This window comes from Nelumbo nucifera, chromosome 2 (genome assembly GCF_055504915.1).
Source record: "Nelumbo nucifera cultivar China Antique chromosome 2, China Antique-T2T, whole genome shotgun sequence".
NCBI classification, from domain to species: domain Eukaryota; kingdom Viridiplantae; phylum Streptophyta; class Magnoliopsida; order Proteales; family Nelumbonaceae; genus Nelumbo; species Nelumbo nucifera.
In genome coordinates this window covers 79,960,711-80,032,799 of record NC_142650.1, presented here as the reverse complement: position 1 = coordinate 80,032,799, position 72,089 = coordinate 79,960,711, and the positions used below count along the sequence as shown (strand labels likewise).

General features: G+C 37.5%; 2 protein-coding genes, 1 long non-coding RNA gene and 1 pseudogene across 7 annotated transcripts in view; 3 read left to right on the top strand and 1 right to left on the bottom strand.

Moving 5' to 3' along the window:
• The first annotated feature begins 22,081 nt into the window (after positions 1 to 22,081).
• Positions 22,082 to 22,531, top strand: LOC104590477 (copper transporter 6 pseudogene; annotated as a pseudogene).
• A 5,263-nt stretch (positions 22,532 to 27,794) lies between these two features.
• Positions 27,795 to 62,634, bottom strand: LOC104590478 (uncharacterized). 3 transcript variants are annotated; one of them, XM_010249161.3, is made up of 8 exons: positions 62,292 to 62,634; positions 62,013 to 62,199; positions 37,254 to 37,312; positions 36,938 to 37,143; positions 30,614 to 30,966; positions 30,042 to 30,542; positions 28,547 to 29,047; positions 27,795 to 28,460 (listed from the first exon to the last, which is right to left on the bottom strand). In XM_010249161.3, exons 3-8 carry the CDS (start codon positions 37,271 to 37,273, stop codon positions 27,912 to 27,914), a joined length of 2,130 nt encoding a protein of 709 aa, XP_010247463.1. In that variant the 5' UTR covers positions 37,274 to 37,312; positions 62,013 to 62,199; positions 62,292 to 62,634; the 3' UTR covers positions 27,795 to 27,911. The 3 variants fall into 3 exon arrangements, with proteins under 3 accessions (XP_010247463.1, XP_010247462.1, XP_088754401.1); XM_010249160.3 differs by having other exon boundaries at positions 62,017 to 62,199; positions 62,292 to 62,443; XM_088898275.1 differs by lacking the exons at positions 62,013 to 62,199; positions 62,292 to 62,634 and adding an exon at positions 57,773 to 57,879.
• LOC148802364 (uncharacterized) lies at positions 50,703 to 52,569 on the top strand. Its single transcript, XM_088897884.1, has 5 exons — positions 50,703 to 50,847; positions 50,936 to 51,451; positions 51,850 to 51,968; positions 52,076 to 52,274; positions 52,445 to 52,569. The coding sequence occupies exons 1-5, from the start codon at positions 50,703 to 50,705 to the stop codon at positions 52,567 to 52,569; spliced, it is 1,104 nt and encodes a 367-aa protein (XP_088754010.1).
• Positions 62,635 to 66,492: 3,858 nt separating the features above from the next.
• Positions 66,493 to 72,089, top strand: part of LOC148802362 (uncharacterized) — a 17,565-nt gene continuing 11,968 nt past the window's right edge. The window contains exons 1-2 of one of the 3 annotated variants that reach the window (XR_016081877.1): positions 66,493 to 71,607; positions 71,692 to 72,089. The exon at positions 71,692 to 72,089 is cut by the window's right edge and continues 10,907 nt beyond it. This is a non-coding gene — a long non-coding RNA (uncharacterized LOC148802362). The other 2 variants (XR_016081878.1, XR_016081879.1) reach the window with 2 other exon arrangements.

The window sequence follows — 72,089 nt, the reverse complement described above, 5'->3', positions numbered from 1 at the left end:
CTGGATTTAAACTCTGCCGCTGGCTGGTCCGAAAGAAATTCTTTGAACTCAACCTCGATGGCATAACAATGAAGGGTCTGGATCTAGAGACAGTGGATCTAGCGGAGGAGGAGGAGCCTAACTCCCCTGAGGATGACGAGGATGTGGAAGTGATGGATCCCTGAGGCTGGTTGTTGCTCTTCTGTTGTCTTTTTCTGAATGGATTCTAGTGGTTCCCGGTAACCTGATTTAAATATCTCTCTCTTTTTTTTTTTTGATGAACTCTTTTGGGCGGTTGGGCCCTACTTTTTATTTGTTTTCTGTTGAACTTTTCCTGGGCTGTTAAGCCCGGTTTTTTGTTTATAGTAATGAAATGTTTTATCTTTTTCTGCTAAGTATTGTGTGCCCTTTACTTTCTACCGAAGCGATTTTATCACATGAGCTATTAGAGCTACATGTACGGTGTAGGATCTTTCAGTAGTTGCTACCCCGAGCTGTTCCTCCATACTTGAGGTCGTTTTTATGGTATACCCCAAGGTGGTTATCATAGTGAGCTCGAGCTGTCCCTTATCGAGTTCAACTGGTATACCGAGGCGATCTACACTCCATAGGCTCACGTCCGAGCTGCCTATGCCTTTGGTATTAATACTTAGCCATTGCCGATGAAACAGTTAGGTCTTTCACAGTGCCGAGGTCTTAGTTAGCTCGGTGTTTTAGCCCTTAGGCGGAGGGAGTGACTCAGTCCACTCTTGGAGTTTGCCCATGCCATGGGTTTTAGAGAAAAAAAAGAAAGCTCTCTGCGAATTGAGATTAGATCTCATTCACACTCCAGAGAGAAGAGAAGCAGTTCAGCCATCTTCGTCCCAGGAGTTCTCCTCTAGCCGCCGCCGTTCCCTCTTGCAAGATTTGATCTTTGCAGAAAAAGGAAGTCAAGAAATCAGTTCTTGACATCAGTCCTGCAGAAAAGACTGAAAAAGATTCGTGTTCAGAGTTTCCAGAGGGTTCTTGCGAAGGATCCAGTGTGTAGGACGCACCCTGCTGGTTCCGTTCCACCCACAACTGTGTCATCTTCAGCAGGAGCGGATTTTAGTGTCTTCTTTGGGCGTGAACACCAACTTTGGGAGATTCTGTTTCTTTGGATCAGGTATAATCCTCCCTTTTTTTCCTTTTGGTTCAGATCTGGTTCAATTATGGTTCAAGTAGAATCCTTGAATATTGTATTCTAAATTTAGGGAATGCGATTCCTAGTTGGGAGAAGGTAAAAAAATTTTTGAAATTCGCCCACCCATTCCGCAACCTTTATGGCGTCCATTTGATGGATCCTACCATTCTTTCACCATGACCCTCAGTGGGGGGCTGCAAGGACTGCAACTCACGCACCAACCGCCTGACAATGGGCCCAACTGGCACAGCTGAGGGATCCACACCAAAAACCTCCTACGATGAGATGAATTACAAATGATTAGCACAAGGAAATAACCATAATAAGAAAACCAAAAAACTACCCACATTACCTTTACCATTTCACTCACAGCCCCTTCAGATGGGACTTGTGGGGTTTCCGCATTAGGTTGAGCGTCATCATCCTCCACTCGCTTCAAAACAAACCGTAAAAAGATTAGCAAAGCCATGGCACAATAATCACAATAGTAGTAAAGCAAATACATCAAATATGCTATAAAATATTAACAAATCAATCTTCATGGGCTCCCTCCTATGTGGACGGGGAGACATTTTCTTCACACGCCCACCGGAAAAATGGATAGAAACAACTTAATCAGGGGGGGACTAGCACCAAAAACTATCCTAATTCTTTGTCGGTTGCATCTCTTACTTCGGGCATCGGGGCTGGGGGCTCCTACTTGACCTCTTCAAGATCTGCTTGTGGAGAACCCCTACCTTGATCCTCCCCATACCAGGATGATGCAACATTTGATTCAGGGGCACACTGTGCCCCTGGCATAGGCAGAACAAAAGCGCAAGGCACCTTCGCTGATCTGGCCCTCTTAGCAGCAGGGGGCAACTGACCTCACCTCTCACCAGAGCTGAGTGCTTACCCTTTCAAATAGCACAAAGGAATTCCTTCTCTTCTGAAATTAGAGGGCTCGGTTGAGGATCAGCCGATGCTTGCTCTTAGTCAGCTACGTGACCCAAAAGGGGAGCCATAACATGGTGAGGACGGGGAGTTGTAGATATAAATAACCGGAGTCCTCCGAATGATGAGCACATGTAGAAAAATGGAGGGACCTACAAGTCTGAACCCTCTTATACCCTACAATAGGGAACCGTAAGCTCCCTGAGAACACCAACTCGTGTCGTCGGGTCCAAAGCACATCTTCCCCTGCAAACCATAGAAATTACATGCCCAGGTCTTCGTACCCAAACTGACGGAGGGTCCAGTCAGGGCGATAGGCCATAACTTGTGCTTCGCCAGAGTAGTACAGGTATGTGATGACACTGGGTCATAGAATAAGACGCGCCATGCCTATGATAGGATGAGTGGCCTCTACCACACATTGTTGGTCTCCGTCCTCAAGAACAACGGTTTAAACACAGAAAGGCATGGAATGCCGAACAAACCGAGTATAGGGTCTCTACACAAGTCCCTCAAGGGACGCTAGCTTCAACTCGATCTCACTTACCCAGAGCTGCTTGAATCTTGTAGCATGAAGCTAGCACTTTCCACGGTAGACCCCCAATGATTGATCTTCAGTCTGGTCTCCCTCTAAAGTTGCGATAGTAGCATTCATAGGATAGAGACATCGGGTGTGACACTGAGGTCAAAACACTTGCACATGTACATAAATAGGAAGGGGCGAAGATGCAGTTGATGCATCTTTGACAACTTGGGTCCATCATCTAATGGACTGTGTCGCCCATCTGCTCGAACAAATACCCCAAAAACATTGATGCCAATGGAAGCTGATGACCGCTGACAATGAGCACGGTGAGCGGGACAAACACCATTCGAAGGCCATAATCAGGCAGCCTAAGAAAAAGGAAACGTGATGCGACATATAAAATAAATGTTGCAAGATGGCATTGGCTCTCTCCCCTGCGCACCATTACATCTCCCCTATCATTGGCCTCAAACTAATAAGCCACCCATGCTTCAAGTAGCATTTTACCCGGGATGTTGACTAGTCTACCTGAGACTTGAACTCAGCAATCTCCCTCATCAATTCCTCATAGAGCCCCAACAAATTGGTAGGGAGGGACTCAGGAATCTATAGGTGATGGGCAGATACCAAGCCACCGACTAGTAACGCCAATAAGGCAACAACATCCTCCACAATGATACCAAATTCACTGAACGCACCCACAAACGTGTGAGTACAGCAACACTAGTGATCCAACAGAGATTTTACATAACTCACTCTCTCCTTACTAGTGAGATCAAGAAAACAATCTACAAAACATATATGATTGGCATTCCATAAAACCAGCAGAACATTGGATTCCCCAAGATATGACGTGCCCAACTAGAATAGCTAATTGGTGATTTCGAGCTATCAATCCTGGGCTCCTGACACCTACCGACCCAAACACCCATACAGACACATTAGCTCACTCCCATCAACAGCATCAAAACCCGCATCCTTCCCCCTTGATGCTGGCATAGGGGTCCATAAGCCCTTACCACCATCGACCACCCTGGCCACTTTACATTTAGACAACATTTCTATTGTATCCACAACTTTAACCAACTTAAAATATCGGCACTCGGATTTCTTTTGGCAATGATCCATTGTCAATGGACAAGGAACAAAGAAGGAAATGGACAGAGAATGGTTTCTAGAGAGGTAAGGACTGAAACAAAGAGGGCAAACTGATCGAGAACAATAGAGCAAGCAAAAAGGAATGCTAGCATGCCTACCACTCTTTTATAGAAGCCTCGCATGCGTTAGGAATCCTAAATGGCGCTGAGGAAGACAAAACAATATGATTGCCATTGCCCCGTCGTCGCTTAACAAAACTTATACCCCCAATAGGGTAGGACGACCGACGCATTAATTCAAAAATGGTGCCACGTTGGCAACCGCCACTTTAAATATCACATCCACCCTTCGAGCCACACGCATGAGCGTAGCGCATTAATGCACAAACAATAGTTATGAGAAAGCCCTAATGATGGTTGACATGTCATATGTGCATAACGGCTTCGCCATCAATACAACAGTGATCTTATGCGAAAAGCTACCCAAACAAAACACTCCTACTTCACACCATGTATTCACGTGGGGCAATACTTCACCAAAGATAGGGGGCAGAAAATCAAAACCACCACTTCATCTGTCTTTGGCAAAGCATTAAACTATCATGGAACAAGGGGTTAACCCTCAAAAGGGATAACTTCCCCTAGCCAAAGGGGGGCTGGAAGCCTGGTCTCTGATGTCTAACACTTGTCTTTTGACAATTCACTTCTTGCCAATAGACAAGGGGCTGAGAACTTCTCAAACAACTTGAGTACAGAGCTGCCTACCAACAGAAAGAAAATTATCAAAAGACAGGGAAGCTGAATCACAAAATGAATGAAAAACTAGCCCAAAACAAACACTCCAACTCCCATCTGAAAATATCACTAGCCAAATGCATGATTGCTCATTGACTAGTTCATAACTTGCCAATAAACAGGGGGCCTGATAACAGATCCAAATAAACTTTCTCCTACACACAGAGGATTTGATCAAGACAGGAATGATCACTAGACCGAATGCAAATGATCACTATACTTAACGCACAAAGATCAATAGGCTACAATGTCTTCAATCCCTTTCTACATTGCTCCATCACAAAACCTCAAAACAAATTAGAGAACAAAGATGTTTATCAGTAAGTTTCCACTTATAGATAAGCAAGGGGGCTAATGTAGGTACATAGTGGTCGCTTAGACCATTAGAGTATAGAAGGTGTTGAATTAATACCACATGGATGTTTGCGATGAGTTCACAACTCATTGGGTGTCTGCGATGAGTTCTTAACTCATCGCATGATTGTGACAAACTCGTACCTGAAACAAGTTGCGATGAACTTTGGCCACGGACTTGCGATGAGTTTTAGACATGTTCGACCCCATGATGAGCTTTGCACATGTGTGGATTTGTAATGGGCTTCAAAGTTATTGTAGAACCATGACAAGCGTAGGATCATTACAGACCAAGAACAAATTTTAGAAATACATGTCTCTAATTTATGCATGTGACAGAATGGTCTGTGGGCCTAATGAAGACACGCTAGGTAAATAATGATGTCATTTGTGCCTTGTCAGTTAAATGAGTCATGAAAGAAATAGCACATGTGGATTATGAGAATCCTCAGACGAAAGGAAAGTTAGTCCCGAAGATATCTCATAAGACACATAGCGAAACCCTGGTAGTGTTCCCTGACAACTGACAGCGAAACCAATATTCCCTTTCCTAGTGGGAATCAAATTATTTTAGCTCCTTCCTTGTAGGACCTAGGTATCCCTACCGTTTAGCCTACCTCCTACATCCGGTCTTCCTTCGTCTTTCAAGGAGACCCTCGTATGTAGCCTCACCACCAAACATACACTCTCTACCAACTGTCAATTTTCTTAGCATCATTCTTGGTGATTCACGGAGGTCTAGTAAACTAATGCATGCCTACCAGTGGCCTGTGGGTTGTTTTATCATGGCGAATGATTTGCAATCACCCAACTACACTATAGGGGCAAATGCAGTTTTAAGGAAAGTGACCAAGTGGCATGACTTAGCCCTCCTTCTCTCTACAAGTTCTCAGTTTCATAGTTCTGCAATGCTACAATTTTGCAAGTTCTGAGTTCAGAAAGAAATTACTGATAAGTTCCATTCTGCCTTCTTTAGTATTTTTCAACAATCTTAAAACTGCATTTATGGAACCTATCTCTGCTAACACCTTCATGAGGAATCGGATACTGTCAACAGTTCCTGATTTCTCTAAGATTAAACCTTTCAATGGAACCAACTACAAGCATTGGAGACAATGCCTTCTATTTTCCTTAGAGTAGTTAGGGTTAGCCTTTGCTTTGACTGAACCGGACCCACTAAACATAGAGGAACCAACCCGTTCTATTATTGTAGAACAGTGGACTATGGCCGACTAGACCTGTTCATGGGTGGGGCCGGGCTGAGCTTTTACTCTTCAAAATAGAAATTTCTTAGGCCCAAGCCTGGCCCGACCAATGGGCCTACAGCTTGGGCCCGAGCTCGAATCGGAAGCCCGACCTAATAGAAAGATTGGAATTTTTCCCTATTCAAATGGGCATTATCTATTTTAATTCAGATAGTTTTTTCCCTATTCAAATGAGCAACAAACCTACAAGATGGTTTTTTTTTCCCTTTCTTTTACGTTTTAAAGCACAGTTTTACATTCTCAAGTCAAAAAATCTATTCAAATGGACATAATCCATTTTAATTTCATTTTTTTTTCTTATAATCAAGTGAATCAACCTTCTTTAAGGTTGTTTAACATATTCCTTGTTGTTTGGTTGTTTCTATACAACCAAGGCAAACCTGAAATAAAACATATGATAATCCATTTTAACTCCTACAAAGAATCCATTTTAACTCAATGTTTTTCTTACAATCAAGTGAATCAACAACCTTCTTTAAGGTTGTTTAATATATTCTCTGTTGTTTGGTTGTTTCTATACAACCAAGGCAAACCTAAAATAAAACATATGAGAAAAGGAAAACCTAAAAATAAAACACATTAGACCAAATCATATAGCTTCATATTCCTACAAATAGCATGACATACTAAAACTAAATTCATATAACTTCAAGTTCATGTTCCTCCAAAATCATAAAAAAAATCTGAATAAGACAAACAAAATCCACAAAACATGTTCTCCATCCATTCTTGAATTCACCAACAAGATGGAATATTCCAACTCTCAAGTCCCAAGCCATTCTAAAAAATAAAATAAAAGACCACTTCATTGCCCATATCAAACAAAACATGTTTTATCCATCTCCATTCATTCTTGAATTCACTAACAAGATTGAACATTCCAACTTCCAAGTTCCAAGCCATCCTACAAGAAAATAAGAGAAATTCAGTACCCATATCACATATGTAATTTGTTATCATGTCAAATGAAAAATAAATAACGAAAATATATGCTATTATAATACCTAAAACATATCATCAAGTCCAGCATTATCATTATCATCATCACTTCTATTTGATCCTTCATCCTCTTCTAACAAGCTTGATCCTAAAGAAGCCCCTAACAAGCTTGATCCCCCTGCATACAATTGAAAAATCTATTAGAAAAAATTCAATGAATCATATATTTTAATAAACAATAAAAAAAATTACCTAATACAAAGCCTTGTGCACAGAGCCAATCTTCAAGACAAACCAAAGCTTGAACTGTCTTGGATTTAAGTGAACATCTCTAAGGATTGATCACCTTCTTTCCAATGCTAAATGCGATTCAGATGCAACTATGGAAATAGGAATAGCCAAAATATCTCGAGCCATTGATGTCAATTCAGGATACCTAAGTGAACTCTTACCCCAAGACTCCAAAACATCAACATCTGCCTTGATATCAAGGTTTTGTTCCTCCAAGTAAAGGTTCAACTGAGTTTTTTTACTTTGAATCTTTTGTTTTTTGAATTCAAAAATTGCTCATAATCCTCAAACCCATCACCATCATCATTTCTCTCACCCATGTCAAACTAACTAAAATATCCAATAAAGGAGGTGGAGGAAAAATTTTCTTTGTATTCATCAAACAAATTATGGAGAGTTTTAATTAAAGCATTAACATGCTCCTCGGCATCATTCCCATAAAGTTTATCAAAACAATACTCCACTAACCTAATATTGCAACGAGGATCCAACACAGCAGTACAAGACAAAATCATACTATATTCAGCCCAATATTTATCAAATTTCTCCTTCATATTTTTAACCATGTCAATCATAAAATTCTGAGATTCCTTACTCACTAACATTAAAATGTCTATGAATCATCCACACTCCCTTGAAGTAAATGTTTGAAGTAGGGTACTTAGTGGCAGAAAACATGCAAGTAACATCATAAAAAACCTTTAAGAATTTGTGAAGCTTATCCACCTTTCATCATTCTTCTTCCGAAAGCATAAACATTTTGAAAATATTATCCCTTTGCCCCCAATGTTGTAAGATTTGCTTATAATAAATGGCATGTTCAAGCATCAAATAAGTTGAATTTCATCTCACACACATATCTAACCTCAATCTTCTAGTTGTGTTTAAGTGAAAACTTTTTTAGCAAGTTCATAAAATCTATGCTTCCAGACAGCTGATTTCTTTATATTTTTCACACCATCACGAATCTTAGAAACTACATCATCAACAATGTCCAAACCAGCTTGCACAATAAGATTCAAAATATGGCTACAACAACGAACTTCGAAAAAATCACCACCACACACCAAAGATTGTATGTATTGAAGATCTCAATTTCAAAGAGTTAGCCATCACATCATTGTAACTAGCATTATCTAATGTGATGCTAAAAATTTTTTGATCAATATTCCATTCGCTTAAGCACATGGCCACCTCATCTGCTAAAGATAGTCCATCAAAAGGAGGTGCCAAAGCTTTAAAGCAAATAATTCTTTTTTGTAACCTCCAATTATTGTCAATCCAATGAGCTATTATACACATGAATTCATCATCAGTGTGCTCAGATCTCCAATTATCAGAAATTAAACATATCCGACTAAGTGTATTAGACAAATCACTTTTCACACCCTCTCTCTCTTTCACATAACTAGACATGATATCTCTTTTAGTAGCATGCCTACTCACATTTTTAAATTTAGGATTTATAGATTGAATAAAGAATCTAAAACCAAGTTCTTCAACAGTAGTAAAAGGGTGTTTTCCACATACAAGAAAAACTGATAATGCCCTATGAGACTCTTGTTGATCAAACTTGTAGTTTTTCAAAGAAGAACTCCCATCAGTGTTTAATTGAGTAGTTACTTTGTACTATCTAATATCCTGAATTGTACATCTAGGGCAAGGCTCTAAATGACGCTCCAAGTGAGTAGTTCCCTTAGTTCATTTACCTTGTAAGATTTTCTTGCAATGCTTACATCGTACCTTCTCTGAATTAATCTTTTTCATTTCTTTCCACACCTTAGATGTCAATCTTTTCTTAGTGGAAGTCTAGTCAAACTCTTGATAGTCATCATCAACTATATCTACTCCTGCAGCCGCACTTTCACTTGCCATTGACATGATAGTAATTATTAAATATAAAATAACCCGCATAATGAATTCTAATTTTATCAATAAGACAATCATATATTAAATAAAAAACTAAAAGAAAAATAATTTATCAAAAAAAACTAAAACAAAAATAGAGTCAATTTTATCTACTAAGAAATAGATGGGACCAAGTCAACAACATATCTGAATTCAATATAAATCAGAATTTATTTACATTAAAAAAAGAATATAAATTCAATATAAATTCTGAATTTGCAAAAAAAAGGAAACCCAGTTGCAGATTATTCAATATAAATTCTGAACTCAATATAAATCAGAACTTATTTACATTAAAAAAAGAATATAAACTCAATATAAATTTTGAATTTGCAAAAAAGAAAAAGAAAAATCAATTGCAAATTTGCAACATTACTAAAGCCAAATACAATGTTTTTGCTTTAGGAATTAGGATAATCAAATCTAACAAGCACTTTTGAAAGACAAACTAAGCCAATAAATATGTGTAGTGAATCCCTAATGCATCAGGTTATTTTTATCATTCTCTAACAAATCTCTAATAGCATTCAGACAAACAATAGCATTCAGATTTTGGACAAACAATAACATTCAGATTTAGGATAAACAATAGCATTCGACTATGTAAACAGAAAACACTAAATAATAATTTTGTAATACAATAAAAAGGCAAAGAGGAATCACCGCCAGTGATTGTGTTCGCCAGAGTTGAGTTCACGGTGAGCTACGATTTTAAGAGTGAAAAGTGTGTCAGTTCGTGTCTGAGAGAGAGAGAGAGAGAGAGGACTTACCGCCGCTGCTGGTGCTTGTATTTGCCACCTCGCTGGTGTTTGAGATTTGAAAGAGAAGAAGTGAGAAGATGAACGAGAGAGAGAGAGAGAAGGAGAAGACTCACCGCCAGAGTTGTTGCGTCGGTGAATGTTCGCCGCCTCACCGATTGTGTGGCTGCCTGAGAGTGTGAGGACTGAGGAGGATGTGAAGAGAAGAGAGGTTCGGCTAAGTGGAAAGAGGTCAAAGAGAAGGGTTCTTACTTTTTAGGCTATTAGGGTTTTTTAGGTTTAAGTCTATAGGTCTGACTAGGTCGGGCTCGGGCCGAGCTATTTTGGCAAATCCCGAGCACGGCTCAAACTTATTGTGGGTCGGGCTTTTTGGCCTGAGGTTAAGCCTACGGGCTCATTTACGTGTTCAAGCCCGTCTAGGGGCCGGGCTGGCCCGTCGGGCCACCCGACCCATGAATAGGTCTATGGCCAACCACCTCTACACAAACCATATCCTCAATTGCTTGTCCAATGAACTATACGATGTCTACTCTTCTTATAACTTTGCCTATGAAATTTAGAATAAATTGGACAACAAGTATGCTCTAGAAAATGTTGTGAATAAAAAATATGTGATTGCCAATTTCCTGTATTTTACCATGAAAGAAGACATGGACGTGTCTGCCCAAGTAGATAAGTTTCAAGTTCTTGTGGGAGAATTAGCAAAGGAAGGCATGATACTACTAGATGAGTTTATTGTCGGTTCTCTCATATATAAATTGCTACATACATGGAATGATTCCAAAAAGGTATGAATAATAAGAGGAAGGACACTACTTTGTATCAAGTAATGGTCCGATTTAAAATATAAGAAAAGAATAGAAAGAAAGATGAGGATGAGAAAAATCAGATTTCCAAAACCAATCTGGTTGAGGAAATGACTACAAAATTCAAAAAGAATCTAAATGTAAAAAATGATTAGAAATTCAAAAAGCAATAAAAGAAAGGAAATGCTATGTATGTGGCAAACCTGAGCATTACAAGAAAGACTATCAGTACCGAAAGAAGAAAGCCTCTAGGAAATCAAAGGTCAATTTGGCTAAGGATGTTATTGCAATCATGGTAACTGAAGCAAACTTGGTTGATAAATCGAAGGAGTGGGTATTGGACACTAATACTACTAAGCACATATGTGGGGACCGTAGCTCCTTCTATGAGTACACAACTCAGTCTAAGGTAGAGCAAGTCTTCATAGGAAACTCACAAACTTCGAAGGTCATCGACAAAGGAAAGGTGCTCCTGTAATTGACTTCGGGAAAAATCCTAATGCTGAATGATGTGCTGCATGTTCTAGAGATCAAACAAAATTTAGTGCTAGGAGCACTCCTCAACAAACTAGGACTGAAGCTCACATTTGAAGCAGATAAGGCTGTGTTGAATAAAAATAATGTATTTATTGGAAAATGATACAATGCTGGTGGACTATTTGTACTGAACATTTCTAATATTATTATGAATAAGAATGCTTCTTCTTCTGCTTATATGGTTGAATTGTTTGATATTTGCCATACTAGATTAGGACATTGTAGCGCTACTTTTTTAAAACAATTATGTAAATTAGGAGTTTTAAATGTTCCTATTAATTTTACAAATGAAAAATGACAAGTATGTGTAGAGAAGCAAAATTCACTAAGAAACCTTATAAAAATGTACAAAGAGAAACTGAATTATTGTAACTTATACACAGTAATCTAGGAGACCTTAAGTATCATGAAGCTAGAGGAGGGAGGAAAAATATATTATATAACTTTCATAGATGACTTTTTTAGATATGCAAAAGTAGTCTTACTTAGATCAAAAGATGAGGTTGAACAAACCTTTATAAATTATAAGACTGAAGTAGAAAATCGGTTAGGAAAGAAAATAAAAAGACTTAGAACAGATAGAGGAACTGAATATAATGGAGAAACTATCAGGAAATTCTTTGAAGAAAATAGAATCATACATGAAACAGCAGCCCCTTATCAACATGAATTTAATGGAGTTGTAGAAAGACTTAACAGAATGTTAAAAGAAATGATGAATGCTATGCTAATTAGTTCAGGTGTACCGCTAAACTTATGGGGGGAAGCAATCCTAACGGCTTGTCACTTATATAAGAAAATACCACCCAAGAAGAAAGGACAAATACATTTTGAATTGTGGCATAATAGAAAACCTAGTTTAAACTACCTAAAAGTTTGGGGCTGCTTAGCAAATGTTGGAATACCTTAACCTAAAAGAAAGAAATTGGGGCCGAAAACTTGTGACTGTGTTCATTGGATATGCACAAGATAGTGTGGCTTATCAATTCCTTATAATTAAAACAATTGATAATGTTGTAAAGAACAACACAATAATTGATTTCCAAGATGCAAAATTCTTTGAGCACATTTTACACAGGAGGAAAGAAACAATAAATAGGGAACCCTCCCAAATCCATAAGAGAAACCAAGAATAATTGAATGTTCAAGGAATCAGTACTTTACTTAGTCAAGACAACATTGATTCTAGGAATCAAGAACCAAAATTAAGGAAAAGTAAAAGACAAAGGAGAGAAGTCGTACTTCACTTAGTCAATACTTCACGGAATGTTCACATTTCTTGTGGACAAGGACCCAATAACCTATCAGGAAGTCGTAACCTCACCTAGTGCAATATTTTGGAAAAAATGCATAAAAAGTGAAATAGACTCTTTAGTCACTAATCACACTTGGGAACCCTCCTAGAACTAAGGCACTAGATTGTAAGTGGATTTTTAAGAAAAAATTAAAACCAGATGGTACAATAGATAAATTCAAAGCCAGATTAGTTGCTAAAGGGTTCAGACAAAAGAAATATGTAAATTTCTTTAAAACTTACTCCCCGGTTGCAAGGTTAACTGCAATTAGAGTCTTGTTTGTTGTAGCATCCATTTACAAACTAGTAGTTCATCAAATGGAAGTAAAAACAACTTTCTTAAATGGGGAATTAGAGGAACAAGTATATATTAAGCAACTTAAAGGCTTCATAATGCTAGGATAAAAAAATAAAGTATGCAAGCTAATTAAGTTTATGTATGGTTTAAAATAAGCTCCTAGATAATGGCATGAAAAATTTGATAATGTATTAGTAACAAATGGATATAACAAAAATGATTCTGATAGATGCGTCTATAATAAGTTTGAAAATGATAAGGAGTCACGATCTATTTATATGTTGATCATATGCTAATAATGGGAACAAATTTAAAGGTAGTAAAAGAAACAAAACAATTTCTAATGTCTAAATTTGATACCAATGACTTGAATGAGGTTGATGTAATCTTAGGGATTAAAATCCATAAACACAACAAGGAAATTTTTTTCTCTCCCAATCACACTATGTAGAGAGTATTCTAAGAAAATTTGGACACTATGACTGTAAACCTATTAAAACACCTCTTGATAGTAATATTCACTTAAGAAAACATGTAGGAAAACTTATTTCATAGCTGTTGGAAAATTAAGTCAGCATACTCATAATCCTGTAAATGGATATTGGGAAGCTCTAGTAAGGTTATTAAAATATTTAAAAGGAGCTATAAATTTTGGTTTACACTACTTATGCGAATTAGATTTTAGATTCAAATGATAGTACTTCTATTGGTGGATATGTTTTTACCCTAGGTGGAGGAGCAGTATCGTGGAAATCGATAAAGCAGTCATGTAATACCAGCTCAATAATGGAAGCCGAATTCATTGCATTAGAATTGGCAGGGTCCGAGGAAGAGTGACTAAGGAACTTATTGACAAAAATACCACTTTGGCCATGGCCAGTTCTGTCTATATCTCTCCATTGTGATAGCCAAGCAGAAATAGCCAAAGACAAGAACAAAACTTACAACGATAAAAGAAGGTATATCCGCTTAAGGCATAACCTGGTAAGACAACACCTCAGCGAAGGTACAATCACTCTGGATTTTGTGAGGCTTGAAAAGAACCTTTCATATACGTTAACCAAACCACAGACTTCTAAAGTGGTTTATGCGGCATCGGTAAGAATGGTGTTGAAGCCCATTACATAAGTCATTAGTGATGGACACCCAACCTATGTGAAAGGAGATCGTTGAAATTAGGTTGAATGGGTAAAAATGAGTCGCTAGATGACTTGGGAAAGCACTATCATTTCGTGTCTCATTTCAGATCCCGAAGTAAGATAGTGCTCACTTCAGTTTGAGGAAGTTGAGCATAAGGCTCCTAATCAGTTAAGAATAGTGTGTGTAGTGCATGCTAAATAATTGACCTAAGTGAGTGTGAAGTGTAGCCCCTTCTAAGAGAGATTTAGGGCTAACTCTCTACAATACTCATGATTCCAAAAGGGGAACAAGGCCGAAATGTTCCAAAACAAAAGAACCACTAAAGAATTGGTGAGTTGAGTTGGTTGGCAGGTTAGCTAGTTATGACAAAGAGGAAAGGTTGAAGGAGTTTGACTCCACTCGTACTTTGTAACATAGCCTATCATACCTAAGTGTTGATTGAAGTCCAAAAGACATCACCATGAATACTTTTTCTCACCATGATGCTCAAATTGTTTGATCTTCTTGTAATTTTGAATCTTGTAAGGATTGTTAGAGGGAGATTCAAAATTTCAAGAATCTCTCCTCCCTCCCTTTTACCCTTTGAGTTTTGTCTTTTCATCTTTGCTTCTTTAAGTGCATGGGAAGACTCCCTTGTCCCACATTGCTTGGGAAGGGAGTTGAGTTGGAGTTTATATATAGATTTGCTCTCTCTATGGGTAGGGACCCATAGGAGGAAAGCATTATAGATATTTACATGTATGTGAGGGGGGTTGGGGTGCTTTTTACACTCGTGCACCAGTACGGGGCGTGGGTGAGAGTGCGTGTGCATGTGCATGTACATGTATACACGCACTACACCAAATCATTTTAATTTTGACCGGTTTAAACAATTTGACTTTTGAATTTCAAAATTTATTTTTAAAATGTTTCTTCTTCCTTTCCATGTCTCTTCTTCTTTGGTTCTCTTCGAATAGGTGCACTGTTCTGAAGAGGCAACTCTCCGAAAGGACACTCCTGTGTCCATTCGGGTGAGTGAGAACACTCTATAAAAGGAGTATTGGTCGACACAAAAACACAAATCATTGCACACAACACAGCTTTCTCTCTCTGTCAAGTGTCGATTTTCTGAGCATCATTCTTGGTGGTTTGCGGAGGTTTGGTAAGAGAGTGCACGCCTTCCAGTGGCTTGTGGATTGTTTTATCTTGATGACCAATTTGCAATCACCCGATTACACCATAGGGGAAAATGTGGTTGAGAGGAGATTATTTCTTATGATAGTTGTGGTGATAGAAGTGTTTCTCTCAATGATATTATGAGCCCTATTAAGCAGGATTTTATCATAAGCTGTGATTGTGGTGTAGATGAGTCTAGCTTCGGTCAGGGCAAAGTCCATTCCAATAGCCTTTACAGCCTTACGTTGAGAATATCTCCGTACTTATGTGATTTATTTCATGGAGGACATTCCCAAGGCAAAGTTGCAAGGGGTTGCTCAAGCACCAACTTGCCCTGACAGAAGTCGAACTCGGTGTAGATAGTAATGGTGGAGTGACTTATTGGTTATATATGTTTTTCACTATAACAATAATTTTATTATGGTTGCACGAGGTAGTATATGATGTAGCGCGATCTGGCTGCTCCTTGCTGGAGGTGACCTGGCTTCCAGTCAGATGACAGATTAGGTTGATCTGCAAGAGGACGACGGATTAGTATACTTGTTGCGAGCTGAAATAGCTTAGGAATGTAGAGAGCTAGAGAGCAGAGAAATCACGCGTACCTTGTGCCCTCGGGGTTGGAGCCTTTATATAGTTGAGTCCTCGTGGAAATCGTGGAGCGGTTCCGGGATCCTCATCACGATGAGATCCGTTTCTGCGTTAATTGAGGGGTAACATCGTCAACTGATAAGGCTTATCAATTCCGCCCGAATCGGGCGGGGAGGAGATAATGCTTACCGTTACGGAGCGTGATCCCGCGAGGCTCGGAATCTGATAGAGAGATTTCCGGGGTCGCCATGTAGTGGTCTAAGTCAGTATCCCCGAATTGATGCTCTTTAGTTCCGAACTGAAGAGAACGCCGAAGGGCCTTGGGACCAAGGTGGTCCTAATGCGACCTTGTACTAAGGTGACCTCGTCTCGAGGTGACCCATGCCGAGGTGGTTTGATTATTGAGCTCGATATGTTGCGGACTTGGTATGTTGAGCTGAGTTGTCATCTATTAGTCAGGTCATGTCCACGTGTCCCCCTATTACTAGGTCGGGCCAAATCACCCTTCATCAATTGCCCCCCACTCCTTGAGCCAGGGGTCTTAACCCGGTGTGGGGAGTTCATGACGAGTCCAGGTGGATTTGGCATGAGGTCTTGGCGGTCTGTCGAGAAAATCAATTGGTCGGACCTGTTTGAACCTTCAATCTAACCAGCAATAGCCCAGGTCACCTCAGGTGTACGTGAGGACGTCATGCTGTTTATGGACTCCGCGAACGTCAAAAATGCGCTCAACCGATTTCGTCCTCGGGCGTCGTGCAACCGGTTTTCATGAGGACCGTTGGATCAAGTAGATCACAACCGTTGATCGCCTTGCGGTGAACTATAAATAGGGGGCCGAGGGACCCCTCTTCTTCACCAAAAATTCTGTTTGAGCTCTCCCGAGGTCACGTCAGAATCTTTCAGCTCGCTACTTCTTTCTTTGTATTCCGAGGTCGTTCTTCTTTTGGCAAGTTTGTTTTTTTTTAGTTTGTTCTCCTTTGTTGTTCTTGTTTTAATCATGTCTAGTGCTAGCATAGATAGGCTCTTAGGTGATTCAAATGAGCTCGAGGGTGCCAAAGTGCAGTCCTAGGCTCCCGCTGGCGAGGTCAGCTCCTCGCTAGGTAGGTCCCCCCTTAGCCCCTTAGAGGAAACTTCCTTACCTGAAGCTGGGCCATCTCGGCCTGAGGAGCCAGAAGCTTGGGAGGAGGGACTGACCTCCAAATAGGAGGTCCCATCTTCTTCTCGGGGTCGGGATCCAGATGACTTCGGTCCTTCCACCATGACCTCGGATAGGCTACTGTCTTTGGTACCTCGTTACCGTCTCCCTAATAGTTTAGTTTTTAGTGTTCCCTTAGGTCAGTATCCTTGGGCTCACGATCACCATGAGCTCACAGTTTTCAAAGAGCAGCTCGTAGTCGGGCTGCGCTTCCTGCTTCATCCCTTCATTATAGAAATAGTCAAGTTTTTTAACATCACTATTGACCAACTTCGCTCGAACTCAATCCGGACTATAGTAGGTACTATCTCCCTGTTCCACGCATACAACCGACCTCTGTCTTTGGACGTCTTTAGCTCGATCTATTCAATTAAAAGGAATTCCGCTTGTCTGCGTGGGGACGTTCAACAAAGTAACAACATCTCTCCTCGGCCCGGGTTTAAAATCCTGTTCGGTAGCCCGAACAAAGTGCCAGCCTGGAAGAGAAGGTACTATTTTGTTCAAAATCCTGAGGGATGGCCTTTCCCGACTCATTGGAGGGTGGCTATCAAAGATCCCGGGGTGAGCTTAGACGTAGAGACTAGGGCAGTTGTTAACTCTTGGAGGGACCTCGGCCTGGAGATGAATAACTTCTTGGCCGAGGAGAAGCTTGTGCGGGCTGGACTGAGCCCTCCGGGTAGGTCTTCACCTCGGTACTTACTTTAAGTTTTCCTTAGTTCACTACTAACCTTTTCTTTTCTTCTTGCAGTAGCCATATGTCGGAGGTCGATGCTGAGAACCTTCTCAAGAGCTTCCAGAGAGGGAAGAAGAGGAAGGCTTCGAAGAAGTCTCGCCGGGAGGCCGGTCCCAATCTTTGCGCCGAGGTCATTGAGCTAGAGCCGATCTCTGCCGAGCTCCCGAAGGAGAAGGTCCGCCCTCAGCCTCCCGTTGTGGACCTGAACGAAGACCAGGAGGAAGGTATTTTTCCTCACGAACCGAAAAGCACTTCCATGCCCGAGCCCCAGTTCCCAAAGGAAAGTATAATGACCCCTCGGCTCGGGCTGCTCAAGAGCAAGGATGTCATTTTTCCTGCCGAGGTCGCGGAGTGGGATGACATGCCTACGAGTCAGCTCAGAGGCCGGGCTGCCAACTACTGCATGGTGGTAAGTACCTTACTTTACATTTCATTTCCTTGTTTGCTTTTTTAAATGCACTTACCTCTATTTCCTTTACTAGGTGAACTCCGCCATTCATTCATTGGTCTACCAGTCCGAGGTCCGCCTAAAAAAAGCTCAGGAAGCTAAGGAGAAGGCACGGAAACTTTATCGCGAGGTTCTTTGGGCCAAGAAGGGAGCTCGGAGCCAACAGGAGTTGATCCTGGCGCTGACCGAGGAGAAGGGAAAGCTTCAATGTGAGAATGAGAATCTTGAAGCTATGATCTGAGAATGCGCCGAAATCTTCGAGACCGCCATTCAAGAGGCACGAGCTGGAGAGGGAGTGCGCCATCGGAAACTTCAAGGAGTCTCTGGAGTTCCACAACCTCTAGGTCGAGTATGGATCGAGCTCCTACCGTTCCGGCTTCAAGTTGTGTAAGTATCTGATGTGGCAGAAGTTCCCCGAGCCGGACCTCGGAGTCGTTTCTATGTCCGATCTTACCCAGAAGTGGCGAATCTCAGTTCGACAACCTGGTACACTGTGTGCGGGCCATTCAGGTCCAAATGCAACAGGTCCAGCAGTTCCAGCACTATTAACAGCAAGTCCTTCACCAATTCTACCAGCAACAATATCAGCAGCAATTTCCTCCATTGCAGCATAATCAACAACCGGTTCCACCCCGGCACCTAGCAATACAGTCGAATCAGTCTCATCGGCAGAACACTCGCTCTCCCCGCCAAGGCGAGACTTCCCAAGTTCCACTTCCTCTTGGGAGCCAGGTCTCACCTCGCGGTAGGAGGGACGGACAAGTCACTCCGCCCGCTTCACAGGGCAATATTGGAAGCAGATCCGGAGATACTCAGCCCGCCAGGGCTATTTTACCTCGGCCCTCACATCAAGAAGGTTCGCTTGCAGGAAACTGGTTTAGGGTTCTGGCCACGAACTCAAGGCAAGGCCCTTCCTTCCATGGCAGCCAGCCTCAGCATCCAGAGCCACTCCATGCCAGAACAGTACCCAACCACATAGAGGTCAGCAACACCAATGCGGAACCGATCAAGAGGCAACAGCGAAGGCGTCGCAAGGCACGCCGAACCACAACTTAGAATAGCCAGCTCGTCAGGCCCAGCCAGCCAGAGCAAGTAAGGGTAAAAAGGAAGCAATCTCAGCAGCCACAAAGACCGCTCCTCTCCTCTCCGGGTCATCCCCTTTGTCCTCCGAGCTACTGGTGACCCCGATGCCGAAGGACTTTAAAATGCCGCCTCTCGATAAGTATGATGGGTCCTTCAACCCAAATGACCATGTGGACTCCTTCCAGTCCTAGATGCACTTAGCTAGGGCTGACGAGTCCTGCATGTGCATGGCCTTCTCCACAACATCCAAAGGAGTAGCTCGCACATGGTACCGAAACCTCGTGCCAGGAACGATCAGAAGTTGGGCGCAATTCATAGAGATGTTAACCTCGCACTTCATTACCAGCAAGAAGTGCCCGAGGTCCCAAGAAAGCCTCTTCAATGTAGTCCAAAGAGAAGGGGAGTCTATCAGAAGCTATATTAAATGCTTCAATGACACCTACTTGCAGATCCCCGATCTAGATCCAATAGTGAGGCTCACGGTGGCAAAGAAAGGTATAACCCATAGGGAATTCAAGTGGCATGTCGTGGCCAACAAGCCAAAAGAGAAGGTGACAACACAAGTAACGGTGGCAACAAACAAAGAAAGAGCAAGTCCCCGACTAGGAGAGGAAACAAGTCCGGGAGCCGATCTCCTTCACGATCTCATAAGTCAGGTCGGCGTTCCCGAACTCCACCGGTTGAAAGGACGAACTACACACCCCTCAACGCAAAGCGAGGAGAAATCTTTATGGCAATCAAGGACTCCTCTTATATCAAGTGGCCACCTCGGTTGAGGGGGGACTCCGCCACCAAAAACAGGAATGTATATTGTCATTTTCACAAAGACCACGGTCATAGCACCGAAAATTGTAGAAATCTCCACGACGAGATCGAAGAGCTTATCCGTCGCGGATATCTAAAAAATTTTATCCAAAAAGAAGACAGGAACCAAGCAGATCGCCAAACAAATCGGTAGGGGGATCAAAGAAGAAATGCTCCTGAATCCAACAGCAGACAGAGTGAGCAGCTGCCAAGGCAGTTACCAGAAGAAAGGCCGATCCGCGGAGTAATCAATGAAATTCAGTCATAATTTTTTCTGATGCCAAATCTGTAATAAAATCTTTAGGCTTTGTTTGGTTGCAGTGCAATTATATTTGCACTAATACAAATGCTTGGGAGTGCAAATCAAAATAATGTAAATCCTGGTTTAATTTTGTTTTGGGTTTTATTTTATTTTGTTTGAGGTCTTATATTAGTTCATTTATATTACAATCAAACAAAATAAGATAAATATCCAAATAAAAATAAATCATAATTTGCATTGGAATCATTTGCACTACCATGACTTTGCATCAGTACAAATAAATTTGCATTACAACTAAACACAATGTTAAGTTCTCAGTCCTGTTTTTTTGCCTTGGAACCCTAATTCCTGGATATACTAAATCCTCTCTATTAACTTTTTTTTCTTGAAGTTGTTTCTTTTAAGAATATTCCAAGACATTATAATATGGCTGCCCATGCCTTTATCTCAAAAGGCTAAAGTTTTTGTAAAGTATTTGGTGGGGCAGGCCACTGGTTATACGTATTGAACTCTTTGTATCTTCTTTCTTTAAGTCCTTTATTTCATTCATCAAAAATGACTTAATATTCAAGTTTATTTATTAAATATAGCATTCTTATTATTTTTATTAGTCTAATCCTACCCGTTTGCAGCCTACGGTAGGTAGCCTATGTCCGATTGATTCTCTCATAAAATTACATTCCCATGCACTGTCCAATAAAATTAACTAGTAAATGCCAGGCAATGTAGGTGAGATTTGGCCCCCATATCTGACACTTCTCCACCAAAACTAAAAATAAAAAGCAAAAGTAACTGTTGGGTTTCTTTATCTCCATTACTTTTTATAATGGAAACTAGCGGAACCTTTGGACTTTTTTAAAGAAAGTGAAATAATAGAAATACATGAACATACTTAATGTTCATGTAACCTTTGGACTTTTTTTTTTGCTATTTATATTGATTTCTGATAATTAATGTGATTTTTTGTATCTGACATCTCCCCACCAAAACTATAAAAATAAGCAACAAAACTGTTGGGTTTCTTTTTCATCACTTGATCGGTTCGGTTCATCTTCTCCATTGGGCCTACAAGATAATGAAACCTCAGTGTTCATCGGTGTCTCCATGCACCCCTGCACCTAGGAATCTCCTGCAATGTGTGGTATATAATATAAAAGGATAAAAGCAAAAGCAAAATACCCAATTAAATGGTAGATCACGAATTGGGATATGCTCCCTGTGCGCCTCACGGTCACATGATCCCACCCTGTATTTGAGAACATCTCTCCATAAATAATAAATAGAAGTATGGGAGATGTTCGAAAACATCTTCTACCCTGTGCAGCCAAGACATGTTGTAAGATCACAATGTTGAAAAAGAGACCAGATCTGCTCCTCACAATTGGCGCCTCATATGTGCGCATGCATTGGAAACATTTCCTGTACTTATTAATAAATATTCATAGGAGATATTCTCAATACACGGTGGATATACTTATGAGGTGCTCATTTGTGAGGAGCAGATCCTGAAAAAGTGGGCTGATTCCATTTTAACTTTTTGTTTGATTCCCTTTTCCTTTCTTTTATATGTATGACTGTATTATAAATAAAGTGGTAAAGTACTGGGACTACGTAAAACAAGGTCTGTGTTGAAGGAAAGTGGTTCCAAAATTTTGTCGTTTAATGTGAGGGTTCTGAGGGTTTTCTCCCTTTATAGTTTTTTCCTCTTCTGATATACAAACACAGAGACACATGGATCATGGGATGAGTGATGGTGGTACAGACAAGGCGGTGTCGCCTCAGTTGATGCCGAAAGATGGGTTGAGTATGGCCGTGGCTACCCAGAAGTCTATGCGGCAAATGAGTTTCTTCTGGGGCAGAAATGTGGAGATTCTCTTCCCTGGTTGGCCTGAAAGCCGGCTTGGCATGTACATCTTGGCTCTCTGTTTCGTTTTTCTCCTTGCGGTAGCTGTGGAGTTGTTAAGCGTCACTTGGAGCTTCAGACCAGGGATGAACCCAAGAGTAGCTAGGCTGGCTCGTACCAGCGTGTACGTTCTTCGCATGGGTCTGGCTTACTTAGTCATGCTCTCTGTCATGTCCTTCAATGGAGGAGTATTTCTTGTTGCAGTCGCTGGTCATGCTGTTGGGTTCTTCCTTTTCAGGAGCCATATTTTTACCGGACCAAGCTCAGCCCGGTCTTAATGAAAACCCAATCAGGCAATCACCATCAACCTTACTGATGCTTGTCGATGCTTAATTTATTAGTTGATTTTACTAATGATGACTCTTCATTGTGCTTAGATTTCCTTTTACTTCTGTTTTCTTCCTATAAATAAATATGGCTTCCCAACATTTGGTTACTTAAAGGAAGAAGTTATGTAATTAATTGTTTTTGGTTTTAACTTTTAAGAGAAAATGAAGTGAAATTCTTTCTTTGTCACACAAAGATAAAAACCGGTTGCAATGGAACCCATTTGAACTATGTTTGATTAGTGCCCACATGACCTCCTCTATATCTTATTGCTTACGTATGAAAAATGGCATGTCTATAATCAACCTTTATTGCTTACTAACACTGGCCTACTTTCTTCTTCCATTAATCCTTGCTCTGTTCTGTATTCCCCACCAAAGTTAGATAAGAAGAAAGAAGATAAGACAGAGAAAGTGAGTGAGTGAGTTGCACCTCTATGAGACGCTTCTGGTTGGGTAATGGATCATCTTAGGCCAGCGGGTTGAGTAATTAATTTAATTAACAAAGGAGTGGTTAATCTTACATTTAACAATATATTTTAATTAATCATAGATGATGAAATGCATAAAATTACAAAAATTCCCACCTCAACGTTCCTTATTTTCTTTTCTTCATACTTCTCTTAAAAATTAATTAACCAAAAATATCCCCATTTTCTCCAAACCAAAGCATCTGAAATAACAAGAATCATTTCATTGGCATAAAAAAAAGTTTTTTTTTTTTAATTCTCGATTCATTTCACTCACAAGAATGTTTTCTTCATCTTAAAATATAAAAATTATCCACTCATTTCTCTAATAAATCAAGAAAACCTAAATGAAACCATAAATTCATATCTATCATTAAAAAAAAAAAACTCTACCATTTCATTATGAATATTGAATGCAACCAGAAATCTCAAGGATCTATTGAAGCAATTGAAAGGGATACAATGTTATACTTAGAAAATGAATCGAATCATAAACTGTTCAAATAAATAAAAACTTGGTAGATTGGGGATTTAATTTAAACAGCTAAAGGAGAATCTTTTTCAAAGTTAACTAACATAACTCAAATGAAGGGGTTTTTGTTGTAAAGTGAAAGTTTATAGGGTCTTTGAAGCAAATGAAAGCTTAGGAGTATTTGTCAATAACACCATAATACAGGGGTCTTTATAATTTACCCAATACAAAAAGTATGATTAACAAGAAATCAAAATTGGGTCAGTTTTATATGTACAAACATATCAATGTTGTTTGGTTGTAAAGGGCATAAAGCCAAAACACATTTTTGCAAGTGTTTGGTTCATAAAAGCATGGAATAGTGGTAGATCATTAATCTAATTTTCTACTGATATCCATAATGAGCTCAACATTTAATCCAGTTTTCCATCAGGCATCTCAAACCATTGTAAGAAAAAAAGGCATCTCAAATGGCCCTGCTAAGAAATGTGAGATTGGAAACACAATTCGTTGCAAGGCATGAAAAAAGTTAACACATTCCATTCAAGGAATTGGTTCCATGAAAATCAATTGCTTATCATCAAATAAAACCAAAATCAGATATATATTTGGCTATAAAATTGAAAAAGTAAAAGAAAAAAAGGAAAAAGCTGAGTAGTGTTTTAGAAATGAAAGAGATACATAATAAAAATTTATTAGAAAAATGATCAAAACCATTGTTTGGACTGCAAAAACTCCTTAAAGACCAAACCTTGGTAGGGTTTCAAGACTAGAATTTAAAATTCTGACAATCCAAGCATGTGAGAATCAAATTCTCATTGGAGAATCCAATTCCCCCATGATCAATCCAGCACTAAAATGACCCAATTTTGATTTTAATACTTAAACTAAGTGTACCTGATACAAAGACCACAAAACACAACTCCTAAAGTGGTTGTTCACACCCAAAATTCAAACCCAAACCAAGCTCCAAACTGAAGATGGTGTAGCTCTATCAAAAGCTCTATCTTGCAACAAAACTAGAACCAAATTGCATACTAACTGGCGTGAATAATGTCCAACTGTGAACCACTTTCAATCTGAGTTTTTGTAAAAAAAAGAAAAACGCAAAAAGGTGCAAAATAGGCTTCTCAAGGCTATGTTAAACTAGGGTTTTGGGTGTTGGAGAGTAGAAAGCAATGTGCAAAATAATGCGCAAAAAGGTATGCATTGATTTCTACTTTCCTCTTATATAGACTTGCTAATTCTAATGTGATTAGAACTATCCAAATCTGATTTGGTTAGACTTCTAATTACTTGAGTAATTAGAGAGATCCATACCCAAAACCCATATCCATATTTGACCCAATGCATATGACAACTTAAGTTTTCATGTGACTAGTCTAACTAACTAATGGGATTAGGCCCATTACCAAGTAGTTTCTTAATTACATGAGTTGCAAGTCAATTGGGCCTAAATAATGTATAGCATGGAACACACAAAGCTTTCATATCAGTCCATAAAGGTTTACCTAGTGAACCCCTGAGCCAATCAAATTGGGCTTAATATAGGCTTAGCACTTAAGTGTAAGTGATCATTGGTTTCAATCACCCTATGAAGGCCAAGGACAATGGATTAATGCTAAGATAAAAGTCCTTCAAATTTCAGCCCTTAAAGGCCTTTTGCACTTAACCTCTTATAGCCCAAAATAATCAATCACCATACATAGAGAATGACCTCTTCTCTAACTACTAAATGTAGTGTCACACCCTCTACTAAGATGGATCCTACGATTGAAAACCTTTTGTAAACTCTTTCATAAATTAACATATTATAAATATAAATGTATTTTGCAAAATTATTTAAAAAATATGTTGAAATCCACTACTAACAATTTTAGATTTCCATAAAAGAGAGCATAAATTCTAATATTCTCTTTATTTAACAAAGGGGTCAATCCTATCACAACAATCACCGACTCAGACAGTATTCTAAATTGCTCTAATATACCAAAGTATTTGACCCTTATCTCACTAATTCACATATCAAAAGCAATTTAGTCCAAAAGTTGCAGTATCATTATTTAGTTTGGGGTAATTGCAACTTTTTAATTTTGTCCATTTGTCTCTAAGGTCCAAGGCATAATTAGAAATTGCCCCATGTTCAATGTTTGTCATAAACACCCATTGACTATACATTTGGTCTAACCCTAGAAAATGAGACAAATTACTCCACCAATTTGGTAGTACATCAATATCAACTTTGTCAAAATAAACTCCTCAAGTTTATCCAATGGTTGAGAACATTCTAAACTAACATAAGTCTCATAAATGTCCAGTTTATAAGATAACATATAAAAAACATATCAATTACAAATATAGAATAATAATACTCTAATTTCATAAAACTTAGAATACATCAATCTGATTGGATCTAAGGGCATAGACTGCCTAACACATGTCTAGGGTAGTGCAATCTTGGAGATGATATTAGATCTTTAGCAACAAAATGATAAATCAGTTTTCTGGCAATATGATTCACAGTTCATTGTCTCTAAGAAAGGAAAAAGATAAATAAACTCCAAATAAAAAGATTTGTCATAGGTATATTATCAGATCTAAAAAAGCTAAAAAAGGAAACATTTAACTTCAAACTACTGCAAACACTAACTAATCGACTCTAGATCTACATTAGGAAACAATAATAGCTAGAAACACCCCCCAGTTGGCTCTAGATCTGTAATGTTTTAGTATTTTTTTTTTTTCAAGATATGAAAGTATCATTCGTCTAATAGGGAAGAAACGATGACTAAAAACTTTCCCAATACCTTTTTTCGATTTATGATTCTCAGATTTGTGATTCATCTAGCAAGGAAAAAATAATAGGTGAAAATATTGTTTCCATTTTCTAGATCTATTATTCTCATATTCTTTCATTGATAAAGTATATTCTCAAATCTTTTTGTTGATTAGGTTGATTAGATTAGATCTATTTATCAGTTCACAGATCTTCCTATTGCAAGCCATACAAAATCAATACATTCTTTAGATTAGATTTGAGTAAAAGGAGGAAGATCCATCCTCCTATAAGAAATAAAAGCCCCATCATCATAATAATCACTGTACAAGAGCCACTCCCTCTATGAAGTGCCAAAATAATGGAATGAAAATGTTCTTCCAAAAGCTGGTAATGTTTTGCAAATGGATATTGATGGCACAAGAAGCTAGTTGCTAGTTGGTCGATGAGAGGAATCTCTTCCATTTACATCGACCATCGATTAAAGCAATAGTTTTGATTCAATTTTTTGGAAGCAAACTTTGTACTCGTTTTCAGGGTAAATTCAATCTTGTGGCCATTTTTGTCTCAGAAACTATAAACAATGAAGCCTCAAGGGAAGGGAAGCATCAAAGACCCTACAATTAACACTTGACATAAATCATTAAAACATGTATTTTTTTATGCATACACACAAATTAATCTATTGCAAATAGAAAGGACTAAAAAGACTAGAGGTAACCAAAAAGGGCATTAGGTAGAAGTAGTAAGAACTAAGAAATGATATAGGCAATAATTTAACAATATCAATGGCATTAAACAACAAAATAAGATTCACATAGCTGAACCCATATACTTGAGATAAGACTTGGATGATGTTAATGATGATGACCTTATGAGCACATATATCAATGTGCATTTTACTTTTTTCGCTTTCAATGCTCTGAAGCTAAAGGCTCAGTTTGGAATGAATGCAAATACAAATTTATAGAGTACAAATACATACAAAATAATACAAAATACAAGATTTTACACTCTACAAATTTCTATTTATAAGAGTACAAATACAAATATCTACAATATAAATACATACAAAACAATACAAAATGCAAGCTTTTACACTCTACAAATTTGTATTAACTGAGATTAATATGCAAATCTTAAGACTCAAACTCCAACCTATCATCTATATATTCACATAAAATGTAAATGGCAAGATTTGAACCCTATACAATTGATGTTAAAAACAACTAATTAACCGAGTGGTGGCTCAATTGGTATGTTAGCTGGATAATCCCAGCAGAGCCGCGGATTCAAATCCTGCTAATACCACTTATGTTGAAAAGTTAGTGTTTATTGTGTTAAGTACCTAAAAATAAAACCATACTGCCAAAGTGCCAATGCATGAGACATTTTACAAAAAGTTTTAAATATATGTGAATTGCGATCAAACCATTTGACCCATGACCCAAGAAGCATTCCGGTTTTCTGTCCCATCCGAATCTTAAAACATTGATGGAGACAAGGAAAAAAAGGTAGCACCTGTTTAGAGGGCCTTCGAGATATCAACTTAATAAAGCCGAACATACATCTCCAACATTATAAACCAACCCATACAGAATTATCAAAACCATTCTAACCACGTAAACGTTTTAACAGCCAAATTTTTCTCAACCTCTCATCAAGTTTGAGGAACAATTTTGCCCTCCTCTCATCAAAAGCCAGAAATTCACAAGCTTCAATAACGAGATCATCGCCAAAACCTGGAATTTTCTTGACCAACTCAAATAACTCATCCAAACCTACAGTCTTGCTGCTTTGCTCTAGAGCATCAGCTATCCGACCAATATTTGTAGCCATAGCATTCATTGTTTCTACCATCATATCAACAGTCCGTTTCCTCTTTACAGGTCTTTTGGATCGTGACAATAAATCTGGTCGAGCTCTAGTCTGCTGAGACGAAACTTCCATTCCCTCATCTATGTTGTCATTACTGACATCATCATCTGCTGACAAACACCGATCAGGAATCTCCAGGTCGTCACTGTCAGGACTCAAGCCCACATCAACTTTGGAAATATCTCTAGAATAATTTCCATTTGCTTGCCCATTGCCAAAGATAATGCACAACTCATCATAGTTTTCTACGGATCTTGCTCGGAGATACCTGGCATCTGGGTGTGCCTGCAATCGACATAGGTTGATTAAGTAAAATCATTATGTCACATTTGTAACTCATACAGTGAAACTTTTGTCAAATATAAATGTACCTTAATATAGTCATTCCAAACAGAGTCATTTGCAACAACCATCTTCTGTGTTTCGTTCCAGTGGAAGCCACTCTGAGAGAGCAGTTCCTTCAGAACAGCATACTGTTTCTTCCATGTTTTAAGCCGATTCCTAACATGATCTTTTGTCAGGTCAAGTGCAAATCTTTCATTTAAAGCTCTAACAGCAGCCATATATGCTGCATGTTTTAAAACTTTATGCCTTTTATTCCCCTGTTTAACTTGGTCTGCAAGTGTCACAGCCAGACAGCGGTCCATTTCATTAGTCCACACTAAGTACCGCCCCTTCTCTTTTGCATCTTCACTGTGAGTCTGAGATGCATCAACTGTCTCAATACCCTCATAATCAGTAGCAAAGTCCATATCAACTTCCTCATTGGGTTTGGAACAACTTTCAACTGCCTGCTCATTGCCCATGATAATGCACAACTCATTATAGTTTCCAATGTGCCTTGCTCGGAAGGCTTTGGCATCAGGGTGTATCTGTGAGTAATACATGTTAATCTAAAATGTATCAAAGGAACTATGACAACGAACGTATATAAACAATCGCATACGTGAAAAAGCACTCTCACGCCCATGTGGGCATGCCTTAAATGGAAGATTGAGTTACAAATTCTGAAAGCATCTTAACTTTCAATCATTTTGAGTAATATATATACGAACCGCAGAGAATTCCTTTGAAAAACAGAATAGATTATATCACATTGTATCAATTAATTGAGCAACATATTCAGGAACACTTTACCAGACCTTTAATGGAAAAAAAATGAAGGTCCTTGCCACTGTATAATCATATGAAACCCCTGATAGGGCTACTTATCTGGCATAGAAATACCTGAAGTAGTGGCAAGGATGCCAAATTTCTATTATAATTAATATATTCCATTTTATTGTATTAAAATTAATGAAATTTAGGAATCTAAGTACATACAATAAAATGAAAAACAACATTTCAAATGATTTAAATAATAATATAATATGAGAGGGCCATTTAGTGGGGAAGACCAAGTGACCCAGGAATCTTCCAACAGCAACCTAGTTAGGAGCCCAAAAGAACCCAACATGGGGCAAATTTCAACCTCTATTCATGGGGTAAATTTCAACCTAAGAGAACTAGCCACATGTAAACAATCCACCCTTATTTCTGGGAAAGTTTTATTTTAAAAGCATTAATTTTGCAACATCTAAAATATTAATTTGGAAAACCACCAATGCAAGATGAGATTGAACATATGGCCATCCAGAGGTTCCCAAATCTGGTCGATAGTTTGGGAACTTGCATATCATCTAGATCCATCCCTCCATGTGGCTGAAATAGGAAGGTTATGTCAGGAAGATCCTACTTCAACTGATTAAAAAAGAAATCTTTTTTTCAAAAATAAAATCAGAAGTTGTTAGCATCTAGCAAACTTTTTTTTTCCTTTGAAGCATTTGATGACAGAAATTAACCAAGTTAGTCGAACGTGTGGCGTACCTTGATGTAATCATTCCAAGCAGAATCACTTGCAAAAACCATCTTTCGTGTCTCATCCCATTTGAACTCACTATGAGAAAGTAGTTCTTTTAGAACTCCATATTGTTTCTTCCAAGTTTTAAGCCGATTCCTAATGTGGTCCTTTGTCAAGTCAAGTGCAAATTTTTCATTTAGAGCCATAAGAGCAACCTCATATGCCATGTGCCTCAAATTTTGGTCTTTTATGTTACCCTGTTTTTTTGCTTCCTCTACAAGAATCTTAGAAAGGCAATGATCCATTTCATCTGTCCACACAATGTATTTACCTTTGTCCTTTGTTTTGCTACTATGAATGTGAGATGTATCAGTGGCCACTATACCCTCGTTGTCAGCACTCAAATCCACAACATCCACATTGGTTCTGTAATAGGTTACAGGAACATAATCATTGCCCAGGATAATACACAACTCGTTATAATATTCAATGAATCTTGCTCGGAAAGCCCTGGCATCTGGGTGCACCTGAAAGAAACATAACTTAGCAAGCAGTATCATAAAAGATTCTACGAATTCAAATTGAGTAGAAAATATACCTTGATGTAGTCATTCCATACAGAATCATTTGCAATCACCATCTTCCTTTTCTCATCCCACTCAAAACCATTTTGAGAAAGCAGATCCTTTAAAATACCATACTGTTTCTTCAAAGTTTTGAGCCGATTCCTAATGTGCTCTTTTGTCAAATCAAGTCCAAAATTTTTGTTTAATGCAGAAACAGCAGCTGTATATGCAGAAGAAGTTAAATTTTTATCTATTTTATTTCCCTTTTTCACTTGCTCTGCAAGTGTTTTTGTCAGACAACGATCCATTTCATTCCTCCACATTACATTTTTTCCTTTTTCATTTGTGTTGCCATTTCGAATTTGAGACACATTGGGATCCATTCCTGGCAATTCAATATTAAGTACGGTAAATATTGTGTTTATTACAAAATAAATTCAGCATAAAATAAGACAATGAGATCATGTAGTTCAATGATCAGACTAGAGATTTATGTTTGTATCTCAGCAAACCTATCGAAAAGGTGAGGCATAAGTTGTACCTCAAAAACAACAAAAGCTTCAAATAGTGTACCTAAAGCGAAGAGAAATGGGAGCTTACATATCATGAACTACAATTTAACTTTTAGTTTACCTTACCAAAGACACAAAGCATGTGCCCACAGAGGAAGCTTATACAATACAAGATTTGTCAAATCCATTTACGAATAAGCAGTTACAATATACTCTCATCAAGGTATCAATTTCACTTTTCTCCCATTCATATATTCCTCGTGAAATAGAAAACTGAACGTTGTCAGTTTGCCTGACCAAGTTGAAGCCAAATGATGACATATTCTTGAAAGAAGAATATTATTGTTTGCCTTTGCCTTTTCATTTTCCATTTTTAGGTTTAAAATAGGAGTCTGAGACTTTAGGACACAAACTTTATGTATTGAATAAATAAAAACATCAATAGCCATAAAATTTAGGGTAAATTGCTGAAACCTCCCCTGAAGTTTCTGACCATTGCTGAAATCTCCCCTGATGTTTGACAATTGCAATCACCTCCCCTGAACTTTCTGATATAGTTGCAAGCGCTTCTTTAGAATCTTCTAAAGAGGCATAAAAATGTCCAAAATACCCAATACAATTATTATTGAGCCTGGTTTCTACAGAAAAAAAAAACAATATAAATTTTATAAACAACAAAGAAATAGAGAATTTAAATTTGCAGCTTTGCCTTTGAATGATTGACATGAAGGGCAAACTTGGAAAACAAATCAATTTCAGAAAAGAGATTTGAAGGATTTGGGCTAGGATTCATATGAAGAGAAAATTTGTAAAAACAAAAATACATTTTGGTTGAAAGTACTGCATGGGTATTTTGGACATTATAATGTCTCTTTTTAGAAGACTCTAACAAAGGGGATCTACATGCAACTATGTCAGAGAAAGTCCAGGAGGTGACTGCAATTACCAAACTTCAGGGGAGAGTTTCAGCAACAACCAAAAACTTCAAGGGAGGTTTTAGTAATTTACCCTAAAATTTATAATGAGCAAAACTTGAACTGACACATCCTAGGGTGCAACATGGGGTGGCCAAGATACCGACGACCAACCTCTGTCTTGATCAGCACACAACCTGTCACACCCTGGTCTGTGTGTCCATATAGGGGATTGAACTTTCAGGGTGGGCCCTTTAGGATGAGCCACATAGTCCACTCCTGAAACCTTTCTAAGACAGTCTGTGGTCCCACTACAGAAGGTAAGGTCGACATCCCAAGTGGTGGGTCATTATGCATTTTTAGGTGGAGGCAAATATATCGAAGACATTTGAAAAAGGGGAGTATAATATTTTGACATTAATTTTTTTTTTTTTGTAAATTCTCCCAAAGGGTAAAATCCATGCTAATATTTATGATAAAGGTGATAAAGGAAGGGGTGCATAGCATGAACCAATGAAATTATGTTGTAATAAGGCACTATCCTTGTAAATTTTGGCACCTAGGCAAGCATCTCATAATCAGTCCAACCACACTTGTTTATCTCTGAGATTGGAAGAGGAAGTTTTTTTTTTATGTAGGGGAAGGGGTGCATAGCATGAACCAATGAAATTATGTTGTAATAAGGCACTATCCTTGTCATTTTTGGCACCTAAGCAAGCATCTAATAATCTAAATGGTCACCTTCTACACAAAGCAAGAGACTTTCTTAGATTGTTCCAGGCATTCAGTTAAGTGAAGCCCCACCCCCCCCCCCCCCCAAACACCTTGTCACCTAGGCAATGCCTTTGACAATAATACATAAATTCCTGCCGTTCTCAGTCCAACCACATTTGTTTATCTCTGAGATTGGAAGAGGAAGCTTTTTTTGATGTGGGGGAAGTATTAAAATAAAGTTCATTAAAATAAAATCACATCTACATAAGGTAGATGCAGTCAAAATTTCAGCAACAAAACAAAGCATTAACCTCCCCCCCACAACTGCAAAACCAAACTTGATGCTGGCACAGTGTCCATAAACCCTCACAAGAATGCCTACCCCTCCCTGAGCCACCTCCTAAGTCCTAACGTAAACCCCATAAAGGAGGATACAGAAAATAAATTTAACCATTCTCTCCACTTCCAATTCCCACCTCTTCTTGGGAGTTCACTGTCACCTCATTTGCAAACCCACACAACATACTTGTCAGTATTTATTATGCTACCAGATGTATCCTCCCCTTTTCAACGACTTCTCACCTCTGGTAATCCCCAAAAGCATTGTCTAACAAAGACAAATCAATTTGAATGCTCTGCATATCTTTGCACATCAACTTGATTATTTTCATAGTTGTGTCCTTCAACCTTCTTTTAATATTAACTTTCTTAGCCATCTTATTGGAACCAATACTGAACAGACACCCTCTTTGTCAAGCAAAGATCTGTGAAATTTGTACAATTCTTAGGTTCTTCTGCCCCTTGAAATGCCTAGCAACAGTAGATTCCTTCTCTATCTCCTATGACTCCTTATCCTTGTGATTATGAATCACTGAGGTATTCTATTGTATATCAAATTTTCTTCTGCCTAGCACCACCTCAACCCTACAAATTTGAATTTCAACACAAACTCCAATCTGCAAATCTAAACCCTTTATCTGTTGTCCTTACCTCTCTATGACCCTGAGATTTCTGCTCTTTCATGAAAGAATCTTCATACTCCCATGTTTCTATATCACAACTAACACCTATTACCTCTCTTTCCTGAACTTCAATGAATCCTCTCACTTGTTCCTCGTTTGTTTCCACTTTTCCATGTGGAAAATCTTCCCAACACCCTGTCCCTCTCTTCATCTTGATTATATAGCTAAACTATCCTCTTTCCTCCCTTTCTTTCTTTTCCAGATTCTTCAAAAGTTTTCCTTGCAAAATCTTCTTGATCAAGAAACACAAAACCCAATACTTTACAAACATTAGTTCTGTCTAATCTGAAATCTTCTTCATAGTTTTAATCCTTTTCTTTTTCTTACATTTTTTGTCATTAACCATGAATTTCATTAATGACTAAAAGAAAACTCCTCAATCTCCAAATAGGATAGAGAGAAGACAACGCAATTCATCTTTGGCTTCCATACAAATGTTTCAAGATTGCACTAAGTTGGATTTACATCAATTCCTGGGCCTGGTGTTCCCCAAAGAAGTTGGTCCCTGGTTACTCCATTAGTTCTAAGGTATTATCTAATTTGGTATCCATTTGAATGAGCAGTTTGGCTGTCAAAGGCAGTGCTTCTATAATCATCTGATGAAGTACCCAGGGGCCCTCATTTTTCTTCTCCAACCAACTAAGCATTACAGTCCTCTTCCACAATCAAGTTCGACTATCCCAAAGAATCAACTATTTTCAGGCCATGTATGAGTGCAAGAATTTGAGTTCTCAAGGAGTTTCCAGCCCCAATGGCCCAGTGAAGCTCATGACAACAATTCCATTATGATTTCTCAATGTTGCATAGACAGGCACAAGAATTAAATTCTGACATGTGCTCAAGAGCCCAACTCGGAAAGATAATAAAACATGGATTTGTAGGCACATCTGTTAGACAGTGCATGCCCTCAGCTCCAATAGGGCTGATGTAAACAGATATTTGTTATTGAATAAATTCAGTGCATTATTGCTTCATGTGTGTTATAGTGTGTTTCTGTGAATTACTCCTTAACTATGCATTTATGAGACTTATGTTATCATGTCAAGGTCAATACTCAAGTGCTATCAAATTGGAGTATGTTGTATCAACTGCTCAGGTTAGACCTGAGATAATAGTGAATGGGTGTTTAGACCCTAGACCTTGGAGAGAGAGGGGTAAATTGGGAAGTTGCATTTAATCCCCTGACTTGATAATGATACTACACTAGGTAATTGAACTAGCCTTCTTTTAATATGCCAACCAAAAAGATTCTTTTGGGGTCAAATACTTGGATATGTTGGAGTAGACCGGGAAAATACTTGAGCAAGTGATCATTGTGATAGGATTAGCCACTTTTTCGGACAAAGAGAATATCTCGGTATAAACTCTCTAATGGAAGCCTAAAACTGTTGGCAGTGGATTTCAACTTGTTTTGAAATCGTCTTGCAAAATATATTTATATTATAAATAGTTTATTTTGATAAAGAGTTTGCAAATTGGTTTTAATCTCGGGATCCATCTGAGTGGAGGATGTGACACTACATCCTGCAGTCAGGGAAGAGATCCCTCCCTATCAAAAATTCTGAAATTGGTACAGGAAAGGAAAAAACTGATTTATTCTCCAATTTATTCTTTCCTAGCTCCAATATCTGCATAAGGATATCATTCATGAGGAGTCTATAATTGTTTCTTCAATATCTTCAAGGACAGGTTTTGTTCTATATAATCCTTCTCACGTATATGTTTACACACTTGAATGCCCCTGAACCTCTGTTTTGTGATTTCTCTTGTCCTTATTCACCCCAAATGACATCTGGTTTCAATATCTTTGCCTCCCACGTGCTTCCCATGAACCCTGTCAGAAACATCCCTTCTTCCAATACCTCTGTTGGATGAACCTTCCTCTGACACAATAGAATGTAACATCCCCTTGCTTCATGTCTCCACTTGAAGATGAACATTCAAGTTTGAATTGATACAGCTCCAGAGCTCCTCTTTCTTCTCCTCCATACCACCTTTATTTGCCTCATCAGAACCTCTTTCAGCTTCCAACACAACAGATACCTCCACCCCCTCCCCCACCATTTTAATCCTTCACCCTTATAATGGGGAGCTCCACCTGATTCTTAGGCAACGAGTACTTGCAGGGGCAAGGGTTTTTGCTGCACAACCCACCAATGTTAACTTCTTCTTTCTTCCATCAACATGATCTCTTTGTTGATGCTGGTCAGAACCTCCTGTCAACCCACTGTTCCTGTTTTTTACTCATCATTTTTAACCCCATTTAGGGGCCAGTACTTGGTGCAATGTTAAAATAGCAGGCTGGAATGTGTGAAAACGGGACATGGAGACCATTGGGTGACCAGGAATAAGACTGGAAGACGTAAGAATAGTATGATCAGTAGATGTAAATGTGACAGAGAGGAAAGATGAGTAGCAGAGCTTAGAGCTGTGGTGTATTTGTGGTCTGCTCCTCTTTTGAAGTACCTTCTGGTGTAATCTGTCTTTTAATTTTCCTTTTAAGAAAGTAACTGCATAAATTAAATAATGAGACTGCAAAATGATATACACGAGAGGATGAAAATGCTGTACAAGATATACTAATGGAGCTCCATTCTAAAGCAAAAAAAAAAATTAGTGAGGGATAGCATAGCAAGATCATCAACCAGTATTCTGTTCCTTGGGAATCTTGGGGTACAAATTGGGTCTCACTGGATTAGGAATTTGTTAAATTTTCAATGGCCCAAAGGCTGAGAGTTGGCCGCCATTTTGCTTTTAAGGGTGTAATTGATGTGGGTCTGTATCTTTTGGCCACTTTTTTTTCTGATGAGTTTATCTGTGGCTACATAGATAATTGAGGACTGATATTAATCTTCAGTTCAGGTTGTATATAGGAATACAAATAAATCGAATTGAATTCAAATAGGAGTATATCTGAATTTGATTCAATTTGATAGCATTATAAGATATCTGATGCAAAACCGATTCAAATTCACTTACAGTGAAATTTGAAAATCTCAATCATGAAATCTTTCTGAAAATCTCAATATGACATGGCGGTATATCTTACAAGGATTCCCAACATGAAACTTGAAAGAATTGAAGAAAAAAAATGTAACAGAAAAAGGATGTGAAAAAGGAGAGGTACAGCAATTATAATAGCCAACATTGAAATCAAATCTGTTTTTAAATTTAGTAAAAAGTTCAAACCAAACCTGTTTTGATCTGAAACCAAATCTGTATTTGACCCTTCTCTACACTGGTTATAATTCTACTGCAATGGTGTTGAAAACCCAGAAATTGCAGACCAGTAACTGCAAGAAGAGTGCTCCTCTGACGGTCGCTATCTTCTCCAACAGCCCCAAAGAAAATTTCTCTGACAATGGCATTGAAAACCAAGAAATTGCAGGTGCTCTCATACCTACAGTTCATGTAGTTGATCTTTTAGTTTGAAATCTACCAAAGATCTCAGAACTGAAAACTAGAGAAAATACAAGATTATGAAAAATGAGAGAGTAGACAAAAGGCTACTTGCAGCAAGTCTCGGGCATACGGCATTCAGCATCAGCATCAGATGTTGAGGGGTTTGCCTTTAAAGATGAGAAAAGAGAAGAGACGAATGGTATTAGTGTTTTTCACCAGAAGAAAAAGAGATGAGAAAAAAAAATATTATAAACTTGATTTACATATCTAGTCTGTCTAAGATGACAAATTACAATACTTCTACATAAAAGTAAAAAAAAAAAAAAAACAGTTGACAAGGGTATAATAAATCTCTAATAAGTAGAAAAGAAATCAAATATTACATATAACTATATATTATATAACTAAGAGATCAAATCGGCTTATATCTGAATTTGATCCATTTAGTTAACAGATCAGGTTTCCCAATTTGGTTAGATTTGTTTAGAACAAATGGGTATCCGAATCCAACTAGTTGTATGTGTGGTTTTCTGAGCGGGGTTTCATCTAACACTTTATGCATAGAGAGTTGGGTTTGCATGGTGAGGCCTCTTTCTTTTATGGGTAAACCCTCATGAATCAATATGACAGAAAGATAGAACATGTCCCACAAATTACAATACCTTTACCTAATCAAGACCATGCACATGGTTATGCATATAAGCTGTACACAAAAAGAAGAATAGAAGAAATAATATCCTTTTGGTGGTTCCAAAAATAATTTGCTCTTGGCCCAAAAGAGTCTTTTAAGAAGGATGACCACCAAACCTTTTCTGTTTTCAAGGAAGTGTGGCCTCTTTCCTCAGCTCCATTTTGCTATATTTCTTCCATTCTTTTTCTTTTATGTACCTTAGCCGGCCCATTTACATGTTGATTACCATTTGATTGTTTCTTATCTGTTTATACCATTTTCCTGTAATTTTGAAAAAGATAAAATAAAAACAGTGCCCCTCCATCTCAACCTACCATATGACAACAGTAGGAAACACAGAGAATGGTGTAATAAAGAGCATAACTGTGTATGATGGACATGGAAGGAACAGGGACAAAGGATCCATGCTAGTGGAGATATTGCTAATTTGAAATTGACAAGGATCCCATTCAAATTGCTGAATGGATGTGTGTGGTGTGGCCCCAGTCCTTCATGCATCTCTTATTCCAGCATATATGACATTGCTGAAAACAAACACGCAACTATCCAAGACTGAGATGACGTTGACAGGGGTCATCACTTGGAAACCATACCTCAAAAGACATCTTTGATTGGGAAGCAGAGAAGCTTTTTTATCAATAAAAAATCACCAGCTATCGCTAATGGAGATTCTAAGCCGACAGGTTCCTAACCAAGAAAGGGAGGACAGAAGGTGGTGGCCAGGTAGTAGGAATGGTACCATCATAGTGAAATCATTCTACAGGTCACTAATGGACTTTGTGGGTTCTGAGGTGGATTGGAAGTGAATGAAGATTCCATCTAAGGTGGTCTTCTTTTCTTGTATTCTATCAACGAGAGATTACTCACCATAAATAACCTACTATCGAAACAGCTTTAGAGAATTCCTGTCAACTGTGCAGGGGTGCCAGTGAAAGTGTAGAGAATCTGCTAATACACAGCTCATCCTCTTTTACTATTTGGGCTCATTTTGTGAAGCTGTTTGGTATCCATTGGGTAACTCCAAGAGACGCGGTGGGTCTGTCTTGTGAATAGCCTTCTTTCTAACCATTGGTTCCCTTTGGCCTTATGCCAGTCCCTATGGTCAGAAAGAAACAAAAGGATCTTCGATAACAAGGTCTCTCCTATTAAACCTGAACTTGGGAAGGTGGAGCGGTGATGCAGTAGGGCTGGAACAAACTATCACAAGGCAGAAAGAGAGAGGAGAAAAGATAGAGAAAGAGAAAAGAGAGAGAAATCCCAAGGAATAACTCCACGGGGTCCTAGAATCACTCTAGGGTTTGTAACTTGCAAAAGTGATCTAAAGAAATCTTCATTAGCTTCAAAAGGAAGAGAAGACATCTATTTATAGAGCGACTTGTGTGGCCCGGAATACTGTTCATAATTACAAAAAAAAAAAAAGCCACTCCTTGTCTTGTGCATCAAGAAACATAATAACTTTCTACCTACTAATGCAAATAAGCTGAAAATTGAAAGAGAAGCACTACTAAGCTAGAGGAACAAGATGCTATAGCCCAAGCCCACATGAGACTAGTCAAAATGATGAAAATACCCCTGAACAGGTCAATCCAAGTCCCAAGAGTCTTCCCCATGCCAAATCAGAACCTGTTTGTTCACCTTCTTACAAGACTAGGTCTTATCACTTATGATGCCTGGACCAATCCCCATCAAGAGGACCATAATCCAATGGCCAAGCATGAAGAAGAATTTGCAGGTTTGGAGTTTCATCATTTCTCCAGCACATGGAATCTGATTCTATCTTCAAACAATGCTGTGGATAGTTCTTTGTAATTTGATTTAAGGCGAGGCGAATTTTAGGGTATGCGCCTCGCCTATGTTAGGGTCTTAAATTCTTAATTCACTCACTTACCAAAGCTCCGAGAACCCCCTATTTGCTAATGTTGTTCATTCATTCATCCTAATAAAATATCTTCTTAAAAGGCAATTAAAACTATAAAATCATTATTTTTTGTGTGAAATTAAGAATTTAAGACCCTAACATAGACTTGTTTGCCCTTGCCTCGAGGGGCATGGCACAAAGGTGGCTTGTAGAATCATGAATGCAATATGTTTTACATCACATTAGCTACTTGAAGTAATGAAATTGAGGAAAAAAAGAGATTGTGAGTTGTTTCAAAAAGGCACACGCCTAGACCCTTCAGCAAAATGGTGTAGCTAAGAGGAAAAATAGACATCTTGCAGTGATAGAAACATGACGTTCAATTGTACAGTGCCACTTGTTTTTGCAGTGTTGCCATTAATACAGTTGTTTATCTCATTAACCACATGCATGCCCTTTTGTATTTTAGGCTTCAAGACACCCTTTATTCTTCTTTATCTCGATGAAGATTTATTTCTTGTTCCTTTGTGTGTATGTGGGAGCATCGTTATATGCAACATTTCCAAAACAAGGGCCCAGCCCTTACGTTTTGTATGTCTTCATTCCTTTCTTTTTTTTCTCATAAATATGTCGATCTAATTATCCATATCAATATGGGAACCTATTGCTAAAACTAAGCCAAGCAAAGAGAGAAACATGGAGAACTTCGTCACGGCGACAAGGTGGAGAAGGAAAAACTGCTACTGGAGGAATCCAAAAGAGGAGAAATAAGTTTGAAACTTAGAGAAGATAAACAAGCAAAATTTTATCAGGACCTGGAGGTGCTGCAATGGTTGAAAGGCTTTGTAGATGGATTAATTTACTTGGTGAAGACACGAGGTTGGAGGAATGACATCAGCGAAAGGGAGAAAGGTTTATAGTAGAGAGAAAAAGAAACAGCAGTGGCTGGTTTATTGCCTTAGTAGAAAACTAGAAATCTTTGCAAAAGGAAGAAAACAACTAATTTGCTTACTAGAAGGTAGACAAAAACAGGGGTGGTTATCGATGGCTAAGGCCTTGGAAGAGTTCCTGGAAAATTTTGAGGAGGCTATGGGAACAGGATACACCAAGGATAATGGGAAGGAAGCTCAAGCGAACACAGAACAGGACAAACCGGTTAAAGAAGAGAAGAGGATGGATGCTAATCAAGATGGAGATGATGTTGATGACTGGCAACCATGTGGCATGAGTTGGGTGGATTGTAAAAAGAGTCAAAGCGACACCAAAAACTTGGAAACTGAAAAGCTGGAGGAATTAAGAACAAGCCAGCTTCCTTTAAAAGGCTAACTTTTCAAACTATTTTGAATTTAATCCAATGGTCTAATCTATCACCAGACCAATCTGAGCCAAGCGACAAATCTGAAGCAAGACCAAAACCAACTATTACTTGCCGGTCAGAGAAAGGTGGTATTTTAAAGAGGCATGTGCCCTCTTAGGTGCCTTCGGTTGGGATGACAATTGTGATCTACCATCGTCCCCATCCACACCTCCAAGCAGCCCTTCGATTCTTGAAGCAAAAGCTGTCCTTCTCGCTCTAGATCTCCAGGGAAGAACATGCAATGTAAGAAGGTAATAGTGAAAAACTCAACAACTCTAGATACACCTAACTACCTAACCCACGCTATATCATAGAACAAAGCTCTGACTCTGAGGAAGAGACTGATTGGGAGGATTTAAGGGGCTTAGAAGAAGAGAAAGTAAACCAGCCGTCAAGCATTGGAAGTGTGGATTCAACAAGGGGTTATAATTTCATGGAGTTAGAAAAGTTTGGTAGAACTCCTCTTTAAAGATTACTCGGGAATGGAAATTCTGAAGCAGAAAGAAACGGGAGTGGAAGAAGTCACCGCTGACTATGGGGGATCCTTAGAGGAACCACAAAGTGAAGAGATGGTGGGAACAATTTAGACACAAGAACAAAATGTCCGCAATTGGGGTATGCAGGTCCGCAATGAACCAAGCTTAGGAACACAAGGAACAGATCCAGTTAGTGTTGGACAGTTTTGTATGCCCTTAGCTCCAATCAGTTTTGATGTACTTTTGATATTTAATGTAAATAAATAAAGTACATGTTTGATTCATGTTGTGTGGTATGCTTCTGTGTAAGACCCTTAAACTGGACACTTAATGAGACTTGTGTTAGTTTAGAACATTCACGGTCGTTGGATAAGTCTAGGGAGATTTATCTTGCCAAGGCTGACACTGGTGTGCTGCCAAGTGTTGGGGTGGCTTGTCTCAGTCGCCAGGGTGAGACCCAAGGCACATGCAATGTAGGATTACTTGAATCCTTGAACCGGACCAGATTTCCAGTATTGCCCTGGACCTTGGAGATTGATGGGAAAAACTGGAAAATTACACCTGACCCCTAGACTCGATTATGATACTACACTAGATGTCGGATTGAGCTGTCTTTGATATGCCAATCAGTGAGATCCTTAGCGGGGGTCAAAACCTGGGTATGTTGGGACAGTCTGAGAATTAATCTGAGTGGGTGATCATAGTGACGGGATCAGCCCCTTTGTCGGACAAAGGTAATGATCGGGGATGCACTCTCTCTGATGGAAACCAAACTGCCGGCAGTGCTTGATCATTATGGGCTGAGAGGTTAAGTGTAAGGCCATTTAGGACAATACCTGATGGGCTAATCTTGCATCTGCCCACAGTCCCTGGGTTTTTATAAGATGGCTTGGCCCAGAGACCACTTAGTGTAAGTGTTGGGCCCATAGGGTCCATGTGATGGGCTCAGGGGGTTCACTGGGCTTTCTAGTGAATTCGGCTAAGCCTTGTAACAAAGGCTTGACCAAATCCATGTGGCTGATGTGGAGATCAATGCTTGGGTCCCACGCCATACAAAGAAGCCCAACTAGGCAGTAGTTTGGAAACTTATTGAGCACTATTTATTTATTGGGCCTAAAAGCCCATTTCGAACTGGGCTGATATGATCACCCACTTAAGGGGGCGAATCTGCAGATAGGATTAAGATTAACCTCTTGATGAGATCAGGAATGGGTTGACCTAATCTGCAGATAGGATTAAGATTATCCCCTATCCAAATACAGATTTGGATTGGGATAACTCCTAATGGGATTAGGAGATTTCTTAATCACTAAGAAAGGAGGAAACCCTAATCAAGAATTACAAGAATTCGACCTAGGGTTTTGCAGTGAACATCTCTGCAACCTGAGATAGGATCTCATCTTCCCTAAGCTGAAAAACTGCAGTCATGCCACTTTCAGACTAAGGGATCTCCTCCAGCCGCCGCCACCTTGCTGCATAGTTCGAACTCCATTGAAGGGAGAATCAAGAAATCTGTTCTTGAGATCAGTCTTTGCTGAAAGGCTAATTTGGTTCGGTGCTCTAATCCTCCAACGAGTTCTTGTGAAGAGTTCGGTACGTGAGACGTACACTGTTGGTTCTGCCCCACCATCGCTGTGTCATCTTCAGCGAGAGCAGATCTTGGATCTTTCTTTGGGCGTGAACATCGACGTTGGGAGATTTTGATTCTCCGTATCAGGTATAACCCTTCCCCTGATCTTTGGTTCAGATCTGGTCTGGTTTGGTTCGAGTAGATCCTTGAATATTTGATTCTAAAATAAGGGAATGTGATTCCCAGTTGGAAGAAAGGTAGGAAATTTTTGAAATTCACCCACCCATTCCGCAACCTTTTTGGCGTCCATACGATGGATCCTACCATTCTTTCAGTTAGCAATACAGGATGTTATAGAAAAGGAGCTTGGCTAATCTAAGCCTGCCTCTAGGAAGGATAGTTTTTCTTCGGTTCAGGGAATCTTGCCCCCCCCCCCTTGTTGACCTGCTTCTGTTCCTCCTGCTTTTATTTCTTCTCCTAACTTTGCTACTGGTTTTGATATTTTTCCTCCTACTGGTCTTGCAAATCAAGCCATTGGAGCCACACCTGTAGTGAACGATGACCCAAGTACCCTGGAAATGATAACCTGGTGATGGAGAAGAAAATCAAGGACCTAGTCTTGAGACATTTGGAAAATTTAGTGGAGTTGGAGGAGAAGAATGGGGAAAATGTGGAAGGGCGAGAAATTCCCTCAAAGCCAATAGGAAGAGAAAGGAGTGCCTGGTCAAATAGAGAGACAAAAGGAATAGACAATAATCAAAATAAAAGGAAGGGGAAGAAACAGAGAAGTTCTAATAAAGACTCCACTAAGCCAAAAGCTTATATGAGGAAGCAAGGGGGAGAAGAGAAAAAGAAAAAGGATGATGACGGAAATAAAAAAAATTAACTAGTGGAGTGGATTATGATAGGGGTGAGAACTAGAAGGGGGAGAAAAAAAAGAGGTCAATAGTTCGGGGGGGAAAGGATGAAAAAGGATAGGACACTATTAACAAGTGGCAATGAAGATCTTATGTTGGAACGTCAAAGGCTTAGAGCAAGGTTTAAAATGTCGATGTCGATGGAAATGTCGCTTACCCAAATATAGGACATAAGTCAGTAATGTCGGAAATGTCGGGAGGAAATAATGTAAAAACTACAGACACTGGGGAAATATTATGAAATATTTGGAAATATGATATTCTATAAAATGATAAAAGAAACATTAATACACCTTTCCAAACTATTATCTTCCATGATGCATATGTTTTTGTTCGAATAAATAATTAGAATTAAATCACGTAAACAATATAAACAATTTAATATTTTATTATTAAGAAAACTATTTTATTTTATTCTAATAAGTAATTAGTTTAAGTAATATTTTTATTATGATATAAAATATCTCACTTTTTTTTTATCAATAACACCAATATCTCTCTATTTTTTGGTTTTTATGAAAATTTTATCTCAAATATTAACTTTCTTATTATTATTTCATTTTTTATTACTTTTATAATGAGGGTCTAAAATATCACCATATAAACTATTTAGTAAATCATATAAACTAGATAAACCATTTAATATTTTATTCATGCATTTTATTTTATTTGAATAAGTAGTTAGTTTAATCATTTGTTTTTTATGTATTTTATATTTTATCTTAAATATTAATTTTCTTATTACTTATTCATTTTTGTTGGCATTTATAATGAGGGTCTACAATATTACTATAGACCTTCATATACTTGTAAAATAAGACTATAAGAATATATTAAAGATTCTTTTTATAATTTTTCTATTAGGAGGTCTATAGTATTACAATAGACCCTATTGCATTGTAACATCCTTGTAGTTATGTTTTAAAGATTCCATTTAAAGGCTTGCTTTTCTGATGGTCTATAGACTTAGATAAACCATCATGTACTGTAGCATGTCTTTTATAACATAAACTAAAACATTTAGGCTTAAGGGTTCATTGGTCATTCGAACCCTCGACCTAAAACTTCGAAGACTCTACAAAGACTCAAAGACACAGTGCGACTGTGCGAGGATTTTAGGAATCCAAAGATGAAGACAAAGAAACAGAAGAGGAAGATGAAGACATGCATTCTCCTCAACCTCTAGTCCTCAACTCCACATCTTTTGTTTTCTTTTTTTCCCCTTATTTTTCATGGTATCTGATGAAGGAAGATTTGGCCCGACCTCGTAACCACTCAACACGTGGCAAAGGCAAACAGCTCGACACAACAGCTCGCCAAGGCGCGAGCTCCGAAAGGAGGAACCAACGGTCCGAACTCCCTGCAAGGAGCCCGAACTCCCAGTACGGAGCCCGAGCTCTCCCTTAGGCCCCGAGCCTTATGAACACAAAGGGCAACAACCCGAACTGGCCTGCCCCATGGCAGTTCGGACCACACCTCTGTCCTAACTCAAGACTTCGCCTCACACACCACTCCAGCACTTCACCCCTAGGACACCGAACTGAACAAACCGTACCTGACACCGAAGGAGTCCGTATCCAGGGGCGACGCACCTGACTGACTTGGGATCTGACGCTTGACAGCCGCATTCCAACGGCCACCTGCCACCGCCATCTCCAGTTACAGAGACGGCTCCGACAAGGAGCAGTGGTGGTTCTGTCCCAGTAGAGGTGATGACACCCGAACTGGCAGAAGCACAGAAGTAATCATACCCAACCTGACAGAAGCCTCGAAGTGAGTGCGCGAAGTGGTTATAAAAGGCTCTCTACCCCCCGAGGACAAGGTATGTGAACTTTGCGCCATCTGGTTTTATCTTGCCTTTGAGAGAATACTAACTTGAGCTTCGGAGTGATCTCGTCGGGTTCCTCCCCGGAGATTCCCCACTTTCTTCTTCGTTTCAGGCCCCTCTATTGCTCCAGTCAGAGGCAAGGTCGTTGACAGCTAGGACCGACCGGATTGCGCACCATCAGTATCCCTTCTTTCTTGTCTCCCCTCCCTTGATAAGTAATCTTCTTCCAACCTATCCAACTCTACCATCTTTTATAGGATTTCTGATTTTTTTGGTTTCAGCATTTTCAAATACAGCTTTGTTCCACCCCTTTAGATCTTCTCTTAATAGTTGCAATTTCCTCATCAAGATACAACCAGTCCTTCCCTGAATCTGATAACTTTTCTGTTTGTTTTCTACAAATTGTAAGCATTGTGGATGCCCAAACCACATGTTTTCAAATCTAAATGGTTTAGGCCCATCCACCTTCAAGAAATTCTTCAAAAGAATTGGTTTATGGTCCAAAATTTAGAAAACAAGGGTTTCTTGCACCACCTCTGGAAAGATTTCCTCCCACCTAGCATTGAATTGAAACCTATCTAGCCTCCTAAAATTGATGGCTCCTGACCATTCAATCACAAAAATTTGATCCTAACACCCTACAATCATTTAACCCATTTCTTCTCATGAACTCCCTGAAGCTTCTCATTCCTCTTGACACTCTACTATCCCCCCCCCCCTTTCATTTCACTAATTTTCAAACATAGGTTCAAATCTACCCCCAACACTTGCATCATGGGCTCCCTCAAGCTCCTCCCACAACTCATCCCTACTCCCATCCCCATGCAGCTCCTACACATTTATAACACCCTCCCCTTTGACTCCAAATGATCCAACACCACCAACACCGAAAATGCCCCTTTAAAGAATAAACCCTTGCCCAAGCCTCCAAATCCCAGATCATTAACAACCCCCCTGCCAACTCATCTGCCTCACACTCTACCCACCCACAATTACTTGTTACTGGGCTGTTAGTGGGCCTTGGACTGATATTCTTTTATTATTGTTTATTTCTGTCCAATTGACTTATTATTGGAAAATTTGTCATTGTATTTACAGTTTTAAGAAAATGTAAAAGTTAGTGGGATCTCACACTGAGACCTACGATTGGAGTGTTCTTTCTCCACATCCTCTTCCTTCTCTTTCTACTTTTCTGCAATAGTTTTTTTTTTATTTCAGCACTTTGTTTTTGAATTTTTCTTTTTATTATTTGCTGTTAAACATCAAGTCAGAGAAATATAATCCCTCTTGTGGCTAACTCCTTTTGTGAATATATCCACTATGGATCCCAAAACCCACTAGACCTAGGATTTCCATGCAAAGCCAGGCCTAAATACTTCAAAGGCCAGTTAGAGACAGAGAATCCAATCACTGCAGTATAGCTTCTCATCTGTCCTCTCAATACATTGATTAATTGTAACATTCTTGGTGCTCAATTTGTGGAGTATAGGGAAGAGATCACAAACTTTTTTTTGAAGAGTAAAAGGAAAAAAAAATATTAATAATAAGAAAAGGAAATACAAACTGAGATGTGACAAGATGGCACCCCACCAATACAAAATGACTAAAGACTAGATAACAAAAACTGTTCAATATTACAAGTCTGCATTTCAAGAACATTCCAAAAATTCTCCCCCAAATCTGATCTACTTATTTGATCAAAGTCAGGAAGCACCAAAACCCAATCTGACACATGTTTCCCAACCAGGGCCACAAGCAATTCAATATTTTTGGACTTGTCCTCAGACAATCTTCTGTTTCTTTCATTCCAGATGACCCAGCATACAGCAAATGGGATACAGCTCCAGACTATCCTTGGCTTCCTGCTACGATTGAGTCTGGGCCAGGAAGAGAACAGGTCAGATGATGACCTTGCCTGGAATACTCTTACTCCAAACAGGAGGGAATAGAACTTCCATATAAAATTTGCAATCTTGCATGAGTAGAACAACTGGAAAACAGACTCTTCATCCGAACAGCAAAGGTAACAGTAACTCACCAAGTTGAAGCCTCTACTTTTTAAGTAATTAGAGGTTAGGATACTGTCCAAAGCAACCAACCATGCGAAAGCTTCCATTCTAGGAGGAACCGGATTCCCCCAAACTCCTTCCAACTGATCCTTAAATAAAGCTAGGTAGAAAGATTTGACAGTAAACTTTCCATTCCTACTCTCTCTCCACCATAATCCATCCCTTGAAGAAGTTGTAACCTTTGTTTGCTGTAGCTTTTTTTTTGTTTTGAAGAATCAAGATAAATTTTCATTAAAAGAAAAAGATTACATACTAACACCCTTGGTTGTCTAGATGACACACCAAATACATTCTCAAAGCTTTAAATTGAAAAGGATTCTGCATTACAAGGCTGTAAAACAAGGAAATTCCAGAATTTTTCAAACAAGGAAATACACCTCCAATACCTAACCTCCCAAGGTTACCCATACTGCAGCCACCAGAGTTCATCTTGATAAGAAATGGGGTAGGCAGCCTCCAAGAGATCCTTGCTCTCAGCTTAGCAATAGAATAATTCGCAATGGTTTGCCAATTTATAGCCACATCGTTAAAGGAGAAACAAGCAAAAATTGGCAAAATCTTGACCCAATTACCACCCTTACCAAGATAGTTTCCATAAAAGCTTCCTTAGATTGACATTTATTGAGGAAAATCCTTTTGTTACATTGACCCAATCTCATTCTACTTCCTTTGCCTACTAAAAATTTTGAATATCTTGCAAATTCTTCTTGCGCTTCGTTATCCCTTTCAACACATACACCAGATGTTGTAACTTCCATAGAACTCCAACCAAAATCTTGCCACCCCATACTTACAAACTATCACCCTTCTCCAAAGTGCATCTCTTTCCATATCAAATCTCCATAACCATTTTCCAAGTAACAATTTGTTGTTTGTTCATTTCTATAACCCTTCCAAGTCCCAATCTACCATGCCTCCTGAGTAGTGATTTAAAAGGTGCACCTCAGGCGCAAGGCGAGGCACATTCCAGACTAGGCGCCTCGCATGGGTCAAGGTGGCTAGACTTTAGAAAGGCGCTTGCCTCTGCACCTAAGGTGTGCGCCTCATGCCAGGTGCCAGGCAGCCCAGGTGAGCGCCTATTTATGCTGTCCATTGTTTTTTATTTATTTTTAAATTTAATTTTATATATCATTATAATTTTACATGAGTTTCCTTTTTCTGTATCGAAATATTATATATGGTATGCCAAAGTTGATAGAAAGAAACGACATGCCATATCGAGAAAACAAAAGATTTGCATGCAAGAAGGAAACCAAATGTCTCAGACTCTCGGACTCCCACAGTGCACAGTCTCAGTCGAACGGCAAGTTCCGATCATCAGGTTCAGACCAGACCTTCTTCAGCAGTTCGGCACAACCACACAAGGTTCTTTCCATTCTTTTTTGTTTTGACAGTAAAACAGGGGCTCCGCCCCTTGTTTCTTTGTTTCTTTTTTTTTTCTTTCTTTGATTCTTTCACTGTTTTTTACAGTAAAACAACAACAGTTGACCTATTCTTTCTCTCCACATCTTTATATGAAAATAGGGGCTGCGCCCAACCTTTTTTTCCAATTTTTTCTTCACTTTTTACATTGAAAACAGTCGACCTATTCCTTCTTCTTCTTCTTCTTCTTCCAATTTTTTCTTCACTTTTTACATTGAAAACAGCACCTTCTTTCCTTTTTTTTTGTTGTGACAGTAAAACAGGGTTCCGCCCCTTCTCTTGCATTGTTTGACATTAAAAACAGGGGCTCCACAATCCACCTCATCACTGTTTTTACACTAAAACAGGCCTCTGAACCACTGTCACAATTTTTCATTTAAAAACAGTAAAACAGGGCTCTACCCCATTCTTTCTTTTTGGATTTTCAGTTTTAGACTTTTAGTTTCATTCTATATTTTTATTTTGATTGATTATTAAATATTAATTTAGTTTTCCTCTTTTTTTTGTACAACTAGATATGGATGAGGGCAATACTTCTCATGAAATTAGTAGGAGAGATCCAGCATGGAAGTATTGCTCTCTACAAGACCCTAATAATACAAACCCAGTCACTTGTAAGTTCTGTGGAAAAGTGACTAATAGAGGAATCTATAGGGCAAAAGAGCACATTGTTGGTGGTAGGAAGAATGTTAAAGGAAGTACCAAGTGCCCTAAAGAAGTTCGGGAAGAAACTTTGGCATATATGCAAAAGAAAAGAGCGGTAAAAGAGAACATGATGATGGAAGAAAGGGATAGGATCCCTGATTTTGATGATCATGAGAATATGATTGAAATTGAATAAGATGATGATGTACAAGTTCGTGGTGTTGGTGGTAGTTCTAATTCATGTCCTAGGCCTTTTACATCCATTGGATCAAGTTTCAAGCCACCCATTAAAAGACAAAAATGGCCTATGGATAAGTTTTTTACAACACCTAGTCTGGAACAAGTTGTAGAGATGAGAAGGGAACAAAAAAGAATGAAACAAACCACCATCAATGAAACATATAATAAAGAAGGGAGGAAACAAGTTTGTATACGTATTGTTAGGTGGTTATATCAAGCGGGCATTCCCTTAAATACCATTCGCTTGAAAAGCTTTGAAGCTATAGTGGAAGCAATTGGGCAATTTGGGCTTGGATTAAAGATCCCAAGCTATTATGAAGCGAGGGTTCCTTTCTTGAAAAAGGAAGTTGATTACACGAAGACGTTATTGTAGCATCATAAGGAGGCATGGGAAAAGTAGGGGTGTTCTCTAATGTCTGATGGATAGACCGATAGAAAGGATAGAACCCTAACCAAATTTTTGGTCCATAGCCGTGCTGGGACAATGCTAATAGAAAGCATTGCTGCATCGGGTGATATAAAAACAGCTGAGAAGTTGTTTAATTTACTTGAGAAGATGATTGAGATGATTGGTGAAAAGAATGTCATTCAAGTGATTACCGATAATGCTTCAAACTATGTTTTAGCAGGTAAATTTTCTAACTTGTTTGTTTTCTTTACAACTTTTACTTAGTTTTTATTGTCTTGTTTCTTAAATTGTTATTTTTGTGCTATTAGGAAAATATTTGATGGCTAAGTATCCTCATTTGACTTGGACACTATGTGTTGCCCATTGTATGGATCTCATTCTAGAAGACATTGGCAAGTTACCAATTGTCAAGAGGACTATTGAGATTGCTATAGCACTAACGGGATACATATACAACCAGCTAGGCCTATTGAACTTAATGAGAAAGTTTACAAGTCAAAGGGAATTGATTAGGCCGGCCAAAACCCGCTTTGCTACTTCCTATCTTACATTACAAAGCATTTTTAAGCAAAAGAGGAACTTGAGGGAGATTTTCAATTCTATTGAGTGGAGTGATAGCAAGTGGGCAAAAGAAGCCAAGGGTAGAAGAGTTGCAGAGACAACAATGATGCCTTCATTTTGGAATAACATTGTATATATTCTTAAGGTGTGCAGCCGTCTTGTTTGTGTCTTACGCTTGGTAGATCATGAAAACAAGCTGGTTATGGGTTACATCTATGAGGTTGTTGATAAGGCAAAGGAAGCAATTCAGAAGGCAATTGATGGTAAAAGGGAAAAGATCTCAGAATTTTTTTAGATTATTGATACGAGATGGGAGTGTCAACTCCACCAACCATTGCATGCGGCTGGTTTCTATTTGATCCCTCAATTTTATTATGATGATGCGGAAAGAATTGATTAAGATGAAGAGATAAATGGCCTTTATAAAGTAATCCAGATGTTTGAAAGTGATAAGAACAAGCTGAATACAATCATTGATGAATTATCAAGATATAAGAATGTAGAAGGGATCTTTGGTAATAACATGGCTATTTAGCAGAGAAAGAAAAAAGCATCGGGTAAATGTTCGTATATAGTCAATTAATATTTGTGTTTAGTTATTTTAATAATTGCTATTTTTATTTAGTCAATTTGCTAATTTAGTTAATATTTATATTTTCAGATGATTGGTGGACAGCATTTGGTGCTTCAGTTCCAAAACTACAAAAAATTGCCAGCAAAATTCTAAGTTTAACATGCAGTGCATCTGTTTGCAAGCAAAACTGGAGTGTGTTTGAGCATGTACGTCTTTAATAACTTTACTTTGTGTAATAATTTATCTTATATTTATATTTTACATTTAAATTTCAAATTTTTTAGTAATTCAATGCTATTTTATGAATTCACAGATTCATACTAAAAAGAGGAACCGCTTGGATCAAAAGCGATTAAATGATTTGGTGTGTATTAAGTTCAACCAGATGCTGAAAGAGAGTTTTGATTCACGCAGTTACACCGATCCCATCTCTCTAAAAGATATTGATGAGAGTAATGAGTGGTTATTGGGAGAGATGAATGGGGCTGAAGATGATTTGGTGTTTGATGATGGTGATTCATTGACATGAGGAGATGCTGCTCATGCTTCTAGAGTTGAGCCACTAAGATATACAAGATCTAGAGTAGAGGCTCAAGCTCAATTTCATAGTTACAAGCCAAGTGACCCAAGGAAACCAATTCCAAAAGACCTAGCACATCAAATTCCCAACTTCATTTGGAAGATGAAGATGAATTTGATATAGAAGATGAAACAGAAGAAGAGAATATCGATGATTACAAATCTGATGAGTATGAAGATGATATGGAATTTCCAAATGAAGAAGAGGAAAATGATGAGGAAGAATGAATGCTGGAATCTTGAGGAAAAAAGAATCGAGAATGGATGAATGGAGTCAATGGACATATGAGAATATATGATTTTGAGATTTTGTATAGGCAGTAAACTTGCTTTTTGTATAGGTTGTGCTTTGTGAATGATGATTGATGAAAGAACCTTTTTTTTTATATTAGAAAATTGATATTGCATATTTAAATGCTTAATATATAGCTTATTTTTTGAAATATTTTTCAAATCTGATTCCTTACTTGCTTATTACAATAAATGATTAATTTTTATATTGATTTTGTTACGTGTGAGTGTGACGGTGTGAGCCATGGAGAGGATACCGATACCAAGAGGTAAGTGTTTGTGTCTTTTAAGTGTTAACTTCGTTAATGTTGATTATTTAATGTTGTATAGGTTGTGCTCATAATCTCATATGTCATATTCTTTAATTCTTTTATATTTATATTTCAGATTTTTATATTGAATCATTGAATTTGAATGTGTTATACTGTTCTGTTATTATTTTTCTTTTTTTTGTAGTCTAGTCTCCTTTAATTATTTAATGCTGATTTCTTAATTCTGTACTTATTGCATATTTTCCTGATTAACCAATTGAATCATTGCTGATTAAATATTCTTTAATTCTTTTATATTTAATGCTGATCTCTTAATTTTTATATCATTGCTGATTTCATACTTTATCAGTTTATCTCTAATTTTTATTTCTGTAGATTCAAGATTGATCATTGATGATTGCATATTTTCCTGATTAACTATTGCTGATAAGCTGATTACATTACCTCTAATCAGTAATGTCTAACAATCTAAGTATCTTCCAATTGAGCTAATAATTAAGTAATTAACTTTGTTTTTTGAAATTTTCCTGATTTCTTAGAATTTCTACATGTTTTTTTTTTCTATTTTTTCTTTTTTTAGTTTCTTTGATTTTCTTTCCAACTGCTCTAAAACCTTTTTCCAAAACCTTCAATAAGTACAAGAAATACAAAGGTATACATGACAGAAGACTTTTAATAAGCATGATCCCACCTCCTAACTATAAATATCTGCACTTCCATGCTTCTAATCTCTTCTCCACCATAGAATCTTCTTCATAGACCACCTGCATATTTTCTTCCAAATTATGACATTATTCTGTGTCTTTTTACCTGGATATTGTCTCCTTTTTCTTGACTTTGGAAGACACACACAGGCTGTGCTTGGTTTGAAGGAAAAAGTAGGGAAAGGAAAGGAAAGGTAGGGAAACCTATACAAGGTTTGTAAAGGTTTTCCTACCTTTCCCTATTTTTTCCTTTAAACCAAACATTGCCATAGATAACATACCATCCCTATATCAACCAATGATTTAACCAGTGCTTTCCAATCCCCAGAAACAGGTACACCTTTTAATACAGACCTCGCTATTGCCTTTTTTTTAGGAAAAGCAATAAAAAAAGATTTATTAAAATAAAAAGGATTACAAAAAGAGGTGACAAGATGGCACCTCAACAGAAACAACAATTACAGCAACAACAAGACAAAACTAAAGACTGTTACAATTCTGGATCTCCAGTACATTCCAAAAAGTTGCCCCCAAATCTGTCCTACTAATCTTTCCAAATTCGGGTAGCAGTAGAGCCCACTCCAAGACATGATGACCTACTGATGCCACCAGCACCTCTATCTTTTATTCTTTTTGGATTTGCCTTCAAACAATCTTCTATTTTTTTTTTTTGATATGTAACAATAAAAATTTATTAAAAATTAAAAATGGATACAATCCTAAAGACAGGTGTTAAGACAACCCATAATCCCAACTACTCTCTAGACCAATGCAAAAATAAGTAAATAAATTGGGACGGTCAGGGAAGCCAAGAAACTAGAGAAATTAATGAGAAATTTTCTATGGGAGCCAGGGGAGGAAAAAAAAAGATCACTTGATAAATTGGGGAATAGTGTGTAGGAGGAAAGAGGAAGGTGGGTTGGGACTGGGGAATTTAGTTTTGAAGAATAAAGCACTCCTAGGAAAATGGTTGTGGAGATGGCCCCTAGAACAGGAGAGACTTTGGCATGAGGTGATAGCTAGCATACATGGCAGTTTGGGCAATGGATGGAATGTTGGTGTATCGCGTCAAGCCACTCTGGAAAATCCTTGGAAAGCAATTCAGAGTATTCTTCCTCCTTTCCTCAACTGTATTAGGTATGATGTCAATTCTGGTACTTCTGTTTTGTTCTGGGAAGGCATCTGGGTGGGCAATTCTGCCCTTAAGGACAGTTTTCCTTCTCTCTATTCCATTTCTTGCTACAAGGGTAAAACAATTTCTCATTTTCTCCCATCACCTAATTCTCCATCTTCTTTGAGTTGGGACTTTGGGTTTCGTAGGGGTTTGAGGGATCATGAACTATCTTATGTTTCAGACCTGTTGTCATTGCTTGAAAGTGTTTTTCTAGACCTTTCCAGTTCTAATGTGAGACTTTGGTCTCCAAACCCAAAAGGTTACTTCACATGTGCTTCCTTTTTCAAGTCCCTTTGCTCTCCCTCGGGACAATTGGGGTTCCCAGCTAAGGAGATTTGGTCTAAACCTGCACCTCCTAAAATTACTATGTTCTGCTGGGAGGTTTTCTATAGGAAAATCAACACTTCAGATCTACTGCAGAAGAAAAGGCCTTCTATGTGTTTGTCTCCTAATTGGTGTGTACTTTGCAGGGCTAATGGTGAGGATTGCTCTCACTTACTTTTAACTTGTCCCTTTTCTGATGCTATTTGGGGTTGGATCTTTGCTTTGTTTGGTTGCAGATGGAATATGACCACAGCCATAGATCAGATCTTTGATCCTTCCTTCTTTGTGTGGCCCACAAAAACTGGTAAAACAATGTGAAGAACCATTAGAGCTGCTGCTCTGTGGATAATTTGGAAAGAAAGAAATGCGAGGATATTCCAAGAGAAGGAGAGAAATGTGCAGAATGTAAAGAGTTGTATTTTGACCAGGGCAATCCACTGGCTGAGATCATTAGATTCCTTCAAATCATACTATTTTGATGACATGTGGAGGAACTGGAGGGCTATGACTAGCAGCAGTAACAGAAAGAACAGGGTACTAGATGTGTGGGTACCCCCTTCAGAAGACTGGACAAAGCTGAATTTTGATGGTAGCAGCCAAGGAAATCCGGGGCCTTCAGGGATTGGTGGGGTGCTGAGAGATAAAGATAGTAACATTCTAAAATTGTTCTCAGGCTCTGTGAGTATAGGAGACTCTATCAGAGCTGAGCTCCTAGCAGCAGTACAAGGCATTCAGGTTGTGGATCAGTTAGGAGTTCGGAATTTGATTATTGAAGGAGACTCCAAAGTTCTGGGTTGGCTAAAAAATCCAGATTCAGTGATCTGGTGCTACAGGGGTATTATGAGGAAAGCTAAATGGCTCTCAAGGAACATGAATGTTATTTTTCAGTGGGTGGGTAGAACAGCTAACACCATAGTGGATGGGTTAGCTAAACAAGGAGTATCAAGGGAATAGTTATTCTGGGCAGCTTTGTAAATTTTTGTTACTAGTCTGAGGTAGTATATTGTTGCTATTGTGGAGAGGTGCCAGCTTGTGCCCCTCCTTTGGGAAGGCTGTATTGTAATATCCTATTGATTTTATTGAATAAAATTTTAATCATTTATCAAAAAAAAAAAGTAGAAAAGAAACCACAGATGCAACACCAAAGCACCATCACCAAGCAACGATTACTGGGAGCAGATCAATCTTCCTCCTCACCAAATTCTCATAAACCTCCCTCCTCATCCCAGGTTTCTCCCCCTAAGGCTTCAAGAAACTTTCTCATACTCTCCTCCTTTCTCTTTCTTTTGAACCATTCAAAAGCTCTCCTAGCAAAACTTTCACCTCCTAGGAAGAACAGGCCCAAAATCTTGCCAACTTCCACCTCCCTATCGACTAGAGTCTTCAAGTCCACACTTCCTATCTTCATTTCCTTCTCCTCTGCTCCAACTTACCAGAGGTATCATCTACATTAGTTTCAACTCTGCAAGAAAACCCTGAACAATCACCCTTTTTCGAATTCTCCCATTGAGAAGCCCCCGGAATAATCAAGCTATCAGCAGCCCCTCCAGAAGACGGAGGAACTTCCAAGCTAGGGTTCACAAGACTCTGGGTTTTAAATTTTACTCCCCTTCTTTTATAGATTCTTTTATACTTGTTGGTCAACCCTGCTCCCACCAGACCATTTTTCAGCCTTGAAAAGACCTTCGTGACATGAACTATATTAAGCTTGCTTGACGTTCTGGTTTCGTAGGAAACCTCAGGGTATCACCACTTTCAGCCAAAATAAGCTCTTTTCCCTTTCTACCTACATCAACTCCCAATCTTCCCACAATTACTTTGGAAACCAAATAATCAGAACCATTTATGTCCTTCACCTTTTCGCCCTCACCTTCAAGGTTGCCTCCCTTTTCCTCATCACCTTTTTGACTCCCAATTCTTGATCTCTTTTTTTCCCCTTTTCCTCCGCCCCCACCCTAAGCTCACTTTCAATCTCTTCTCCTAAATCCCTCTCTAGAGGTGTCTCCAGGTACTTAACTGCAAAAACCCTGTTCTCCTATCCCAACTTTGAGAGAGGAGAGCCATGATTTTGGTCTTGCGACGCTACAACAGGAACAGGGTGTAGGGTTGTCTATCGATGCCTCACCCAACACGCCATTGGAGAGCTCCCTTGAAATCGCTTCACCTACACTAGCCTCTGAGCAAGGCCCTTTTGCTCGAACAATATCAACAACCTCCAAATGGCCAACAGGCGAACCACTCTTCCTCTAAAATCAAACTACCCATGGCTTCCTCTTGACTCTTCTCTTAAAACTCCCCTTTCGAATTCCCAATAGGAATTTATTGACGCGGGGCCCACATATCTTAAGTTCATTTCGAAAATTGACTCCTGAAACATTACCTTTAAGCGTAGATCCCTTTGTTTGTCGCTCAAAGAACCCCCTATTTGCTAATGTTGTTCATTCATTGATTCTAATAAAATATCTCCTTAAAAGGCAATTAAAGTAATAAAATCATTATTTTTTGTGAAAAATAAGAATTTAAGACCCTACCATGGACTTGTTCAAGCTTGCCTCAAGGAGCATGGTACAAAGGTGACTCATAGAATCAAGAATGCAATATGTTTTACATCACATTAGCTACTTGAAGTAATGCAATTGAGGAAAAAAAGAGATTTTGGATTTTACATGCTTGGAAATGCTTTATATTAGGGCAATTCATGGGTTGGTTTGGTTCAGTTGCATGTGATTTGTCCAACCAAACCGACATGCTCAGGTTGAAATATTCACCACCCGAAGTCGACCAAGAACACCTAAAAACCGACCCAAAATGGGTTTCTCAATTTGATCGGTTTCTCGGTTTGATCGGTTGGTCATACTCGTCCACAAAGCGTTGAAGTTAGGGAAGGTGTTGATTGTAACTCTTGCAAGTTTCCAACTTTACATTGGGTGACAAAGATTTTCTTTTCATAGAAGAGAAAAACTGCACAAGCAAGAAAACGAACAAAAATTATTTATTTTGAATCTATATTTACAAAATATTAAACTAAGCATCGTATTGTTGTATATGCTCAAAGATCAAAAAGTTGCAATCCAAGATAAAATTTTCAAAGAACAAAAAAATATTAAATCAATGATATGAATGCTTGTAAAGATAACAAGCTATAAATCCTTGAATGAATGATTTGAAAAAAAAAACAAATAAAAAAATCAAAGCAAAAAGGGGGGACTTTGGATATCTACCATCTAGGGTTTGTGTTGTGGGAGAAGGTTAGAATGAAACCTCACTTGCGCATCCAAGGAAAACTAGATGCCATTATCAACATGGAGGTTAGAATGAAACATCTCAAAGCAACGAAGGCAAACCATAGTTGTCAAGGCAACGCCTAGGCGACAAGGCGCCCTTGGAGGCTCACCTCACCTAATCGCCAAGTAGTTTTCTATAGCATGTTATAAAAAACTTTTATATTCTTAATATTTTGAGGTTATAATTATAAAATAGACATTTTTAAACTAAAATAATCATTTTGTGTGTTTATATACTAATTTCTTTTTTATTATTTTCTTATTTGTTAGGATTTAATCAACACAAACATTGCTAAATGCTGTATTGAACCCTCAAAGACTTCAAAACCTAAACCAACAAGTAAGGAAGAACATAAAATGTTGTCCAATCAACATTTTCTTCTTTTTCTTTACTAATTTTGTGTGTTTATATACTAATTTCTTCTTCTTCTTCTTCTTCTTCCACCTTTTCTTTTCTTCTTTTCCTATAACAGAAATAGGGGTTCACCCCTATAATTTTTTTTTAATTTTCTTTTCTTTCTTCTTTTTCTTCTCATGAATATGTTGGAATGTGTTGATTTTCTATACTTTAACATGAATTTTATACTTTTATTATGAAAAGTATGGATATTTATTAAGGAAATATGATTATGGAACCTAGGGAACTACCCTAGGATACATGTTTTTACTTAAAAAAATCCATCACCTAGGCAATGCCTAGGCGACTAGGTGACAAGGCGCCCCCCGTCGCCTAGCCTCACCTTGGCGCCTTGAAAACTATGAGGCAAACCAAACACCACGGAGGTTGTTGTGCACCATTAAAAGAACACCAAGCTTTTCAAAACCGCATAGTGCAAAATATGAAAATACAGAATAGGGAAAGAGGAAGGATAAGAGAGGCGGAAACCCAAAAACTACTCCTTGGGAAATGAAAAAGATGGGCAAGCAATCAAAAGGCTATTTTTGGGGAAAAGGGGAAGGATAGGTAGAAAAGGCAAAACATTTTTGGGAAAAAGGGGAAGGACGACAACTGTCCAATTTATTACAATACTTAGATCTTAGAAGATTGTAACCATCGGTTCGGGTCAGTTCATTTTCGGTTTACAAGCTTATAAACCAAAACCGACTTGAATACTTGGGTTCTATATTTCTAAGGCCCAAAACCGACCGATAACTTTGGAAAACCGACCAGATTGGGTCAAGTCAGGCCGGTGTGGTCGGTTTGGTCAGTTTTTAATATTCTGTGAAGAGCCCTACTTTATATGTTTGCTTTTATTTTTAAATTTTCATTTGAATACGCTTTACATGTTATGTTTATATATTTTATTTTTAGATAATAGGTTTTTAAAACATTTATTTTAAAATTTATGTTTGTCTTTTTTATTAACATTATGTTCGATATTTTTTGAATTTTTTGCATTTTTTAAAATTTTTTGGCTTTTTTTTAATTTTCTGACATTTTTTATTTTTTAGCATTTTTTTGTAATTTTGTGCCTTGCTCTCAGGCGCAAATTGGCCCTTGTGCTTTTTTGTGCCTTGCGTTTTTAAAACACTGGTTCAGACATTCTGAAACTGCTTGAAACTCAATCCAGCACTTCATCTGCCTATTCCTTGCTGCATCTAGTTTCCTCACCTAGAGTTCTTTCGAGCTCCACTCTAATCTAACCCAGCTCTGAATCTCTAACTTGCCAGGTTTGGATTTAACTAAACGTTCCACCAAACATTTCTCTAGCCATTTCACCCTTTCCAGAGCTCCTTCGCTCAAATCCACAATGACCTCTCTAACCATCGCTGACCCAGCTCCTTCTCTCCATTATTTCTTTCCTTCCAAATGACCCAGCACACGGTGAAAGGAATGCAACTCCAAACTAATCTTGCCTTTCTACCACCATTTATTTTTGGCCAACAGGAGAACAGTTCAGCTGGAGACCTTGTCTTAAAAGTAGTCACACCAAAAAGGGCCAAGTAGAAATTCCATATGAAGTTTGCGACCTTGCAAGAAAAGAACAAGAGGTGAACTGATTCCTCTACAGACTCACATAAATAGCAGTAACTTGCCAAGCTGAAACCTCTGATTTCAAATGGTCCAAGGTGAGGATGCCGTCCAAGGCTACCAACCAAGCAAAAGCCTCTACTCTAGGTGGCACCGGATTCCCCCAAATTGACTTAGCCTGATCATCTTCCAGCTGCTCTTTAACTAGAGTCATGTAGAAAGATTTTACTGTGAACTTGCCATTTGTAGCTTCTTTCCACCACATACCATCTGATGAGGAAGCTAACACCTCTGTCTGCTGCAGCTTTTCCAGAAGTTGAATGCACTCCTCTACTTTTGCTCTAGTAAAGGTCTTCTAAACTTGGGGCACCACACAACCTGATCTCCCCTTACCTTAAAGCAATGACTGACCAAGATTTGATGTTCTGTCAGTGTATACAATCTAGGACCCAACTCACATAATCTCCCTGCCCCACACCAGCCATCCTCACAAAATCTTACCCTTGAACCATCTCCCACCTTAAAACTCACTGAATTTCTAAATGTCTGGCTAAAACTCATAATTCCTTTCCAAACACTTACTCCATAAGTAACCGATACCTCCCTGGTCTCCCACCCAAACCTCACCACCCCATATTTTCCAGCGACCACCCTTCTCCAAAGAGACTCTCCCTCCCCTCTCTAACCCAAACCTCCATAACTATTTGCCCAATAAAGCTCTGTTAAACAGCCTTATCTTCCTAATGCCCAATCCACCTGCTTCTTTTGGCCTGCACACTTTTCCCCACCTTACTTTGTGAATTTTCTTAGGACCCTCCACCCCCTCCCATGGGAAATCCCTCTGCAGTTTTTCAGTTTTCTCAGCCATCTTTACTGGAACTTTCTCAGCCTTACTCAAGGGAACAACAACTACTACAGTTGTCAAGTTAAAACTCAAAACAAGCTGTGGCTTTGACATTTCAATCAATTAGTGTTTCATATTCAATATGGTGCCAGGACCTAAGAGTCAAACAGATTTCTGCAGTACTTGTCAATATTATCATGGCATTGTCATAAATCGCTTAGCCATTGAAAACGGTCTTATTGCGCACTAGTAGAGTGTATAAAATTATCTCAGCATTAGAATAAGTTCTTACCCTATTTCTCAAACAAAATGTCTCTTGGTAGCATTGAATTTGAATGAATCAACAATTTCCAATTCAGACATTTTTTTATATGAACTCTAAGATCTCAGTCCTCATTCTTGCCTACCACCATAATCTATGTTCCTCCTGGCAGACCATACAAATGCATGAATTCTTGGATTTGGCCTACCAAAGTGGTACTGAACAATTTGAACGGTCTAGGTGGATTAATTATTATCAGCATTAATTGCTATGAACATCTTAGTCTATCTTCATGGAGATATTTTCCACCGAACACATTAGTACAACCGAATCACTTGAATTGCTATATGTTAGAGCAAATAAAGTCTTACTATACACGAATTTTATCAACTAATATTAAATTCGATTCTTCATTAAACAAATTAAATCCATTTTAGAATCCCCTGTTATGTTTTGCAGACTGCAGAAAGAAAATGCAACTAATAGACTGCAGAGAGAAGCCCATGAATATGAAGTCAAAAATGGGAAACCAACTAAAACCTACCTACCAGGTTTCCTTACGCGGATTCAGTTATTTGGTATTCAAACACCACATCTTTCAAAGAGAGCTTCTAGTAAGCTCCAATGAAGGTCTCCAATTTCTGCAGGGTACGCAGTAACATCTACATCAGTAAGTCTGTGGCTGCGTGAAGAAGAAGAAGAAGAAGAAAACCTCTTCTCTGTGTTGCAGGCTGCATAGAAGAACAAGAAGAGGAGGTTGAGCCCGTGATCGTTCTTGAGACTGTAAAGGGGAAGAATTAGAAGAAGAAAGAGAAAGACTTACCTGATCAATTGCCTTCTCAACTCTCAAGTAGAGACCAAGCCCAAGCAGGCCAAGCTAGCTTCCCCTTTCTCTCCGATCTGTGCTCCCGGACAAGCCCTAAGTCCCCTAAGCAGTTTTCCTTTTTGCCTTTTGCTGCTTAGAATATTATTATCTCGCATTACTAAATTCACCCCAAGATCCAAATCTAACGGTTATTTTGTTTTTGCAGAGCTAACGCTGCCTCTGACAAAAAAGGGTAAGGGTAAAATATAAAAAACTTCCCCCAAGTTTTCTGACAATCGTAAAATCTTCCCCTGTATTTTCACTTTAACAAAAATTCTCCCCTATAATTTTGAAAAGCCATGCATTTATCTCCCTTCTGTCATTGTCCTTATGAAAAGTGCCAACCTAATGCGCTTTTTTTAAAATAAATACCTACTACGGGTCCATGCAATGCAGGTTTTGTTAAGGCTCAGTTTGGAAGGAATACAAATACAAATATATAGAATGCAAAACCATGTATTTTATATTATTTTATATGTATTTATATTTATATTCCTTCCAAAACGAGCCTAAATGAAATTAAAGTATAAAACATTATTGTGACATTGTCAATGAATAAAGTCAGACTTTAACCCAAACAATATTTTGGGTTATTTCCAGTATGATTTCAACCCAAGTTACACTCTCACTATATTTTCCAGGTAGAATGATTGCAATCAAGTTACACCCCTTACTGAGATTGGTCAATTTTCTATGAGCATAACCTTTCTTCCAAAACTTAGTAAGTTGTTTTATTAGTTTTTTTTTATAAGGTAGGAGATACTTATTTAAATTTCATTTAAATGGGTTATAAATTAATAAAATCAATATATTTCATTTAAATGGGTTATTTTTTGTTATTGTTGAATCCTCCCCTAAAGTTTGGTAATTGCAATCACCTCCCCTGAACTTTCTAACATAGTTGTCGATAGACCCCCTTTGGTAGAATTTTCTAAAAAAATGCATTAAAATGTCCAAAATACCTATGCAATTACTTTTAATAGAAATGCTTATTTTTCAAATTTTCTCTTCATGTGAATCACTACCCCAAACCCTTCCAATCTCTAATGCTATGTTTGGTTTGAAGGAAAAGAGAGAGAAAGGAAGGAAAAAGTAGGGAAACATATACAAGGTTTGTGAAGAAGGTTTCCTTACCTTTCCCTACTTTTTCCTTCAAACCAAACACATCTAAGGGTATTTCAATCATCAAACATTTGATAATTTTACTTTAGGGTAAAATTGGCATTAGAATGTGTTCAAATCCATGAAATCAATAGTTGTTGTTAGATTTTTAATGGTAAAATAACAGAAGGGATCTATAGGTCCCTTTATCCCCAAAAGTAAGGGGAGGTTTAAGGGCAAGTCAAAGTTGAGGGTCCTTTTCAGAAAACCCAAGGATGGTTTAAGGGATTTACCCCAAAATAAATTAACTTTAGAATTAGTATCAAATTGAAAAAATTGTTAATTTTATTAGTTTTACTTTGTAAGATAAGTTTGTATGTTTTCAAATGGAATTTAAATGATTAAAATTTATATTAATAATTTTTACATACAATTTGATGATTTTTTATTAACTCTTATTAATTTTTATAGTTTTTAATACTATTAAATGCAACTTAAATTAAAAACATTTTAAAATTAACAAAAATTAAATTTTATTTTAGATTCTTAATAAATTTATTAAGAAAATTCATATTTATTCATAACATTTTGTTAGCTTATATTTTTAACGGAACTTTAATAAAATTAATGGATTTTTTTTTGGAATTTAATTTTGCATATGTTTATTAATTACTTTTTACTAATAATTTTAATTTTATTTTATATTAATATTATTTTGGAATAATAATAAATTGACGTTTTATTATTTTTCTATTAAATACTAATTTTGTTTACTAAAGCTTACTGAACTTTCTTTAATAATATTAATTATTTTTATTAATAAATTTGTTTTTATTAATTATTGGTCGATTAGTTTTTATTAAATGTTAATTTTATTAGTTCTTGTAAGTATATTAATTATGAAGTTAGATTTTTTTTTAAGTACTAATTTTTATTAATAAAAACTTTTATTAAATAAATTGCATTGATTCTAATGGAAATTGATTTTATATGTAATAATGAATTTTTAAACCATAATTTTTTATCTAAGAACCTTAAAATTTTGTTTAATCAACTAAAACATGGAGCATGGATTGAAAAACCGGTTGGATCAAAGAACAAACTGGTCTGTCCAACAAAAACCCATTTACATGGATTGACAACGAGTGAACATGTTTACTTCGTACGTATTCTTTACTCAAATGTACAAACGAGCTATATGCAACCGATTACTTCCAAGTTCCAACCGCACAAACCCAATCAATCGGAAAATGTTCATTCTGAATGAAATCCCGGCAAGTTTTATTGTTGTTCCAATCATTGGTTGGCTTGCAAATGACCGAAGAAAATTGAGAACTGAAAAAAGGGGCATTAAGGGTATGTTTGGTTTGAAGGAAAAGATAGAGAAAGGAAGGGAAAGAAAAGGAAACCTATGTTTGGTTTGTAAAGGTTTCCCTTCCTTTCCCTGCATTTTCCTTATAAGGCTATGTTTGGTTTGAAGGAAAGGAAAGGAAAATTTAGAATGTTCCAAAAGATTTCAGATCTTTCCTTGTTTGGTTTGATCACAAATGAGGAAAAGAAAGGAAAATGGGAGGATTTAAAATCATGAAAATGAGGAAATGGGATCCTTCCATTTCAGCCATAAACCACTTTCCTCAAAAACGAAAGTAAAAGTGAGGGAAAAAATCGAGAGCCTCTCCTTCGATCGAGAGTTTCCTGCTCTAAAGAAACAAAGGTGAATCGCATATAGAGAGTAAATCAATTCACCGAATTCCAACAACTAGAGGTGAAAAGCAGAGGTAAATTTGAATCTAAAACATTCTAAATTTACAATACGTATGTGTATTAGGTTTCAAAAGCAGAGGTGAAAATCTTCTTCTTCTTCTCTAATGATGAATGTATGTGTATTAGGTTTTCCATTTTACAATACGTATTGAGGATTATTAGCATAGGTGGAGTGTGTCATTTTTGTTGCAATTTCAATGGTATGTTTCATGCTTGTCTAATCCTGTGTTGTGTTACCTGTTATGTTTCATGCTTGTATTGCATGCTTTAAATAGCACAGTGGGATTCTATCTAGTCTCATTGTGTTACCTATCTCCTCGTACATTTCTTTAGACATAATTCTCCTATTGTCTATATTCAACCCATAAAAAACGAAGCCAATTTGCAGGGTGTCCAAAAATTAGATGTCGCAATTTGTATTGAAGATTGGTGTTAGGACCTGATTTTTGTTTGGTTCACCACACCTGAATCTCTATTTCACCTGAACCTCCAATCAGACCCTTCTGATCCTTCTGAAATACCAAAAAACCCAACTTTCAGCCTAAAAACCCTCAGATCCACCGTTAAACCTATCTTATACCTATTTGATGGCTCTGATTAACCCCCACTTATGCTTCAACCATTAGATCTTACACATCCATGAGACCCATAACCTCCCAAAACACCTACCCATAAAGTTTCAACCTAGATTCCCCCATTTAACCATCAACCAAACAAATATTCCGTTCCGAAACATCCCATTGACCCAAATTCCTACAATCTTGACACTCTAAGACTGATCAGGCCTCATCATCAGATCCTAGACACCCCCAAATCCCCACTTATAAAATTTTAGCCCCAAACACCTCCATTTACCTTCAATCACACAAAGATTTCATTTTAAGGCTCCAGATTGATCAGGTTACAAATTTACCCAATTAAAGCCCAATTGATTGAATCTAACCCTACCAATCACCTCATACTACCAAAAAATCATACTCTTTGAAATTTCACCCAAAACTACCTTTATTTTCCCCTTTATCACACAAAGATTATATTTCGACCCCCTAGATTAACCGAATCCACCCCTTTCCAAATCTACCCCAATCCAAACCCAATTGGGCCAATTTGACTGCACCAATCCGAAAACCCCACCTTGCTAAATTTTAACCAAAAATACCCTCATTTGCCACTTCATCAAAAAGATTTCATTTTGGCCAATCTCGTTGACCCACACTTGCACAACCCCATTCCACGGTCAGATCCATCTCAACCCTCCATTTTTTACCCAAAATTTCAACCATCCATCCAGAACTCCAGTTTGACCACCCTTTGACCCAATTTGACCATACATTTTTTGAAATTACAAAAATGCCCCTCAGATTTCCCAAAATTATAAAATTGCCCCTGATTCCCATATAAATTCAATCTAAACATTTTCATTGGCCCTAATAAAAAAAATAATCTGAATCCACTATTCACTCTTCCCTCCATTCGAACAAAGAACAGAGGAGGCGGTAGCTCGGCGAAAGAACTCTCCCTTCGCCGGTCTCTCTCTCTCGTATCTCCATCTCTCCTTCTCCTCCTCCTCCTCCTCTTCTTCTTCTTCTTCTTCTTCTTCTTCTTCTTCTTCTTTCCTTTCTCTATGCCATTTCCGCCACTACAACTAATTGCAGCGGCGGATTCGAACTCAGCAGCCATCTCCTCTCCTACTTCTCACCGCCGATCTCTCTTCCTTCTTTTTATTCTTCTCTTCCCTCCATTTTCCCTTTTATTCTAGTTTTCGTCACTGCCCCCGCAAGCGGCAGATCTCATCCTTGTACAAACCGGAAGCGGCGGCGACCCACTACTGACCTCTCTCCGCTCTTTTTTCTGTGTGAAGTAAAACCTGTATAGCAGTAGCAGCGGCAGAGCACTAGTCATCGGGGTCATCCCCATCTTATACCAGATTCGGCGATAGACCGCAACCTCCCCTGTTCTCCATATTCACAACCACTTGAATAACTTGGAACATAGCAACCATCATCAATCGTATTCTTTTCGGTTTCAGGAGATCATACCCAAACCACCTCTTTGGCTCGCCAGACTTTAGTATCGTTCTCCATCAAAGAAAAAGGTTAGACGTGCGTCTCAGATCCCCTATCCCAATAACCGTGTTTAGGCCAACATTAGGTGAGATAAGCTTAACATGTGTTATTTTCTTGCTAATTTGGCTTCTGTACATATTATGTTTCCCCGATTTGCCGCAATGGATTAATCGAGGTTGAGAGGGAAAGAGCTGACGGAGAACCAATTCCTGTAAGCTCCTGTAATCTCTTAATTTCCCCAACCCCATCATGAACATTCTCAAAGCTATCTTCGAATTTGCTAAGATTAAACTAATTTCTTTTAGTTTTTTTTCTTTCTTTTTTCTTTTGTTCTTATGTCTGCTGTTAGAATTTTTATTTAATTAGTTTGATTTTTTTTTTCAATTTTTTTGATGATTACATCTAGATTAATAAAAATAGTACTGTATTGAAGGTTAATATTCTTACGAAGGTTGATAATCGATTAGGTAGATCTTATTTCGTGTTTATGTTTCTATGTTCATTGGAATCTGAATTGAATAAATGTTGAGTAAATGCTTGGTGTTTCTGATGTATGAGTTAGTGGATTATTAGCATGTTTTCATTTGATTAATTGATTATTATTATGCTTGTTTGGACCCCATGTGGACCCCACCTCTTGGACCCAGGAGGGGGGTGTCTAAGTCTTTCCCTCTCCCATCCAAGTCTTACTTGGACTGGTTAGCTAGTGTCTTGGGCTAATGGAGTCACTATTTAACCAAAATGATTTTGATATCATTCTCGGAGGTCCTATCACCTCCTTTTCCATTATTGATGGGTGGCGACTCCATTTCCAGCCCAAGTGGCAAGTGAGCCATTTTTCGATGCTCACAAGTTGGCGATTCCACTAGGGAATTCTTGGACCATAGGTGGGGCCCATTTGGCTTTATTGCCATTTTTGGTATATATTTCTTGTTTACCTATTAGAATAATAATTGTTTATCTCATGATGTTTATTTTATAGTTCTTTACTGCTTTATATCAGCTTTTCTTTTATGTGCTTATACACATTTTGCACATCATCCTGCATTAGATTTTACAATCCTATCATCCTATTAGGAGGGGGTCAGAGGCTTAAGCCATGGGATCTAAGTACCTACTGGTCACATTGATGGTTCTCAACCAGCCACTAACCTGAGAAGCCCATTTATCCAATAGGTGGACCGTTTGAAGGTTGGCAACCTTGTTGGAGCCTTTTGAGTCTAGGTGTCAACCCTACCCTCATGCATCACATCCCACATATCAGCCTAGTCATTTAGGATGTCAGCCACCTAATTTGTTTGCTTGCATACCCCTTGTGGGGCCCACATCAAAATAATAGTATAAAATAAAAAAGTATAAAAACAAAACAAAAAATGGTTAAAAGGTAAAGAGTCCAACAAAAATAAAATAGGAATAGGATCATAGGATAAAGTATGTGTAGGTAAAAAAAACTAAAAAAAATAATAAAATCATAAAAAATAAAAAAGGGGGGATAGGAAGACTAGGCACAAATACACTGAGAAAAAAATCAAAGAAAATAATAAAATGATAAAAATTTCAAAACAATCAAAATCCTAAAAAAAAACTCAAGTAAAAGTAAAAAAATATAATAAATAATCATAAGCCAAAAAAAAACACGAAGAGACAAAAAATAATAAAAAAGTAAAAATAAAGGAAGAAAAATTAATAATAGAAAAAGAAAAAAAGGTAAAACAATAAAAATTAAAATGAAAAAGGGGTTGTAAGATTAATTAAAAAAACAAACAAATTCAAAAAAAGCTTTTGAAATAAAAAAGAGTAAAAAAATGTAATGATAAAGCAAAAAACAAAAACAAGAGAAAAAAAAATTATAGGGCAAGTTTTTAAAAGAGAAAAAAATTAGAAAAGAGAAAGTATATAAAAAAAATAAAAAGAGGGGGTAAAATAACAAATTTCCTAAAATTCCAAAATTTCTAAAAAAATGAAATAGAGAAAAAGGTAAAAAAAGAAAAATAAAATAATAAAATAATTAGAATTCCCATTAAAAAATATAAAGAGTAAAAAAAGTATATATAATAAATAAAAAAAATAAAAAGAGGAAAATTAAAGGTCAAGTTTAAAAAAAAAAGCAGAAAAAGAGAAAATATATAAAAGCAAAGTAAAAAAAGGGGGTAAAATAACAAATTTCTTGAAATTCAAAAATAAATTGTTAAAAAACAACAAACAATTAAAAATACAAATACATGAAAAATCAGGATAATAAATAATGAAATAAGTAATTCAAAAAATCAGCAAAAATAGAAATACAATTGAAAGGAAAAAAAGGGGGAAAAGAGAAAAATAGAAAAAAAGAGAAGAAAAGAAAAAATATAAAATACATCAAATAATCAAAATTCCCGAAAATTTTAAATCAAATAAAAAGTAAAAAATATATAAAAATGTAAATAAAAATAATTAAAATAATAAATTAACAAATAAGAAAAAAAGAGAGTGGGTAAGAAAAATTTTAAAAGTTAACAAAACAAAATAAAAAGAAAAAAAAAGCTACAACACAATAATTGTAAATAAATGAAAAAAACATAAAATAAGAAATTAAAAAAAATAAAAATAAACAAAAATATAAATACAAAAAAGAAAAAGAAATGGAAATAAAAAGAGAAATAGGAAAAAATAGTAGAATCTAAAAAATATAAAACAAAAGGGAAAGAGGTAAAAAAATGAAAACAAAAAAAAACAAACCAAAGTACGAAAATAGTTTCAAGAAATAATAAAACAAAACCAAACAAAAACAAAAAATAGATGCATATAGCAATGAAAATTAAGATTATGTGGATATTAAAATAAAAATAATAACAAAATTAGGAATTAAAAAAAAAACATGCAAAATAAACAAATAAAAAAGTAGAAAAAATTAATATAAAATCATAAATAAAAAACAAAAGATAACAAAAAATAATGAAAAAAAACTAAACATAAGGGGCAAGTTCATAAAGGAGAAAAAAGAGGAAAAGGTAGAAAAAGGGATAATATAAAAAGTAAAATAAAAAATTTCTTGAAATCGAAAAATAAAGTGTTAAAAATAAGCAATTAAGAAAAAAGCAAAAAAAAAAAATCAAAATACAAATATATGAAAAATCAAGATAATAAATAATGAAATAACGTATTAAAAAAAATCAAAAAATAAAGATACAATCAAAATGAAAAAGAAGGTTAGAAAAAGAAAAAAATAAGAAAAAGGGAAAGGGGGAAATTATAAAAATAAAAAATAATAACAAACATAGTAAAAATAATAAAAATTCAAAAGAAAAACAAAAAAAAAACTTTAGTGCAAATTCATAACAAATAAAAATCCAAAAAGAAAATTATTTAAAAAAACATGAGGAAAGAGAAATCAAATCATTTAAGTGGATAAAAGTAACTATATTTCTTTTAGAGAATTAATTATAGCAAAATAAAAAAAATCAAATAAAAAAATTAATTACAAATAAAAAACAAGAAAAATCATAAATCTTAAAGTCAAAAAATGAGAAAAAAATCAAGTTAATCAAGAATGAAAGATTAAAAAAAAGAGATAATAAATAATTAAAAATTAAATGGTGAAAGATTATCTAAAAATGATAAAAATAATAAAAAATAAATGAAGGAAAAGGAAAGAGAAACAAAAAGAAGAAAATTTAAAAAGCGGAAAAAAAGAGAGAATACATAAAAGAAAAAAAGAATAAAAAGCAAAAAACTAAGAAAAGTAAACCAAAAGAAAAGAAAAAGAAAAAAAGTATATAAAAATGAGATTAAAAAAATAAACACAAAGGGAAGAAGAAAGAAGAATAATTTGAGAACAAAAATTAGTTAATAATATATTATATGCTTTGGTTAGGGTGAATGGAATCTTCATAGGTTCTTGAATGAAATATATGTGTTAGTTGTTGATTGCTTGTGTTATTTCTTAAAATGATAATTGAGAAAGAATAATCTAAATTTTGTGTTAAACTCGTGGTAATCCAAATACACTGCTTAATGCAAGTGTTTTATCTAAATCAGGTTTTTCCTCAGTTTTTGGCGTGTTTTGAAAATGATTCTCTATTGTTTTAGGCATTTCATGATAGAGATCTACTTTGTTTGCATCGTATTGCATTTTGCATTTCCTTCAGCTTAGTCAACTATAGAGGCATTAGCAGCTTTTCCAGCCGTTTGGATTGGTAAGATTATATCATTCTTGTTTGGTTTATGTTTGAATATATTGTGTCATCTACTATTGGGTACTAACTTTACTATTGCAGTTATTTGTGTTAAAGCGGGTTGATGCTAGTGAGGCTCGCCCTGAAGCTAAAACCCCAAAAGTCCATTTTGGTGTTATGGGTGAGAAGGTATGTATGGTTCAATTGTTTATTTGATTCCTTAACGTGTTCTATTTTTTTGCTATTAACCACAGTGCATTTGCCTTGTCGTAGGAATTCTATGATGTGAACTTGGCGAACGTCGTAGTGGTGCCTATGATTAGGTGCTTAGTAGAAGAGCTTAGGTCTAAGAAGCCCCCTGCCAAGGAGCATAATTCATCTGAGCGCTAGACTGTTAATTTAGAGGATGCTGGTGCTCAGGCATTAGGGTTGCAAGTCGGGCCGGGTTAGGTCGGGTTGAGGCCAACCTTAGCCCAACCCTAAGTTCTAAACACCCAACCCTAACCCTAACCCGACCTACCCAACCCTAATCCTAAGCCTAACTAAATTCCTTCAACCCTAACCCAACCCAACCCAAAATCAACTTCGGGTTGGGCTGGGCTTAGGTCGGGCCCAACCCAATCTTCTTATCATCCCTTAAAATTTTGTAGAACTTCTTAATCTTAGATCTT

Excerpts from the sequence above, each read along its gene's own strand:
- LOC104590478 (XM_010249161.3), bottom strand. The coding sequence starts at position 37,273 with ATGCCCGAGACTTGCTGCAA. Across the intron at positions 30,967-36,937 it reads TTGGTTTCAGATCAAAACAG|GAATGGATCCCAATGTGTCT; the intron begins GTTTGGTTTGAA and ends TTGAATTGCCAG. Across the intron at positions 30,543-30,613 it reads TATGGAATGACTACATCAAG|GTGCACCCAGATGCCAGGGC; the intron begins GTATATTTTCTA and ends TGTTTCTTTCAG.
- LOC148802364 (XM_088897884.1), top strand. The coding sequence starts at position 50,703 with ATGCTAATAGAAAGCATTGCTGCATCGGGTGATATAAAAACAGCTGAG. Across the intron at positions 50,848-50,935 it reads TTCAAACTATGTTTTAGCAG|GAAAATATTTGATGGCTAAG; the intron begins GTAAATTTTCTA and ends TTGTGCTATTAG. Across the intron at positions 51,969-52,075 it reads ACTGGAGTGTGTTTGAGCAT|ATTCATACTAAAAAGAGGAA; the intron begins GTACGTCTTTAA and ends ATGAATTCACAG.